Raw genomic sequence first — 72,089 nt, forward strand, 5'->3', positions numbered from 1 at the left:
GGCGGCTGATCGGCTGGATCAGGTTGGGAGCATTATGTACAACCTTCAGCTGAAGAGGTACGCCACGATAGCCAACCCGGACGTGCTGTTCATCTCTCAGGCTCTCCGCCACTAGGCCACCGCGGTAATTTCTACTTCTCTTATACTCCTTCCGTCGCTTGTTGATGGTGGTTTTATTTTCTAAGTTTTCTTTGCTACAGGTTGATCTGTTGTCCCAGAGGAGTGCCGATCTGGTGGCTGAGCTTGCCATAAAGATGGAGACGGCCAAGCTAGAGCTGGAGGCGGCAGTGAATCAGAGGGAAGCCGTCAAGGAGACCCTTGGCCGGGAGACGGCCCGCCTCTAGGAAGAGGTGGCCCGTGTGAAGGTGGAGCGCGAGGAGCTCGGCCGCGCCAAGGCTGGGTTGGAAGAGGAGTTATCCCGGAAGACAAAGGATGCCCACGAACGGGCGACGCTCTTGGAGATGGCCGCGGCGCAATCCGCCCTGGACAAGGAGGAGATCCTGGCCTTGAAAGCCCGAGTTTGCGAACTGGGCAACTCTCTGCTTCAGGAGAAGGCGGCGCATGAAACGACCCGTCAGGAAAAGGAGGAGGTTGAGGGCCTACTGGATGTCACCTTTGATGAGGCCATCTACATGGCCTGGTGCAAGGATAAGAATATGAACCTCCTTGTCTTCCCCGATCCTGAGTCAAAGGGGGCCGAGTACGAGGCCAAGGAGAGGGAGGATGCGGACCTCCGGGCGGATGCGCTGTAGGCCCTACCCCCGACCTTGTTCTTTTATTAGTGTTTTTGGCTTGTAATTAAATTTAAAACACTGCTACTTTCTTTGGTTTTTACGAAGGCTTCCTTCCAATGTTCAGTAGAAATTTTATTTTGTTGTCGCGACTAACTGATTGCAGGGGTTTAGTTCCGGTTCCAACGGCCTGGACTAGACCAAGCGGCTTAACTTTCCGAGTCACTAATCCTGGCACCCAGTCCAGGGCCCTCGGAGCTTGGCTTAACTTGGTGTTTAGTCCTCCTTTTATCAGTTTTAGGCCCTGGCTTTACCCTAGGGCAAACCAGACGTTTTTATACCCCCGGACATCGTTCTTCTGGGGCGGGACATGCCTTAGACGCGACCCCTTTTTTATACCCCCTGGCGTCGCTCGTCCGGGGTGGGACCGACCTTGGGCTCGATCCTCTTTATTTTATACCCTCGGACATCGTTCGTCCGGGGCGGGACCAGCCTAAGGCGTGGCCCCTTTTTTATACCCCCGGACGGTGCTCGTCCGGGGGGGGACCGGCCTTGGGCTCGGTCCTCTTTATTTTATACCCCCGGACATCATTCGTCCGGGGCGGGACCAGCCTAAGGCGTGGCCCCTTTTTTATACCCCCGGATGGTGCTCGTCCGGGGTGGGGCCGGCCTTGGGCTCGGTCCTCTGTATTTTATACCCCCGGACATCGTTCGTCCGGGGCGGGACCAGCCTAAGGCGTGGCCCCTTGTTTGTACCTTCGGACGGTGCTCGTCCGGGGGCGGACCGGCCTTGGGCTCGGTCCTCTTTATTTTATACCCCCGAACATCGTTCGTCCGGGGCGGGACCAGCCTAAGGCGTGGCTCCTTTTTTATACCCCCGGACAGTGCTCGTCCTGGGTGGGACCAGCCTTGGGCTCGGTCCTCTGTATTTTATACCCCCGGACATCGTTCGTCCGGGGCGGGACCAGCCTAAGGCGTGGCCCCTTTTTTATACCCCCGGACGGTGCTCGTCCGGGGTGGGACCTGCCTTAGGCGCGACCATTTTTTTATACCCCCGGGCATCGCTCGTCCGGGGTGGAACCGGCCTTGGGCTCGGTCCTCTTTATTTTATACCCCCAGACATCGTTCGTCTGGGGCGGGACCAGCCTAAGGCGTGACCCCTTTTTTATACCCCCGGGCGTCGCTCGTCCGGGGTGGGACCAGCCTTGGGCTCGGTCCTCTGATTTCCCAGATTGTATTCCAAGCCGGGACTAGCCTGAGCTTGCGCCCCGCCAGGTGTTTGCTTATACTTGGGATGGTACCCCCCGCAAGTGAGCGGAGACAGGTCTGGGGTCACTTGAGAAAGATTTGGCATAGTTGTGACAATAGCCCTTTATAACGTTTTGCACACGTCATTTTCATTGTTCGAAAGAAATTCGCCCTGAGGCGTACATTGTTTACAACGAAAATATTAAACAGGGAAAAGTTCTAGGACTATTGATAGTATTTGCGGAGATGCTCCGCGTTCCAGGCTCGCGGGACTTCTGAACTGTCGAGCCGCTTCAGGCGGTACGTTCCGGGACATTTCTCGTGTTAGATCTCATATGGCCCCTCCCAATTAGGGCCCAGAACCCCCACTCCCGGATCTTGAGTAGCAGGGAAACCTCTTCGCAGGACTAGATCGCCGGCTCCAAACTTACGGCTCTTGACTCTGGAGTTGAAATGCCGCGCGATCTTGCCCTGGTACATCTTCAGCTGCACTTGCGATTCCTCCCGGATCTTTTCGATGAGATCCAGCGATTCCTGGAGTAAGGCGTGGTTCTGGGTGGGATCATACGTGTCGCGTTGGTGGGACGGGACGGTCGTTTCGATTGGGATGACGGCTTCACATCCATAGACCATAGAGTAGGGGGTGTGTCCTGTTGACGTCCTCTCGGTCGTCCGGTAGGCCCATAGCACGCGGGGGAGTTCCTCGGGCCATTTGCTCTTACATGCCTGGAGCTTTTTCCTCAGCGTCCCTTTTAGGATTTTGTTCACGGCTTCTGCCTGCCCGTTTGCCTGAGGCCTGGCAACCGCGGAGAAGCTCTTCACTATACCGTGTCTCTCACAAAAATCCGTGAAGTGGGCGCTGTCGAACTGCTTCCCGTTGTCGGACACGATTTTGTAGGGGAGGCCATACCGACACACTATGTTGTTGATGACGAAATCTAAAGCATTTTTGGAGGTGATCATGTTCATGGGCTCTGCCTCAACCCATTTTGTGTAATAGTCCACAGCCATAATGGCGTACTTAACCCCTCCCTTCCTGGTCGGGAGGGATCCCACAAGGTCGATCCCCCACACTGCGAAGGGCCAGGGACTGTTCATCAAGGTTATCTCTGTCGGGGGGGCCCATGGGACCTTCGCGTACCTGTGGCACTGTTCGCACTCGCGGACATAGTCTATACAATCCTTCTTCATGGTGGGCCAGAAGTATCCTTGGCGCAGGATCTTTTTGGACAGACTGGGCCCGGCCGTGTGATCTCCGCAAAAACCCTCATGCACCTTATGCATGATGGCACTCAGCTCTGTCCCGGACACGCACCTGAGGTAAGGCATGGATAGCCCCCGGTGGTAGATTTTTCCGTCCATCATGACGTACCAGTGTGCCTGGTACAGGAGTTTCCTGGCCGCGGCCCGGTCGTTGGGAACTTCCCCGGTGGATAGGTACCGGATCAGTGACCCCATCCAGGACGCGAAGTGGTCGATGGTGTGGACGGTGGGGGCCCTGATGCTCAGGACGGGGAGATGGTTGACAGGAACCAGTCCGGCCAGCTCGGCCTCTGCGTCGGTCGCCAGCTTCGCTAGTGTATCCGTGAAGACATTTTGCTCCCGGGGGATTTGGCGGATGGAATGCGCTGCGAACGTTTGGAGCATTTCCCTCGTTTGAATCACGTATGCCGCCATTCTTTCCCCCTTGGTCTGATACTCCCCTGAGATTTATCTGACTACTAACTGGGAATCGCTGTAAATTTCGAGGTTCGCCGCCCTTACCTCCCGGGCCAGGCGCAGATTGGCTAGGACAGCTTCATGCTCCGCCTCGTTGTTCGATGCTTTGAACTGGAATCGGAGGGATTTTTGTAGCTGGTGCCCCTGCGGTGACACCAAGATGACCCCGGCGCCAGCCCCATTCTCGTTCGAGGCTCCATCCACGAAGATTCTCCAGACGGGCGCCGCGGGGGCTTCGGGGCTATTCTCTTCTGGGGGAATCCCGGAACATTCGACGATGAAATCGGCCAGGGCCTGTCCCTTGATGGACACCCGGGGCACGTAAGATATATCAAACTGGCTCAGCTCCATTGCCCACTTCAGGAGTCTCCCCGACGACTCGGGTTTCTGCAACACCTGTCGCAGGGGATGGTTGGTTAAGACCTTTATGGCGTGAGCCTGGAAGTAAGGTCGAAGCTTCCGGGATGCCATTAACAGGCAGAAAGTCAGCTTTTCGATCAACGGGTATCGAGACTCGGCGTCTAGTAACCGCTTGCTCACATAGTATACCGGGAGTTGTGTCCTTTCTTCCTCTCGCACCAACGCGGCGCTGATAGCGTGCTCGGTCACGGCCAGGTATAGATACAAAGGCTCTCCTTCTACTGGTTTCGCCAGGATGGGGGCTTTGGCCAGGTGTTCTTTCAGCTTCCGGAAGGCCTCTTCGCATTCGGGCGACCACTCGAAACGCTGGCTTCCTCGAAGGACGTTGAAGAAAGGGACACACTTATCTGTGGCTTTAGAAACGAAACGGCTCAGGGCGGCCACTCGCCCCGTCAGGCTTTGCACGTCCTTATGCTTCCGGGGAGAGGCCATGTCGATCAGTGCCTTGATTTTGTCTGGGTTGGCTTCTATTCCTCGGAAGCTCACTATGAAGCCCAGGAACTTCCCGGAAGCCACGCCAAAGGTGCACTTCTTAGGGTTCAGCTTCATCCCGTACTTCTGGATAACTGCGAAAGCCTCCACCAAGTCGTCTGAATGGTTCCGGGATGTCTTGGACTTGACCAGCATATCGTCGATGTATACCTCCATGTTTCGCCCTAGCTGGGCCCGAAACATTCGATTGACGAGCCTTTGGTACGTTGCTCCGGCATTTTTAAGTCCGAAAGGCATGACTATATAGCAATGGATGCCCTTGTCGGTTTGGAAACTGGTATGCTCCTGATCCGCCACGTGCATGGAGATCTGGTTGTAGCCGGAGTAAGCATCCATGAAACTCAAGATCTCGTAACCAGATGTAGCATCCACCATTTGGTCGATTCGGGGGAGCAGGAAACAGTCCTTCGGACACGCTTTGTTGAGGTCCGTGAAGTCAATGCAAGTCCTCCAGGTCCCGTTAGGTTTCGGCACCAAGACGGGATTGGCCAGCCACACGGGATATACAGCTTCGCGTATGAAGTTGATGGAGGACAACTTCTCCACCTCCAGCTTGAGGGCCTCGGCCCTCTCTGTCCCCAAAGGCCTGCGCTTCTGGCGGACCGGGGTCGCGTTTGGGTCGATACTTAACGCGTGGCAGATGATATTGCGGTCGTTCCCGGTCATGTCGGAGTGGGACCAAGCCAGAAGGTCCTGGTTTTCCCGTACTTGGGCGATGATGGCGGCCCGAATGTCTGCCGGCAGGCTCTTTCCTACTTGGATGATCCTGGCCGGGTCGGTTTCGCTGATGCACACCTCATCTATTTCGTCCATAGGCTCCAGGACGCGATCGTCTCCTATCCGCAGGTCCAGATCATCCTCTTCCCGGACCACTTGCTCAGCAGGAAGGAGGGCTGGCTCGACGGGCTCCTCCTGGACCATGTATATGGGCTGGGCAGAGACATGGTAACACTTTCGAGCGCTCTTTTTGTCTCCCCGGACAGTCCCTATCCCTCCGTTGTCGCATGAGAACTTCATGCAAAGATGGCGGATGGAGGTGATGGCCCCGAACTCGACCATTGCGGGTCGGCCAAAGATGACGTTGTAAGCGGTGGGGCAATCCACCACAACAAAGGTGCAGAACTTGAACGAGTGCTGCAATTCACCCCCTAGCGTCACCGGTAGCTGGATCTTTCCCATGGGGAGAAGTGCATCTCCATTGAAGCCATAGATTTGGGTCGGGCAGGACGCCAGATCTGCTTCCGTCAGGCCAATGGCAGCGAAAGCAGGTTTGAACAAGTTGACGGAGCTTCCGTCATCCACCAACACGCGGGACACCAATTTGTTGGCAATTTGAGCATCGATGACCAGCGGGTCATGGTGCGGAAAATGGACGTTGCAGGCGTCGTCCTCCGTGAAGGTGATGGGGAGGTTCATCAGTTTAGGGTGCTGAGCTGGAGCCTGGACAAGGGTGCAAATTTCCCAGTCGTGGTCCAGCTCGCTCAGATAGCGCTTTTGGTCATTCCTCGAAGTTCCTCCTAGGTGAGGTCCGCCTGAGATGGTCACCACATGTTCGTCCACTCGAGGGGGTGCTGCCCCGGAGGGATAGGGCAATCCGGGGCCGGGAACCTGTGACGCGAGGGCTCCCTGAGGGGCCTACGCTGGAGGTCCCTGTGCATACCCTCCCTGGGGTGGGAATGCCCGAGTCGCTATCGGGGCCGTGGATTGCCCGGGGCTTGCTGACATGCCCGGGACTCCCACGGGCATTCTTACCCACTGGTGGAGGTGCCCCAGCTTGATGAGATTTTCAATCTCATCTTTGAGCTGCCGACACTCGTCGGTGGTGTGGCCCACGTCTTTGTGATAGGCACACCTTTTGCTGGTGTCTCTCGGATTCCTTCCCCCCTTAAACATTGGGCTAGGCTTCCGGTAGTGGACCGCCCTTTCTGTCGCAAAATATATGTTTTCCCGGGTGTCCACCAAGTTGGTGTATTCCGAATATTGGGGCTCGTAGCCCTTCTTCCCCTTTTTGGCCAGCTCAGGCCGGTTCTAGCCCTTGCCTGACCGCTTCCCCCGGGAGGGATACACGATTGCCTCAGTCACTCCTGTTTGTGACTGCTGGGCCACGACGAGGGCCATGCTGTGTCCTGCCGGTGCGACGCCATAACCGGAGAAGTGGGTTGACTGGGCCGGGGCGTACCCCGAAGTGGCAGGGCCGTATACCGTAGGGGTGTAACTGATGCCGAGTGCGACGGCCGATCCCGGGGCAATGGGGGGCGTGGCGTAGGACTGCGCTGGGAACTGTCCCGCACACCCCGGAATCGTCTGAGAGATGGGGTGAGGAGCTGGGGGCCATCCGAAAGCCTGGATCTAAGCTTCCTCCCAGTTGATGAATCCTTGGGCCCTCCTGATGAATTCTTCCAAGGTGGCGGCTTTGCTGCGCTGCATGTCATCCCAAAGGGGGGACCCGGCCCGGATCTCGGACTGCAGTGCCACCAGGCGCTGTCCGTCATCGACTTTTGTCTTGGAGGCTTCCTCAGTAAAGCGCTGGATGTAGGCTCTCAATGTCTCCGCGGGTAGTTGCTAAATATTGGTGAGGGCGCTAATTTGCATGTCCATCCTCATGGAGGCCACGAACTGCTTCCGAAACGCTGACTACAGCCCGGACTAGGAATGGATGGACCCCGGTTTAAGCCTCTTCCACCACTCTTCGGCGGGACCGCCCAAAGTGATGGAGAAGCAGAGGCATTTGCCGTCGTCGCTGACGTGAGCCACTGTCATGAGTCGGTTGTACTGGGACAGATGATCCCTAGGATCGGTATTTCCAGTATAGGCGGTGAGGCTCGGCATCTTGAACCCCTTGGGCAGTACGGCGTCCAGGATGTACCTCGCGCAAGGCTCTTTATCCTCTTCATTGGAGTCAGTGTCCGCGCCTTCCTGCTTGCGGACCAAGCGATCAGTGACCTTTTTTAATGCGGCCATCTGCTCCATGAGCAGCTTGGCCGTGCTATCCTCCAGGGGGATTCTCTCGTTCCTCCTATCGTTGATGTCGTTCCTGAGGTCGCCGTCTCGAGGGAGGATTTTTTCCTTGCGGGCCCGCTCTTTCCGAGCGTTCAGTCCATCGCGTAAATCTATCCGGGAAGTGTCGTCCCCTGAACTGAGAGCGTGACGATCCTCGCGGCGAGGCCATTCTCGACGGTTCTTGTTAACCGAGGCACTTGGGTGCAAAGACCTTTCTCGCCCGTTTGGCCCTGGGGCGTGTCGGGGCTGTCCATTCCGTGGCCGCGTCCCCTGCGGATCGATCGGGTGGCCCCGTCTTGGGACGGGGCGCACCTTCTCTTTCCTAGGTAACGGCCGTGAACGTGCCCTGACTTTCTCGACGGGGGTGGTCTTCTCCTGGGTCTTTCGTCGTTCCTTGTCCGGGACTCCCGGAGTTGGTTCGGAAAAAGGCTCCGGGGAACGGACCGGGCTGGCACCCCTGGGGGCCCCAGCTCGCTCTTGGGGAGCGGGTTGCTGCGTTTCTGGAAGCGGGCCAGCTGTAGGGTTGGCTGCCGGACCCTGCGCGGCCATGAGCGCCTGCAGGGCTTGGAGAGACTCTTGCATCCGGCGATACGCCTCCGCCTGCTCAGCGATCCTGGCTTCCTGATCCAGGACTTGCTGCCTTAGTCTAGTCATCTCCAAGTCCTGCTGATCGTCGCGGGGGGTCCTGGGATCCGCAGCTTCGTCGTGGTACTCCCCCTCATTTTCCTCCTCATAATACTCTTCCTCGTTTTCCACTTCGTACTCTGTCCCACCCTCGTAGTCTTGCGACTCATCTTGGTGAGATGTCTGAGGAGGCACGTCTTCGGGCAGGTCCTGAGGAATATGCTGAGAAGGCAGCGGGTCTCCGTTGCCTTGCTCGGGATTGGTAGGGTCGAAGGTGGTGTGTCGTGTGTTCACCATCGTAGTAAAGGTCTGACATTGGCGCTAGCTTCCTTCAGCTCTCAATGAAAGCACCAAACTGTTAACCGAGATTTTCGGCAACTCTATTAATAAGTGATATTTACTGGTAATAGTGATGAAAGCAGAAAATCAACACGGGATTTTTACGTGGTTGGGGCGTTAATTAGCCTTAGTTCACGAGTCTATGTTATTATAGCTTGAAGAAGCTTTTACAATGGAGTTTTTTCTTTATATTTTGACAGAGTTCCTCTCTTGTTTCTGAAAGGAGACCCCCTTTACAGTGCTCTGTAGCTTATATTTATAAGCTGAGGGGAGAATCGGGTCTGGACCGGATCCGATCCGGGTCCATCAAAGAAATGGATATAAGGGGCCTTTCTAGTGGAGGCCCAATACAAAAAGGTACAAAGTACGTAAATCCAAAACCAGTTAAGGCCCAACAGGTTGACCTCTAGAGCTATATCTCGCCCGACAACATGGCGCTTTTGGCCTGGCCACTTCGAGTCACGAGACAGATTCATGAGACAAGACCAGTCAGAGTACTTGGCTACGCAGTCCTGACACATTGGCGTGCAATCCCGAGATGACCTTTTCTGCAGGTGAAAAGTGGGGGACAACGCCCACGTGGAGCGAGGCGGCGTCAGGGTCCTGGACGCTGGCCCCTCAACCAGGGGTGAGACGATCCGGGTCCATTTACCTTTGTCCCGCTTCGTTTACCATCGGCCCGGACCGCGCTAGTGGTCCGGGACAGGGATCCGTAGGACGCAGCGGTTGGAATGCTCTACATGCCTCCCGGACTATCCTCGCTGAGGATGGACCCGGAGGGACATCCTGGACACCTCCAATGGGCCCAGCCTTGAGTCCATGGTTCATACCCTTCCCCTTGGGCATTCTCCATAGCAAGAGACCTTGGGCCGGGCCCGCATGCTGAGCTGGCCCCCTGACAGTGGGCCAAGACGAAGGCCCCGAGCCCATGCAGGAAATGGGGATAACACCTTTAGTTTGCTTCAACAAAACCAGCTCAACTTGTGAGAGAGAGAAAAACTAAGGGAGTGTTTAATCTTAAGTGTTCTGTTCTACTAGGTTCTAAGGGTGTTGGGTATAACACCTCTCTAGGTAGTAACTGTCTAAAATACCCCCGCCCACTAACTTACTCATTACATGCCCCATGGGCAAAATGGTCGTTAGCAACGTTTCCTACTAATCCTCAAGTAGTCCTATAAATTCTCAATTAATTCCCGACATACCCAAATAATCGCCAAATAACTACCCATTACCCGGTAAATCCCGAATACGCACTAAATTCCCAAAATATCCCTAGACTTTCCCCGAGTCAGATATTTGACATCGTTGTGACTTTTTCCGCTAACCCACTCACTAGGATCGCCTCAGACCACACATCTCAAATGTATCTCCATAACACTGTGGTCTCACTCATAGAGCATATATAATACAAATATACCATCAATGGGTCAAATATTACAGAATTCCCTAATTAGCAAAACATGCCCACATGCATATTTAATACACATAAATATGCATTAATACTCATATTACCATATAATTCATATATGTCACATAGTCACACATATATTCATATAAGTTCACATATAACCTTGATTATGTCCTCCTGGCACAATATCATGGCACTAAGCATTTTTAGCGAAATTTGGGATGTTACAATAAATGTTATTCTAATTTCTTATGTAGTTACATATTCATACAATTTATATATACATACGATACCTATATATAAAATATTTGTAATATTTATTGTTATTCAATATTAATATATATATATATTTATATAAGTTAGATCAAATAATAAAAAAAACATGTTTTCCTTTTAAATATAAATGATAATTTTTTTAATAAAAACTAAGATTATGTATTATACGGTTATAATGATATTTTATAATATATTTTTAATTAGTTTAAAAGGTATATTACGTTAAATATATAAAATATTTTGTTAAAGTTAACAAAACTAACCAATAAAATCAAGAATTTATGTTATCTACACACTTTTTATATAGAAGAGATGTATAGTTAATTGTTTAATTATAAAATAAAATAAAATCAAATTGGGAAATTTGGTTCTTGGTATTAGTACTCCTCAATAGAAGAAAGGAATGGGGCAAATGATATACTAATTTGTAAAGGGAAAATACCAGTTTGGCCCCTGTGTTTTGTCCGAATACTTGATCGGCCCTCGTGTTTTGTTAAATGACATTCCAGACCTCATATTTTACAAAATGGATCAAAGTAGTACCTTTGACCAGATTTTGGTCAATTATTTTTTTATATGACTAAAATGCCCTTAGTTTTATAAATTGGTTAATTTAATAATTTGAAATAGAATATTATCAAATTAAAAATAATTAAAAAATTATATAAAATAAAAATATAATTAAAAAAATTATATTTTAATTAATTAAAAGCAAATAACATAGTTTTAATAAGCAAACTAAAATAAATTTTGATTAACTCAAATATAAACAAAATCTAAATAAGATTAAACCAAAATTTTATCATCCACCAATCAAACTCACAACAAAAATAAAAACAGATTTATATCAACACAGATGATGAATATATGTGTTCATCAATATCTTTTTGAACATCCTCAAACAAACCCATATTTATACTCAGAAAACATCAAAACACAAATCAACAACGAAATACATATATCAATACTCAACTCAATATGTTCATCAAACACACTCAAGCAATCAATCATTTCATCTGCACTCTAACTCAATAATCAATGCAGAGTTATAGCTACCAAAATATCCACACACAAAAACAGATTTGACCCATTCCTAGATTCATCCGAAGCAATAGATGAGGCTAGCTTAGATGTGTGTGGGATCACTTGCACCGGATCTTGGGCCTGGGTTGGGGATGATGGGAGCTGAGGCGGAGGCAGATGTGGTCGGGGATAAGGATGAAGGGCGCTGGAAGCAGAGGCCAATCTTTGGTCGGGGTTGGGGAAAAAAGGCACCGATGTAGAGGCGGATCTGCTTGGGGTTGGGGGATGAAGTGCACTAGAGGCGGAGGCCGATTTGGATTGGGGTTGGGGACAAAGGGAACAGAGTGGAGGCAGATCCGGGGTCGAGGTTGGGGAAGAAAGGCGCTAGAGGTGGAGGTCGATCTGGGTTAGGGATAAATGGAATCGAGCGGAGGCATATCCAGCGTCGAGGTTAGGGAAGAAAGGCACTAGAGGTGGAGGCCGATTTGGGGTCGCCCGAGTGAAGGCAGTAACGCAGCCACCTCCGCGAGCCTCTTTGCCTGCTAGCCACCTCGCCTCCCTCCAAGCTTCCCTAAAGAAGAAGAAGATGATGAAAAAATTAAAAGAAAAAAAAACAATTTTTTTTTTGTTTATTTTATTACAATTTCAATTTAATGTTTTAAGTTTTTAATAATTTAAAAACTAATTAAAATATAACTTTTATTATTTTAAATTTTAATCAAATAATATTTTATTTTATATTTTTTAAATTAAATAATTCACAAAACTGATGGCATTTTAGTTATATTGAAAAAATATTTGATCAAAATCGGGCTCATTATACTATTTTGATTCATTTTTTAAAATGCGGGGTCTGAAATATCATTTAACAAAACACGGTGGCCGATCGAATGTTCGGTCGAAACAATGAGGCCAAACTAGTATCCCATTTGTAAATAATAGGGTAAGTGGGGAAAAATGCAAAAGTTATGAGATAAGTGACAACTCTTAACAAAATAAAGGGGCTGTAGAGATTTTTGTCCATATGACAACAATACATTTTCGTATAGATTTAACATATTTTTGGTCTTGATATTGATTAGACGAAAGTTGGAGTGGAGGTTTGGTTCAACGGGAAGCTCATTCAAAGGAAGTTTGGTTCCATTTTGATGATTTGTATCAAAAGTATTAATTGAACTTTTTGTAGATGTCACAAGATATTTGTAGGCTTTTTATTTTTATTTTTTTAAGGGAATGACAAACTTTATTCAATAATATTATCGCAGCCACTAAAATAGTAATACATGTAGAGATGTAGGAATCTTCCTTATCCAAAACATATTTGCATAATATGACAAACAAAACTATGCAAATGCATGAGCTACCTTATTTCCCTTACGAGGAATAAAACAACAAAAATCATCATTACTACTACCCAATAGCCACCTACATCATAAGCAATAAGACTAGCATAAGAACATGAATCTATTCTACTTTCTAAAATTGACTTAAAAACTGATAGAGAATAGAATTCACACGTAGAAAATGTGTGAGATTCATATAAAAGAACATGAATTTATTTTACTTTCTAAAATTTACTTTCTACATTCTAACATGATATTATGAGAAAAAAAAATTCTAACGAGTATGTATCCAGTTCAAATAGGAGAGCCAAAAACCTACTTGCGATCAAACACTACCATCGGTAAAGGCCACTAATGAATATACTAATATAACAACATAATTACAAAGGTAATTTTCAGTTTGTATATTTGATAAAGGCTATAATTAAAAAAAATGCTAGACATATTAAATATTTCAAAATAATGCTATTTTTTGGCACTTTACCTAAAATACCCTTACAATTTCCCCTCTCACATTTCACTTTTCACTTCTCATTTCTCTCTTCTCTCTCTCTCTTATTTCACTCTCTCTCACCTTACAACACCACCACACTAAATATTTTATTTCAAATGGATCTGGGCATGATTTTTGAGTTTTTTTTGCGATTTTTTTTCAGATTTGAAACTCTGAAATCTGCAAAAAACCAACCTTGCTCGATGTTGGTTCGATGGTGCTCGATGTCAGCTTGATGTGACCTTCAAAATCATGATTTTTCATGAAAAAATGACTTTGCTCGATAGTGGCTCGATGGTGGCTCGATGCAATTCTTGCAAGAGATAGAATTTTTCACTCGGGTGTCTGTTTGGGGTGATTTTTTTATTTATTTTTTATTTTTGGTATTTTTCAAGATCTGCACGATTGACATGTTCATATGCACATTTGTGTAGTGTAACACTTCTAAAAAATACAAAAGTGCAAACATACCTCATGTTTAAGACATCTTTTGGTATATTTTCAAGTTTTAAACTTCCCAAATGTGCATATGAGCATGTCAAATGTGTAGATCTTGAAAAAATACCAAAAATAAAAGAATCACCCCAAACAGATACCCGAGTGAAAAATTATGTCTCTTGTAAGAATTGCATCGAACCACCATCGAGCAAAGTCATTTTTTCATGAAAAATCATGATTTTGAAGGCTACATCGAGCACCATCGAACCACCATCGAGCAATGTTGATTTTTTGCAGATTTCAGAGTTTCAGATCTAAAAAAAATCGCAAAAAAAACTAAAAAATAATGCCCAAATCTGTTCAAAATACAATATTTAGTGTGGTGGTAGTGTTGGTGGTGCTGTGAGGTGAGAGAGAGTGAAATAAGAGAGAGAGAGGAAAGAGAGAAGAGAGAAGAGAGAAATGAGAAGTGAAAAGTGAGAGAGGAAATTATAAATATATTTTGGATAAAATGTAAAAAAATAGCATTACTTTGAAATCTTTAATATGCCTAGATTTTTTTTAAATTATAGTCTTTATCAAGGATACAAACTAAAATTTCCCATTACACATATATTATGATAAACATAATACAACCAAATTAATTAAAATAAATAAAAAATAACAAATTATACATATTAAAATTAAAAACGCCTTACGCCCTAAATCACCATTCACAACAATTTTTCTTAAAATACCTAACACTATTAAAATAAATATTATTAAATAATGTTAGTTGTTTGATTTATTCGTTTTTAAAAGGAGTGGTGCTTTGGCTTTTGGGAAGAGTTTGTGAAAGCTAGGAGATGCAAGTCGGGTGGAGTGAAGAAGCGGGATGGGATTAGGTGGGTTCCGCCGAAAGAGGGGTCTTTCAAAGTGAATGTGGATGCGGGCAGTTCCTCAGAGGGTTTGAGTTGGGCGATTGCGGCCATAGCTAGAAATGATAAAGGGGAGTGCCATGGGAGTAGGACTGTGTTCTTTAATCATCCGTTAGGAGCTCTTGCTGCTGAGATTTTGGCCATAAAGGAGGGTCTCCGTTTGGGTAAGGATCTGGGCTTGGGCGATTTCTCTGTTGAGTCCGACTGTAGCAATGCGGTTAATGCCGTGTTGAGTAGTGTGGTGCCGTGTACAGATCTGGAAGGAATTGTTCTGGATGCTTGCCGCTTGCTTCAGGACTCTAGATGTGAGGGAATTTTCTTTGTGCACAGAGCAGCAAATTCTCTTGCTCATCTGCTGGCAAAAACCACCAATCTGTCGAAGGTGGAGTTATTTGGGCAAGGCCCTTTTCCCTGTTCTGTTGAATCGGTCTTGTTGGCTGAAAAAACTTAGCTTTTGTTTCTGGTTTTTTTGTCTCTCTGTTCTGTTCTGGCCGTGTATTTGGCCTTTCCTTTCAAAAAAAAAAAAAAGTATATAACGGTCTATTAGGAAGACTTCCAGCCGACCAATTGAAGAAAAAACTCGCCAAATTTTTTTCTTAATGCTTCTTGCATACCATACCAACTAGAATGATATTATTTACCAAATAGTATCAAATTATATAAAATATAAAATAATGACATACATTTATAGAGAAAACTCTATTATTTTATATTCTCTCTTCAATAAAAGTGTTAAGTAGATATAGGTCATTACTATTTCTTAAGACCGAACCACTATAAATTATTAATGTTTTTTATTTTATTATTCAAATTTTTAATTATCCATCATTTAATTGACTCAGTATCATCAACCAAATATGTGATCAACATTTATAATAACAAGTGGTCTTAGATTAAATGTGATACCATACATTACCATTTTATATAGGATACCAAACACTATAAAATTATCTAGATACCAAACAGTTACAAATTATTTAGGGTACCAAATAGTATTGAACTATATGGAGAATATCAAATAGTATTATTATATCAAATAGTTTGAGAATTTTATACGGTGTCATTCTATTAGTTGAAAAAAACATTTTTATGTAGAAAAGATTTCCAATAAATATATGTCACATTTGTTCATATACAAAATATACAAATATTTTACTGACTAATATTAGAGATTATATAGGATACTATACAACATCACATTTATACATAAACTAGGTACTATGTAAAAGTAATGTGCAATATATATTTACTTAGTTTTGAAGTTGTAAAGATTGTTTATAATTTTAATAAAAATTGGTTTACTATTTTTTTTAAATATATATATAATAGATTGAATTATAGTTCTATAGTATATATAAATATTTATATCAATAATCTCTACATATATGACATCTAAACATAATGTTGACATATATATATTTACATACTACATGACATATATATAAAATACAATAATATTTAAAAATAAATTAATAATAGAAATAAAATAAGAATAGAAAAAGTCATAGTGTAGACAATAGTATATATGTATCAACTATTTTTAGTTTTTAATATATCTCACAATGTCCTTTGGTGAGTTTGATGAAGAAAAAGAACTTCAATCTCTTGATAAAAAATAAACTACCACACAAATTTATAAGATAAAAAAATGATATGTATGTCTTTATTATTTTTAAATAAATATGATTTAATTATTTAAATTATCATAAAATATCTTTAAAATATTCTATTTTAATTAATTAATTTTTGTTTAAGTTTATGTTTCTTCTAGTTTTTGAATTTTTTTAAGTTTATGTTTGTTCTAGTTTTTTGCAGTGACAACAAAAGATTATGTATTATATGTATAATTAAATTTTATTTAAGTTATAAAATATATAGTTTTATTATTTTTAAATAATTATTATTGTAAAATATCTCAAAAATATCATATTTTAATTTGTTTAATTATTTATTTATTTAAGTTTAAGTCATGTTTATAATCTACCATTAAATATAAGAATATTACGTTAAAGTTAACGGAAAAATAATAAAAACCCATTAAAACCAAGAATTTCTGTTATCTACACAGTTTTTATATATACTAGGTAGAAGTAACGTGCAATGCACATTTGCTTAGTTTTAAAGTTGTAAACATTGTCAATAATTTTAATAAAAACTGGTTCAATGTTTTTAAAAAATATATATATATAATAGAATGAATTATAGTCCTATAGTATATATAAATATTTATATCAATAATCTCTACATATATGACATCTAAACACAACGTTAACATAGATTTATATATATATATTTACATGGCTACATGACATATATATAAAATACAATAATATTTAAAAAGAAATTAATAATAGATTTAAAATAAGAATAGAAAAAGTCATAGTGTAGACAGTAGTATACATGCATCAACTATTTTTAGTTTCCAAGGTATCTCATAGTGTCCTTTGGTGAATTTGATAAAGAAAAAGAGCTCCAATCACTTGATAAAAAACAAACTATCACACAAATTTATAAGATAAAAAAATGAAGTATCTCTTTATTATTTTTAAATAAATATGATTTAATTATTTAAATTATTATAAAATATCTTTAAAATATCATATTTTAATTAATTAATTAATTTATTTTTGTTTAAGTTTAAGTTTATATTTGTTCTAATTTTTGAATTTAGCAGTGACAATAAAATATTATATATTATATGTTTAATATGATATTAAGTTTAAGTTTAATTAAATTATTAAATATATGGTTTTTTAATTTTTAAATAATTATCATTGTAAAATATCTCAAAAATATCATATTTTAAATTATTTAATTATTTATTTAAGTTTAAGTTATGTTTACAATTTACCATTAACTATAAAAATATTGTGTTAAATATAAGAATATTCATTTAAAGTTAACAGAAAAAAATAAAATACCGTCAAAACCAGGAATTTCCGTTATCAACACATTTTTTTATATAGAAGACATATATATATATATACACTAGATACAAGCAACGTACAATACACATTTGCTTAATTTTATTTATAAAATTTATTAATTATATTTATTAAATTTGTATCACTATCATATAAATTTCTAATAATTAAATAATATTATATATAAAAAAATGACATAAATATATTAAATAAAAAATTAAACCAAAATATTATTCATAATTTTTTAAAATATATATGGTATGATAACTTTTTTAAACATAAATAATAATTTTTTTAATAAAAATTAAGATTACGTATTATATATTATCATTATAATGATTTTTTATAATACTTAAATTTATAATAATATAAGTATTAAATATCTAGTTTTGTATTAAATATTATTATAATATTTGAATTCATATTAATATAATTAGTAAAAAAATTAGGGTTATATATTATAATCATAATAATATTTTATAACATTTAAATTTATATTAATATAATTATTAAATATCTATTCTTGTATTATATATTATTATAATAGTAATAATTTATAAAATTTGAATTTGAATTTTTATGAATATAATTATTATATATCTTGTCTTATATTAAATATTAGTATAATAATAATATTTTATAATATTTAAATTTATATTAATATAATTAATAAATATTTATTTTTCATTAATTTTAAAAATATATTCCATTAAAGTTAACAAATTTAACCGTTAAAAAATTTCAGTAAAATTGTATGTTTTTTGTTTTGTTTGTAAAATTCTCCTAAAAAATGATATTAAAATCTGATTGTAAATAGGATATAAAGGTTTAGTATTTAATCGGTATAAGGATGTTATAAAGTAATAATAAAAAATTGTTATTTTTCAAAGACATAATTATTTTGTCATATAAAATTTCGGTGATCAAATCTGTTATTAGTTGCTTCGTAAAATTCTCTTAAAAATACTTTCATTTGAGAGGAAATTACATTTTATATAAGATTTTTAATAGCGTGTGCAAAAATATGATTTTTTTGTTTAAGAATTTTTACTTTTATAGGTTTATTTTCTCATATTTTTTTATAAAAGTTAGTTTATGCCATATTTTTACTCTTAATCAAGTTTTATTAATTTGGAAGGGTATGCTTGTAATTTGATTATTATTTTTTTAGCTTATTTTTTTTTTATATTGTTTTAATATTATTAATTTTATATTAAATTTTTCTTTGGTTGTTTTGCAAATTTTTTTTTTTGTAATATGAATTGTTTTTAAAATTATTTTTTTATTTATTATAAACATTTGTTTTTAGATTGTACGTTTTTTTTTTCAAATTCTGGGTAAGGTAATCAGTTACTTGATTGATCTTTGATAGTTATGTAAAAAAAATCCTAGAGCTAGGTTAAATAACATGTACCAGGAGGGGTAACTATTATCCTGAGATGAATAACTTTCTGTCATAAGAGGGGTAACCAGTTACCATAAGAGGGGTGACGGGTTACTCATATTAAATATGAAAATAAACATAAAATTTGAAGGAAAAATAGGAAGAATACTTTCATTAAAAAAAAAAAAAGTAACTATGATTTTAGTAACATAGGTAACCAGTTACACCCAGAAATATACACACAAAGAACGTGAAGGTAACCAGTTACCTATTATTTTTATTAGTTTTATTTCCAAATTTTGGTGTTTCTATAAGTGTTACAGTAAAAAAGAAAATGCTGAAAACATTGAATTGAATTTTTTACATATAGTGGAAAAAACTATAAAAAAAATTACAATAATAAAAGATAATAAATAAAAAAAAATAGTAAATACTTGTGTAATGTTAAAATATGTGTGAAAAAACTGAAAAAAAAATTGAATGAAAAAAGAATAAGTACAAAAATGAAAAAAAAACAAAAGAAATGATGAAGGAAAAAACTCATGAATAAATAAAAATAAAAAACAAGAAGAAGAATAATAATAATGGAAAAATGAAAAGAAAAAAAAATGAAAGAAAAAATTGGTAGAAAAAAAAATGGAAGAAGAAAAAAAGAAAAAAAAAACTCATATGTGTGAAAAAAGAAATAAAAATGGAATGAGAAAATAATAAATAAAAAAAAAATAGAATGAAAAAATAAGAAAAAAAGAAAGAAAACTGAAAAAATATGAACAAAAAAAACAAAACAATACAAATGAAAGAAAAAAATTAGATAAATGAATAAAGAAGAAGAAGAGGAAGAAGAAGAAGAAAAATGGAAAAATGGAAAGAAAAAAAGGATGAAGGAAAAAATTGGTAGAAAAGAAAGAAAAAATAAGTAATGAAAAAAAGAAAGAAAAAATAACTAAAAAATAATTAAAAAGTGAAGGAAAAAATTAAAAATTAAAAAAATAGAATAAAATTACCTTCAAAATTAAAGAAAATATAACTATAATAAAATAATGTGACATTTCCATATTTTAATTAGCTACTAATTGTGTTTTCCATTGTAACGCCCTAGATAGCCAAGACCGCTACACTGTGTACTTATAAAGGTGCAAGACTTGCTAATCAAGTCATTAATTTAAAAAAAAAACGTGTCACTAAACCTGCATGAGCTAGGGTTAAAAAGGTTTTGGTCTCAAAAGTTTCATTTTATGTATTTAAACTGTTATATACACGGGATCCCAAAAGAAACAGAGTTAAAAGTAGGTCTACAGACTTCCAAAAGTTCACAAACAATTATTAGCCATTCTAAGGCAAAATAAACAATCTTTGGGTCTCGCGTCCCTGCCTAAACCTCAACCATGGCGGCTGAGCAGCTGGCCATGTACATTCCGCTCGTAGAGCTCTCCTAATCAAGACTGATCAAGTTTGCCCTTGCCTTTACCTACACCACGTAGCACCCGTGAGCCATGGCCTAGCAAGAAAAAATGTGCAACACAAACAGTAATAACAGATCACTAAACATGAACTCTCATCAAGTAATCCACATAATATCATTCAACATATATTCAGAATCATGGATGCAATCAAACACTTATAACATTCATATCACATAATAATCAGGGCCGACAACTTAGGCCGCACCCTCTGTTTACTCCACTGACTCCGGCCCGCTTAAACCGAGCTCAGTGCATATTAAGCTGTCCTTGGCTACCAGTGGCCAAGTCGCGCCCTGTGCGCTAGTGTAACCCTTGGCACCCTTAGGCCGTTGGTTCACTAATTAGCTTGCATGGCATAATACCATCTTTTCAAGCATACATAATAGAGAACTGTAACACCCCAACTCCAGGGACCGCTACAGTGCACATTGCAAACAGTGCTAAACTCGCTAATCGAGCCGTTTGGCCATAAACGTGTAACTAAGTATGATTAGCGGTTTAGGGGTTAAAAACTTTGGTTAAGATAAAACGTTTCACTAGAACGTTTACTGTATACATTGGGATCCCAAAAATATAATTTCAGAGTTTATTACAAGAAAGTGTTTACAACAGGCCGTTCCAAGCGGCAAAACAGGGTTCAGCCCTAGTTCCACTTTCAAACCTCACCCAAGTATTGGTCGAGCAGCTGCATATGTACACGTCATCACCTAAGCTCTCCAACTCAAGGATGGTCCATCTTTCTTTTGCCTTTACCTGCACCACAAAGCACCCGTGAGCCGAAGCCCAGCAAGAAAACTCATATGCTCATAAACAGTCATATCATGATTTCAAGTCATATCTGGCATGCCTAGCATTCATAGCTCTATTCAGCATGCAAATGTATTTAAACAAATGCTGGGGTATCCAGGATAAGAAGTCCTGGCCTTCTGATTGGAGGACTATCAAGTCAATCCTAATCAGATGAGTGACTGCCAAACAAGTCACTAACCAAATGGAAGAGTGGCTGCTAGGTTAGCCACTAGCCTTCAAGCGCTTATAATATTCATCAAATGAGTGTCGCAACACTTGAGGTTCCGATAAACCATGCTGAGTGACCGCCAAGCGAGTCACTAACTTAAATGGAAGGGTGGCTGTTGGGTAAGCCTCTAACCTTCAATAGGTTCTGGTAAACCATACTGAGTGACTGACAAGCAAGTCACCAATTCAAATGGAAGGGTGGTTGTTGGGTAAGCCTCTAACCTTCAATAGGTTCTGGTAAACCATACTGAGTGACTGACAAGCAAGTCACTAATTCAAGTGGAAGAGTGGCTGCTAGGTAAGCCACTAGTCTTCAATAGGTTCTGGTAAACCATACTGAGTGACTGACAAGCATGTCACTGTTTCAAATGGGAGAGTGGCTGCTAAGTAAGCCACCAGCCTCCAAGCGCTTATTTCATTCATCGACCCTCGGGGTCGGTCTGGCATTAATGCTCTTTGAGTCATTCGATGCTGACAGTCAATTAGACCTCATCTTTGATGGCTTGTGTGATACACGCTAAGACCATTCTGACTAATTAGTCAGTACCATGCACAGGTAAGCAATGCTATCAATGTGTATCATATGCCAATCATCCAAGAATAGGGCATTCAGCATGCTTACTAAACAGTTGCTAGCATAATTATGATCATGCACAAACTCAGAGACTCAAGCTCTGACCAATCTCATACTCATCATTCATGGCATGCCCTAATCACATGTTTCTCGTGCATCACATGCATCACATTTAATCATCCAGCATGCCTCAACAATAATCATATGCAAATGGGCAAGATTGCCAAGCATTCATTATGCTATCAATGTTTACATTTAAACATTCAACATGCATCAATCATAACCATGCATGTCACATATGGGGTGCAGTTTTCTTACCTTAGGTCCAAGCACAGGTTACCAACAAATGAGCCACAAGCACGATCCTGATCCAAGCCTCTAGTGTTAACCTAGTCACAACCACAAATGATGATCCAATGAGTTCAAGTTCTAAAACCAACCCTTGAACTAAAACTTAGCCTCCAAGACATCAATCCTCACTAATCCGGGTAGTAGGAATGATCCCGAGGCTTAAAACCATGTTTCCGGGGTCAAACCGAGCAAACGAGGTGAAAACAGGGCAAGGGCTGCGGCCCTAGCACCTTGGGCCGCGGCCCCCAGGGTTCTCTGAGGCTAGGGCCGCGGCGCCCAGCAAGGCCAAATTCTGACACCTGCTTCTTCGAGCAAGGGCCGCGGCGCCCAAGAACAGGGCCGCGGCCCAACTTCGGGGCAGCCATTTTTCCTTCGTTTTAACCTTTTAAAACCTCCCAAAAACATGTCTAAACATTCCCAAATCATTAAATCAAAGTTCCCAAACTCCCCAATGGTCCAAAACCACCAAAACCCGAGGTTCAAACAACCTAAAAACTCAACGATTCACAAAGCCCAATTCAAGCTTAAAAACTTTTAAAAACTTAAAACTTAAACTTGAATTACCTCCGATTGAGTTGTTTCCAACTAAATCCTTCGGCTAATAAGCTTCTAATTCTCCTTAGGATTGATATACCTCGATCCTTGCTTGATTCCGAGTCCTAGAACTCAAGATACCTTCGAAAATGCGATCGGGAACGAAAAGGGAACTTTAGGGAGAGAGAACGTACAGATCGTTCTTTTTATTTTCTTAAAAGGTTACTTCAAGCTTAAGTAGCTTCCAATAAAACCTAATGCTCGGGGTCCCGAAAACACCCCCGGGGACATTATAGTCAAAACTTCCAGAATTTCCCCCTGGTTTTACTAACTCCCAATTTATCACCAAATGTTAATTCCCATTACCCAATAACCCGGTAATGCTCTAAATACCCCTTGACTTACTCCAAGTCAAGCTTAAATCCCATTGTGACTTTCCCACTAGCTTACCTCCTAGGATCGTCTTGTGCTGGGTAACCCTGGCATAGCCAGATAATAACAAAGCACCACGTCCATTTCACATATATGCCAAAAATGCCCGAAATGGCCAAAATATGAAAATCACCCAATTAATCACAAATGGGTTCACATACATATTTAATACACCTAAACATGCATATTATCATTAAATAGCATAATAAAGCAATTATGGCCCTCCTGGCCTCCTAATCAAGGTCCTAGACCTTATTAGGAAATTTGGGGCATTACAAGAACCCTTAGTCCCATCACAGATATTCAACCAGGTGCAGTTTTCTTACCTTTGATCTTTGCAGTTATTGTTTACGAGCAACTCTTCTCAAGCACGATCCGTTCCTGAGCCTAAGCGTTTAACACCTAGTCACAACCAAAGTAGTAGGTTTCGTTAATATCCAAATATAGGTTTTCTGGTACAAAACTAACTTCCGGACAATCGAATCCCACCAAGCACGGTGGTGAAATCGATCCTGTAATGCCCAAAATTTCCTAATAAGGTTTAGGATCTTGATTAGGAGGCCGGGAGGGCCATAATTGATTTATTATGGTATTTAATGATTATATGCATGTTTATGTGAATTATATTAGTATATGATAGTGAATGCATGCTTATGGGTTTATATTTTAATTGCAAGGGCATTTTGGTAATTTGGCCATTGGATGAATATTGTAATTTGTGAATGAGATTTCATTATTATGGAGATATATTCGAGCAATTCGGCTTGAGACGGTCATATCTATGGATTAGCGGTTTTGTCATAACGGGGTCAATTTTGGGGTAATAGAAATGTTTATTTGGTGATAGATTGGGAGTATTTGAGATCATGATGAAATTCTGGAAGTTTTGACTATAGTATCCCCGGGGTTGTTTTCGGGACCCCGAGCACTAGGTTTTATTTGAGGTTACTTAAGCTTGAAGTTGCTTCCCAGATAAGAACGTACGTTAGAAAACCTCTCGTTCTCTCTCTCGACAGTCCGTTATACCGTTTGAACATTTTTTAGGAAATCTTGAGTTCTAGGAGTCGGAATCAAGCGAGGGTCGAGGCATAGCGATCCTAGGAAAGATTGGAAGCTTCTTAACCGAAGGATTTGACGGAAAACAACCCAATCAAAGGTAATTTAAGTTTGAAGTTTTATGTTCTTAAAGTTTTTAAGCTTAGAATTGGACTTTGTGAATTGTTGAGTTTTTGGTTAGTTTGAACCTTGGGTTTTGAGGGTTTTGGAGTATTGGGAAGCTTGGGAACTTTGATTTGATGATTGGGGAATGTTTGGGTATGTTTTTGGAGGATTTGGAGTGCTTAAAACACGTTTGGGAATGACCCAGGGTTGGGGGCCGCGGCCCTTGATGGAGGGCGCCGCGGCCCTTGCCTCAGAGAACCCTGGGGGCCGCGGCCCAAGGTGCTAGGGCCGCAGCCCTTGCCCTGTTTTCACCCCGTTTGCTCGTTTTGACCCCGGGAACTTAGCTATGGGCCTTGGGAGTGTCCCTACTACTTGGATTAGTTTGGATTGATCTCTTGGAGGCTAGATATTGGTTTGAAAACCTTTGATTATCGTGTTATTGATGGTGTTCCATATTTGGTTATGACTAGGTGACCGCTAAGGGACTAAAAGTTGATCGTTCTCAAGGGTCGTTCTTTAAATCATTCTAGCTCGACTTTAAGGTAAGAAAACTGCACCCCATGTGTGACATGCATGGCTATGATCGATGCATGTTGGATGTTTAAATGTAAAAATTGATAGCATAATGAATGCTTGGCAATCTTGCCCATTTGCATATGATTATTGTTGAGGCATGCTGGATGACTAAGTGTGATGTATGTGATGTATGAGAAACATGTGATTAGGGCATGCCATGAATGATGAGTATGAGACTGGTCAGAGCTTGAGTCTCTGTGTTTGTGCATGATCATAATTATGCTAGCAACTGTTAAGTAAGCATGCTGAATGCCCTTCTTGTGGATAATTGGCATATGATACACATTGATAGCATTGCTTACTTGTGCATAGTACTGACTAATTAGTCAGATTTGGCAAAGGTGCTAGTATCAACTATGAAGCCGTGACTCATTAGTCAGGTTCGGCAGTGGTACTGGGCACGTCACACAAGGCTGACTCATTAGTCAAAATTGGCAAAGGTGTTAGTATCAACTGTGAAGCTGTGACTCACTAGTCAGGTTCGGCAGTGGTACTGGGCACTGGTCACATTGCGCTAACTCACTAGTCAGAACGACCCTAGTGTGATTAGTGCAAGCTATGTCAATTAGACCTAATCGACCTTCTGCATTGAATGACTCAAAGAGCATTAATGCAGGACCGACCTCAAGTTCGATGAATATAAACAAGCGTTTATCTAGCCAAAGGCTAGTCATCTAGAGCCAGGGCCAGCGAACCCTGTGACTGTTAGGTCACATGGCTATGGGTACCAGCCCCTTAGTGACATGCTTGTCAGTCACTCACTTGATAAGAGCCATTGCAGGAAAGCCTAGGTAACGGTGTCGTTACACGGCTATGGGCACTGGGCCCCTAGTGACTTGGTTGTCAGTCGCTCAGCATGGTTTACCAGAACCTCAAGTGATATTCACTCATCTGATCAGAGCTATGAGCTCCGTATGATCATTTTGATCATCATATGCATGGCTTGGGCATTGAGGCCCCTAGTGACTTGCTTGTTGGTCACTCAGCATGGTTTATCGGAACCTCTAGTGTTACGACACTCATCTGATTAGGATTGACTTGATAGTCCTCTAATCAGAAGGCCAGGATTTCTTATCCTGGATACCCCAGCATTTGTTTGAATTCATTTGCATGCTGAGTAGAGCTATGATTGCTAGGCATGCCAAATATGATTTGATATCATGATATGACTGTTTATGAGCATATGAGTTTTCTTGCTGGGCTTCGGCTCACGGGTGCTTTGTGGTGCAGGTAAAGGCAAAAGGAAGCTGGACCATCCTTGAGTTGGAGAGCTTAGGTGATGACGTGTACATACGTAGCTGCTCGACCAATACTTGGGCGAGGTTTGAAAGAGGAACTAGGGTTAAACCTTGTTTTGCCGCTTAGAACGGCCTGTTGTAAATATTCTTTTGTAATAGACTCTGAAATTATATTTTTGGGATCCCAATGTATATATTAAACGTTCTAGTGAAACGTTACATCTCAACCGAAATTTTTAATCCCTAAACCGCTAATCACATTTAGTTACACGTTTATGGCCACTTGACTCGATTAGCGAGTTTAGCACTGTTTGCAATGTGCACTGTAGAGGTCCCTGGAGTTGGGGCGTTACAGATCCCGAGCATTCTATACCACATTCCCATGCCTAAAATCCCCAAATGTTCAAGTGTGCACCCAAGGGCTGCGGCCCTTGAAGCTTAGCCGTGGCCCTGCCCTCAAAACAGAGCCAAGGGCTTGTCTGGAAGGAGACACGCGCCGCGGCCCTTGCCTTGGGCGCCGTGGCGCTCACCTTCGGTCGAGCCCCCCTTGGCTCATCTTCAACCTAGGGCTGCAGCGCTCAAGAACAGAGCCGCGACCCTTCCCTTCGAACTTAGAATTCCCACCATTTCCAACATCTAAACCTCACCCAAAACCATCCCAAGGCTTCCCATTTCAACACCCAACAATCCCCACACTTTCAGAACAAGTTAAGCCACACAATTCAACAGAAAAACTTAGCTTAAACTCATAGAAATCATGCTTTTAATTCCTGAAACTTAAGAGCATAAACACTCAAAACCAACCGGTCAAAGCTTAGATTTAAACCTCTAATTTATAAATTAAATTTATAAATTAAAGCTTACCTCTTCAATGGAATCATTTCCCTAACCAAAACCCAGCTAATTTCCAAAGCTTTCCAGCTCAAATTCCACCTTAAACATCAAAATTGAAATCACCTCAATACCCAGCTGAAAACTCAGAATTGAAACTTAAAAAACATAGTTTGATCCTTACCTCAACCTTGATTAAGTATCTCCTGGATAATCTCTGAGCTTAGCTCCAAATCCCCACTGAATTCCTAGCAAATTCCCAGTTCAATCCCCTAAATTCTCAGTGTTTTATGTTTCCTCCTTGAAAGAGAGAGAGAGAAAGAAGAAGTCGGTTTAATTTTCTATCTAATGTTTCTCTAAAGCTTAAGCTTAGTCTTATCCCGTTAAGTCAACCCCGAGGCTCGGGGTGCCGGAAACGTCCCCAAGGGCAAAACGGTAAAATTCCCCAATATTCCCGCATAGACTTCCTAACCTCAAATATATCTCCATATATTTATTTTCATAACCCGATAGTCTAAATAGCTACCCGATACCTAAAATACCCTTGACTTATCCAAAGTCAACTGCTAAGCCCTGTTGTGACTTTCCCCCGCTAACTAGCTCTAGGATTGCCTCGAGTCGTGCTCTGCAGACCTACCCACATAATAATGACAATTACCATATACACATATCACATTAATACCAATATAATCGCACAAGCATTATTAATCATATAATTATGCATTTAAATCAATAAAATCATTCAATTCACATTTAACCCAATAATGCCCTCCCGGCACACTAATCAAGGCCCTTAAGCCTCATTAGCGAATTTGGGGTCGTTACACTCATATTTTAATTTTTTTTAATAAATCTTCCCATAAGTATAATTACCAATGTTATAAAAGGAGGAAATTACACCTCGTGCCCAGTTTTTAAATACCCCTTTCGCAACTACTATGATTTTCAAACATTTCAATTTATACCCACTTTTTTTTAATAAAAATTCTCATTCTATCCTTTGTTAATTTTCCCACTCCAATCTGATCCAAATATTTATTCCAACAATTACGAGTGAAACAAAAGTTATAAATTATATCATCTATAATATACTAGGTAAAAACAATGTGAAATGCATATTTCCTTAGTTTTATATAAGAAATGTATTAGTTTATTTTTTTTATTTTTTTTAACTACCATATAAATTTTAAATAAATAAACAGTGTCATATATTATAAAAAAAGACATAAGCATAATTTTTTAAAAATAAACCAAAACATTGTCTACAGTTTTTTTTTTTAAATATGATAATTTTATTCTTTTTTAAAAAATAAAAACTATTAAACCAAGAATATGTTACATAAACACTTTTTATTTATCAAGATATATTGAATTCTAATTTTAAAATTAAATAATTTTTTTCTAATTTTCTTTTTAGAAAAAATACCTATAAATTTCAATATAATAAAATATTAAAATTAAGTCTTATGATTTAAATTTTAAAGAGTCGTAGTTTAAATTTCAATATAAACCTAGTGGTTTAACTTTTAAGCATTATAGTTTAAATTTTAAAAAATCGTAGTTTAAATTTGAGTCTTGTGGTTTAAATTTTAAAGAGTCGTGGTTTAAATTTTAAAGAGTCATGATTTAAATTTTAAAGACTAGTGGTTTAAATTTTAAAGAATCGTGATTTAGATTTTAAATGATTATGGTTTATGTTTTATATGATCGTGGCTCAGATTTTAAGCCAAGTAGTTTAACTTTTAAGTATCGTGATTTAAATTTTAAGGAGTTGTGGTTTAAATTCAAGCATCGCGGTTTAAATTTTAAAGAATTGTTATTTAAATTTTAAGAGCTTTGTGGTTTAAATTTTAAAGAGATGTTGTTTAAATTTTAAATCTTGTGGTTTGAATTTTAAAGACTAGTGGTTTAAATTTTAAAGAATCGTGACTTAGATTTTAAAAGATTATGATTTATATTTTATATGGTCGCGGTTTAGATTTTAAGTCTAGTGGTTTAACTTTAAGCCTTATGGTTTATATTTTTAAAAATTGCTGTTTAAATTTTAAGGCTTGTGGTTTAAATTTTAAAGAGTGGTGGTTTATATTTTAAGCTTTGTGGTTTAGATTTTGAAGAGTTGTGGTTTAAATTTTAAGTCTTGAGGTTAAACTTTTTAAAGGGTCGTAGTTTAGACTTTATGTCTTGATGTTTATATTTTAAATGATTGTTGTTTACATTTTAAGATTTATGGTTTACATTTTAAGCTTTGATTTTTATATTTTAAAGAATAATTTTTCATAGATTGAATACATTCCTATAAATATAGTTGTCACATATATATATATATATATATATGACACACTACAATTATAATGCATTTCCAATTTAACTATAATATGACACATATAATACAAATTACAACAACACTTATAACCATGTTCTCAAATAAGAATAATTTGGGAAGTCTCGTGACAATAATGGGTAAAGTTCAACTAAATATATTTAATGTCTAATTTTAAATAACTACTTCCAAAAATGGGTGATTCTCAACTTTTCCATTGTAAAAGCCATATTTTAAAAAAAATTCCCTTCATTAAACCGAAGTTAGAGCCCAGCTCAGCCCAGCCAGCTGCTGGCCCATTTTATATTTTCGACTGTTAATTAAGACGAAGATTGCAGATGCAGATGAGGTGAGGTGAGAATTGAGGGAAGAAAAATGATTTGCAGAGTGGTGACACCTTTTCCATTATCGTCCTCTTCTTCACCCGCCCACCGCCCCATTCGATGTACTACAGAACGTCGAGCTTTGTTTAATCGCATTGCCCCTGTTTACGATAACGTCTCATTCTCACATTTTTTTTTGGTATATGCTTCTTTTTCGCTTCAAGCTACCTAATCTTCTTCTTCTATTGCAGTTAAATGATTTGTTGAGTCTGGGTCAGCATCGAATATGGAAAAGAATGGCTGTTTCCTGGAGTGGGTATGTAACTGTACAAGCTTACAACTTTTTTTTTTTGGTTTATTATCATAAATATATGTGTGATGTATTGACTTGTGGAACAGGGCAAAAGTGGGAGATTGTGTTTTAGATTTGTGTTGTGGGAGTGGAGACTTGGCTTTCCTCTTGTCTGAGAAAGTTGGGTGCAGTGGCCAGGTTGGTTCTTTCTCTTACAACATTCTCTGGTTTACTAAAATTGAATTTGACTTTATGAGATCACATTATGTGTTAATTGTAATGAGGAAGTAAATTATGTGCAACCCCATTTTGATTTATTGTCATGAATTTATATTATGTGAATTGGGAATGGGAACATATAATCTGATCATGTTTGATTGTCACAATACGAAGGTGACTGGTCTTGATTTCTCAAAGGAGCAGTTATCAGTTGCTGCGTCGAGGCAGCAGTTGGCCTCTAAACCCTGCTACAAGAATATTGAGTGAGCACTGGTAAATTTTGTCACTTGTGGTTGTTCAACTCATTATTTGTGGTTCTTCGATTATGACCAAAAAAAAAAAAACATGCCAACATGTTTTCTCAACTTAGTACTTTATATTGTATTCTGTATATCAATGATCACCAGATATTGGAATTGATAATTATGTTAAGCATTGCTTTGAAGGTGGGTCGAAGGTGACGCACTTGATTTGCCCTTTCCTGATGGTCACTTTGATGCTATTACTATGGGTTATGGTCTTCGAAATGTAGTAGATAAGCGTAAAGCTTTGCAGGAGATGTATAGAGTGCTAAAAGCAGGTAGCTTACATTTGCTATCATCCTCTTTTGAAAGTACGAATTTTTTGTGATTTTGTTGTTTCATAGTTAAGTTTATTGTTTTTGCTGTGCTTTTCAGGCTCTAGAGTATCTATTCTTGACTTTAATAAAAGCACCCTACCAGTTAGTACCTTCATCCAGGTATTCAACACAGTATATACTGGTCCTTGCTTGTAAATGAATATTCACTATGTTTCATCTTGCTGCATATTTCACCTGATTTGAAATGTGTACTCTGCCTTTATATAATGAAATATCAATTTTTATTTCCAGGACTATTCTGCATTTGCTGCTTACATAAATAAGATCTTAAAAGGTTTGGATGTTTTTCTCTTTGCTAGGAATGGATGATCGACAATGTTGTTGTCCCAGTTGCAACTAGTTATGGGCTTGAACAGGAGTACAGATATTTGAAAAGTTCAATCAGAGAATTCTTAACAGGTATTGTTTTCCCCTGGTATCTCATCATCATGATTTTCTGTTTTGATTAAATTGACCCTGCGGTCATTATTGATTTTTTCTCCTCAAAGTTCATTTAGTGCTTCATAGACAACACATGCACTAGAATAGTCAGTTAGAATCAAAAGTTATTTTTTTATGGTCAGGTAAGGAATTGGAGAAGTTGGCATTGGAAGTAGGTTTTTTCGAAGGGAGACATTACGAGATTGGTGGAGGCCTCATGGGAGACTTAGTAGCAAAACGTTGAGTTTATGCTTTTCCTAGAAACATGTTATTTCTCAACATGTGAGACAAGATTGCCAAAAACAACAAAAAATATATTTGTCACTATTCTACTCAAATTTCCTTTTATTATATGCATCTTAATCTGTTGTCTACTTGTCGAAAATTTGGAAGTTTTTATTGTTTGTGAACTCACTAGATAATACAATTGTAATGGAGTAACCCCAAAATCTTTACAAATTGCACTCTCACAGTCCATCTACTTCCTCAGATCATTCAAAAACATGAAATTGGGTTCAGCTCCGCTCATATGTATGTGCACAAAATGTTTGTGCACATGTGACATATCATTACACTATTTACAAATCTATAATAGCCCTTTCGCACTTCATTTTCAAAATAATTCCCATCAAAAGATGGCTGCAGATTGCCTTCACTTGGCTGAAGTGAGAACAGATTGAAATCCTGGGAATCAGGACTCACCGGAGAAAAGATTCCTCTCTTTGACCACTTGCCATCATCTCGGATAGAAAGAACTATGAGTAAGATTAGCAATAGAACCATCATCATCTCCATTGAGAGGATAAGAAGGGTCCTCGCATGTGTCATTGAGTTCCATTGTCTTTTCATCAATGAAAGGTGGGCTGGTGGGAGGAGGAAGTTGCTCCTCCTTCTTGGTTAGCATCAGCAGTGCCTTTGACATTGTTGGTCTCAAGGAGCTACTCTCTTGGGTGCACAGAAGTCCAACATGAACCACTCTAGATATTTGGTTCTTCATTGCCTGATTGTCTCTATAGTTATGTAACATCAGGTTGGGATCGTAAAGTTCTTCAACTCTCCCAGATTGGAAATACTTCCATGTCTGTTTTGACCAAAGAGCAAAAATCATATCAAATGAAATTCAGTGTCAATAATTTCACATTTTTGTTTCATCAATTAAGAGTTTGTGCATGTTAAAACTTACAAGTGTGACTAGGCTGTCCGAGTACTCTGCACTTTTGCTCCTGTTATTCTGTCTACCAGTAACAATTTCCAACACAAGCACCCCAAAGCTATAAACGTCCACTTTTTCTGTTAATTGGCCATGAGCTAGGTACTCCGGAGCCATATATCCTCTATAAAGCAGACCAACCATAGTATTAGGTTTCAGTACATTTTTCCAAGATGAGCTATGTTAATCTTCAACTAAAAAAGGAAAAAAGTAATACTAGTAAAAAAACTCACAATGTTCCTGCAATGGCTGTACTGATGTGGCTCTTGTCTTCTTGGAAAGACCTGGCCAGCCCGAAATCAGCAATCTTAGCACGAAGCCTTGAGTCCAAGAGGATATTGCTGGATTTGATGTCCCTGTGAATGATCCTAATGTTGGAGTTCTCATGAAGATAAACTAAACCCTCTGCAGTGCCAACAATGATCTCATATCTCTTCTCCCAGTTCAGTCCTTTGCCTCTAGTTTGATCTAAATCATAAGTAGAATTTATTTCTTAGTGTTAGAGCATGTATTTTGGAGTTCAAAGTAATGTTCAAAATCTCATCAGTGATCAGGGTTATGTTCATACCGAAGATGAAACCATCGAGACTCTTGTTAGGCAAAAACTCGTACACAAGAAGGCTTTCAGGGCCAGAACAACTGCAACCCAATAACCTGACCAGGTTCTTGTGCTCCACAGTGCTTATTATGTTGACTTCATTGTAGAAATCTCCTGCTCTATGTCTGTTGTTAAAGAAAAGCCTCTTTACAGCAATCTCTCTTCCATCAGGTAAAACTCCCTGCAATTGAATAAGCTAATTATGTGTATTTTTTCTGGCAAATATATCTTCTAAAGTGGTTTCAAACTATGTCCTTAGTAGTTGAGGTTGACTAATTTCTCTGATGCTAAATATCACAGATATAAAGGACATGAAAGAAAAAAGGATAATAAAGGGAGAGATGAAGAGGGCTTATTACCTTATAAACTGATCCAAATCCTCCTTGTCCAAGCTTGTTATTGTCGTCAAATGATTCAGTAGCCTTCTCCAATGTAGAATACTTGAAATTCAAGCTACTATCATTCAAGGTTTTCACTAACTTGTTTGCCTCGTTTGAACCTGAAATACCAAGAATTTATACACAGCCAAAATTAGCAAGTAATATCAACCAAATAGGTCCTAGATTCTTTACTATAATGTACTGTTCATATAGCTTCTTTACACAACTATACGTGTGTTGTCGTCTTTTCAATCATAATGATAAATTTTTTGGGGGCGTTTCTAACAAAATATTATATTCATTCTAACTTGTATGTATATTTCCATATACGTAGTTTGAGCAACGAGTAATGCTCTTCTTACCTCTTCGTTTCTTTTGTATGTATCTATTCTTCCATATATGATGTCCAACAGCCAATGCAACCGCCAAAACGACAACCGAACTCACAACCGAAACTATGATCACTACTCTCGTTCCTGCAAAAACAAACTAAACAACCTTAATATAATCCTTAAACACAACAAAACAAATCCATTATCAAATGCAAGCCAAACCACAAATTTCTCACCACTTGAAGTCCCACTGCCAGCTTCTTTGTTGAGAAAATCTTTATCGTCGTATCTCATAAAGCAACCAGTGTTCAAAGCCCGACCCTCCGACCAAGGCAAGCATCCCGTTATGGTCTCCGAAGCGTTTTCCAAACAAGCTCTGCAAGAGCTCTGGTCCAAGTTCCTCCAACAATCGGCCATCACATAAGCCGACTCATTCGCCGCACCCACTTGAGCCTTTGCATACCCTTTATTCGTCGGAGCCCCGGAAACCACCATGCGCAACGCCTGCCTAACCGAAACACCGAACCCCGATCCCTTCTGGGTCTTGTTCCCGCAAACGGTTTTGTCTTCGGGTCCCTTGTACTCGTTGAAAAAGCTGTAGTTTTCGGCTCTCATGAAGCAACCATCGAGGTAGATTCGACCACTGTTGAAAGGGAAGCACTGGGGAAGAACCGAACGAGCCTCGGCGTAGCACAAGACGCAGTCGAGAAGCGAGAGGTCGCCGTAGCATTGGGCCAGCCCGAAGTTGGCGTCGGGCCCTGTCCCCACCACGGCGCTTCCATATCCCTCAGTTCGCATCTGTTCACTGATGTTCTCCATTACGGCCACGAAGTTTGGAACGAATAGGGTGCTGTTGTGCTCCAATTGTGTCCCGCACGTGATGCTCACCATCTTCGCACGTGGATCGGCCATTGAAGTTTGGAATAGCAGAAGAATTATCATCAGCAGCAACGGCATGGTCTGTTTTATCGTCATATTCTCTGCTTTGATCTGTTTTCTTGTGGCACAAAATGAATATATGAATGCTTATTCAAAGATTAAACCAAAAAAATGGTCAACTTTTTTTTTTTATTGGTGTTCATATTCAGACAGTGCGTTGTGACGGGTTCAGCTCATTTTCTCTGGTTTCTCGTTCACGCTATCTGAATTCACGTCCGACTAAGATATTAAACGACAAAAGACGAAAGCTTTCAACAGCCAAACGACACTAAAATTGGTGGGAAATCAAGTGGTTTGTCTGCTTCATCCCTTGATAGACTTTCATATCAAGTTTTGGAAGTGAAGACAAACCTGAACCTAAATGGTCGTAGATCCCACAAGCTCAGCTGGATAGTACGTCGGGACCCACTTCAGTTTTTAGGAATAAATTTTTTAAAAAACAATTCTAGAAGAAAAAACTTAATTGTCGGCATTGAATTATTGGGTAGGCATCTCTACACGACAACGACCCTACTTTCTGAACTTTCTCCTTTACCAAACCCAACTCCCAAACCACCCTTGTTCCTCCGTCGCCGGCGTTCAACGGCCCCGATTGTTTGACTAAATCTTATCTTTACTGAATTAGAGAAAATGCTAACAGTTTTCAAATAAATGGATTAATATATGATCCAGCTGAATGACTCTGTTCATCTTCTTGAGTACTTGAGATGAAGCAGTTGTAGAACAAGATCAAGATCAATACAGTCGAGTGATATCAAACCGAAACTTATATAGATTTATGTAGAAAATCTTGAAAGCTATACAACTGTATCATTATCAAAGTTTGAGTTCATGTAATATTGAGATGTTTTCTTAAATAGGACCGATCAAGCATGTAAATTGAATCTGATAAGATCCAAAAACATTAACCAAAACAATTAATATGAAATTAGATAAGAATAGTGAGTTGTACCTGGTGTTCGCACATAGATTGGGTTGCTGTAGTTACGAGATTAGTCAGGAGGCGTAGGAGTCTCCTAGTGAAATTTAAGCTCAAAATTAAAGACTATACATATATATATATATAAAATGGGTATTGAATGTTTGGAAGGTATAATATATCTGTCAAAAACATGTTCTTTCAAGTCAAAGTGTTCGAAACATGAATTGTGGATTTTCCTCCCAAAAATAAAAATGTCAACCCGAACGCGGTTTCGTCGTCGAAAAAGTCAACTTTACTGTTGAGTTACAGCCACTTTTGCGTATCTGAACCTTCCTTTAAATTTAATGGTGGTGCTAGTGGGAGGATTCTGGATAATAATTCAATGAAATAGTTTTTTTCTTCTATTTTACTTCTTTTGACCAGTAGGAATAGAGTGAACTTTTGCCAACAAAAAAGAGTGAATTTTTGCAGTTAAAACTAATGTTTTAGATAAATGTGTATTTTTTATGAGAATTGGCAATAATTTATTGATGCAATCCAATATATGTTCCCATACATTTAAATTCAATAAATATGATAGAAAGAAAGCTCTCAAGGAGGAGGTCGACAGGTTAAAGGAAAAGCGATTCATACGAGATGCCTTTTATTCTGATTGCATTGCCAATCCAGTGTTGGTCCCGAAACCCAACGGCAAATGGCGAACCTGTATCGACTACTCAAACCTTAACAAGGCATGCCCTAAAGACTCTTTCCCCTTACCTCGGATAGATTAGCTCGTAGACGCCACTACAGGTCATGGCATCATGTCATTTATGGACGCTTATTCTAGATATAACTAGATCACTATGTATGCACCAGATCAGGAACATACGAGCTTCGTAATTGATAAAGGGTTGTACTGCTACAATGTCATGTCTTTCGGGCTCAAAAATGTTGGGGTCACGTACCAAAGGCTCGTGAACCGGGTGTTTGCTGAGCAGATTGGAAATACACATGGAAGTTTATGTTGATGATATGTTAGTTAAATCGAAACATAACGATAACTGTGTCGACGATCTCGTAGAATGCTTTACTGAACTATGAAAGTATAACATGAAACTTAACCCACAAAAATGCTCTTTCGGAGAGTCTTCGAGAAAGTATCTTGGGTTTATAGTAATGCACTAGAGATAGAGGTTAATCCGGACAAGATTAAGGCATTGATAGATATGCCCTCACCTCGGAAGCAATAGGATGTCCAGAGCTTAACTGGATGGATGGCAACATTGAGTAACAACACAAGTAGATGACGTACCTTATTGATGCAATCCAATATATGTTCCACACACTTAAATTTAATAAATATTATAAGATATTACTAACCAACCATAAGTAGCCACCTCATGTGGTAATGAGCACTTTAAGATGCCAAGAAACAAAAAGAAGAATATTTAATAATATTTTTTTCAAAATATAAATGTATTTGACTAATAATGTTTTTTTTTTGTGGGGAACTAATAATTTCTTAAAATACTTTTTAAATTTTTTTAAAAATATTTGAATAAATAAATTAGTTATTGTATATTAGAAAGAGACAATGCAGCGCATAGAAAGCTTAAAAAAAGAGATAAGTTGGATAAAGAAATTATATAAAAAATGAAGAGATATAAGATGATGATAGAAAAAAAAATAACAAGAGAATTATATAAAAATAATATTTAGAGAAAACAATAGTTCAGAAGAATCCTAAGCAAGAGAAAATGACGCGAGGAGAGATAAATAATAAATAAAATGAGAAGACAAAATTAAGGAGAGAAAAAATGTTGTGAGAAATTGACTAAAAAATTGTTTTACTTATAGGAACGTTGATAGTAATTTTTTGTTGTTTATAAGTTTTTTAATTTTTAAAATTTATAAAAAAAATTATGTCGTAGAAATATTGTCAATCATGCCAAACACTAGTATTTATTTTTTTGGAAATATTTTTCTGTGAATAAAATAATTTTTTTTTTTTAGGGTAAATGTCAAATAAATCCTACTTTTTACAACAGTAATTTGCAAAAACTATCTTTCTTTTGTGTTGATCATAACCAAGCATGATGTTGATAAGTATAATTTTGTAAAGGATTACAATTCCTTGCCTAAAAATCTTTAAAATAATTTATTCTGGAAAGGAAACCATTAATTTTTATTATATATATATATAATACTAGTATTATTATTGTCAATATATCTGGCAAATCAATTCATCCTCAAGAATTGATTTTAAAGTCATTGGTATAAGAATTTTTTTTTGTACGAGTCAATCAAATGCCATTTTTTGTAGTAGTCTAGCCATAGTGGGTTAGTCAACATATTCGTTTGTAGATAATGGTATTATTTTGTCTAACAGGAGGAATGACATGTGTAATCAATATATATATTTAAATATTAGTGATATATTATTATTTTTTAAAATAGTAAATTTTAATTTTAATAAATGTGATTGGCTCCCATCGTGTATAATAATACATGACCATTACTTCAAAAACTTACTTAAGCAAATCAAATTATATTCTCTTTAACCAGCCTACTAGCTATTATTATTATTTAAAAAAAAAATCATAGTCTATTAGCTATTTAATTTTAGTAACTAATATAAAAAAGTTTTTTTTAAAAAAAAAAAAAAAGCAAAGCAAGGACTGTTTTGCAGTAAAAATGATCGTTTATTTGTAACTAATAAACACAGATAATTTTAGCTGCTACAAAATATATATCTTTTAATGCTCACAATAATTATGAAAATAACTACCATTATTCCAAATAATATGATTGAGAAGTTGAATTGGTTTAAACAAAGAAAAATATAAAATCAAATTATGTGGTAAAAGAAACGTTACATGTGCGCAAGGAGGAGACTGACTGGACTTTATTTCAGAATTGACTCAACTACCACCATTTCTAGTGGTGGCCTGGCCTCTACTACTATCCTTCTAAAATATTAATGTTAATATTAATAATTGTAATAAATTTTTACCAAATTTGGCATGCCATCCTTATCTTGTTCATTAGATCAAGTTGGTCTTTATTTAAAAAAAAGTAAATAAATAAATATGGTTGGTGCTGAACATTTTAACATTTTGGAATTAAGACAATTCTATCTTATTACAACAATACTAAGGTATATGGTTTTGATTAGTTGGTGATTGAAAAATTGTATTTATAAAAAATGTATTTCTGAAATAAAAATATGAATTTATAGTCTCAAAACATAATTTTTAAAATATGATTGATTTAGTATCTGAAAATTGTTTGTGAGTTTTAAAAAATTGAATATATGATTAGTAGAGTTTAAAATGATAAAATAAAATTATGATATTATAACAATCATGTACCTTCCTTTTATTTTTCAAATCGTCGCCTTTCATGAGCCTTGAATCAATCCAAGAAACATGTGATAATATTGATTTATAGTAATACGACAAGTCCCTCCACTCCAGTCCAACCAAAAATTGTGTCGTTATTACTGATATAAATAGACTAATCGATACCAAATTATTTTAAAAATTGATTAATAAATTGGTTTGTTGTTGAACCTTCGGATTATAACTTATAAGATACCGGTTGCATTAACGTGTCTAAGTTTAAGACTCAATGATTTGTTAAATAAGTCTCTTTTTTTGAATTTTAATCTTTACTTGTAGAATTTTTGCCATTTTTCATTGCAATACGTCCAAATGGTTAGGTCCTAAATAGCGAATGGTCAACAAAATACAAAGTCAAGTTTATGTTATTATAATCTTTAGAGAAAACGGTGGAGTAAGTCAAAGTTTGTATTATTATAAACTATTAAGGATAACTACAGATTTAAGGTAAAGAAAACAATTTTAAATATTCATTCTCTTTGAAATCTCGCTTTAAATATAAGTTGTACGAGAAAAGAATCTTCTTTGTACGTATGATAACAAATATCAATATTAGTGAGAAAACAAAACCATTTAAAATGGCTAGTTACGAAAACAACCCTGATATAACACCATTATGAAAACTTGGTACGAAGGACACACCATTTTGTCATTTAAATTCAGCATTTACTCTAAATAATACCACTCATTTTCATTATAATAAAAATGATACTAACTATTAGCATATTCTCAAATCTTTACCAAAAGAGTACTTCTTTACAAGTAATTTACAGGCTAAAAAATATGGGCAAAACTCTGATAAATGCTGCATGGCGAGATAGCTAGGGACTCTTTTTAACTACTAGTGACGTTGCTTGAATCAGCTTACCTTCAAATGGCATTTCATTTAGATGAACTCAGGAAGAATCAAAATATTTACAAAGCTAAAGCTCAAATCTAAATCTTCAGTTCTGGTGAATGATAATGGAGCCGTGTGTGTTTAGAATGTGGAAGTAATATACAAACTGATTCACAAAGAAAAGAAAATGTTCATCTCATCTTGGTTCAACCCAGCTTTCTGTCATGTTGTTCCCTGAGGACTGTGTGTTAGACTCATGCTTAGAAGAGTAGCCTTCATTAGAAGGGATGCTTCTGACAATCTCTGTGGAACCAGAATTTAGAAAAGGCGGTTGCGTTGGCTGCGGAATCTCATGATTTTCGGTCAGAAGATTCACAACAGCTGACATTGATGGTCGCAGCTCAGCAGAGGCTTGTACACTAAGTAGCCCGATTTGGAGTAACCGAGACGCCTCTTCAGCTTCAAAATTGCCTCCTAGGCTTGGATCAACTACTTCACTTAGTGTGCCAGTTCCATAATGGCTCCAAACCTTTACATAATGGTTAAAAAAAAATTAAAACAAGGTTTTTGCAAGTCTTTATCACCTGATGTATGAGAGTTTTTTATCTATTTTGGAAAGAAAGACCTTACCATCTGTAGAATAGAGTTTGAGTTTTGATTAAAAGAATTGTTCCTTCTTCCACATACTACTTCAATGACCAGAATTCCAAAACTATAAACATCTGCCTTCTCAGACAACTTGCCACGAACAATGTACTCCGGAGCCATGTAACCACTGGAAAAGTCAATTGAATTTTCATATTAGAGATGGGATTTTAGCTATCAAAATCATCACCAAGTAAATTATTTTGAACTTACAGTGTGCCAGCAATGGCAGTGCTAATGTGAGTTTTATCTTCTGGAAATAATCTAGCTAATCCAAAGTCAGCTATTTTCGGTGTCAAATCGTCATCAAGCATAATGTTGCTTAGTTTTATATCTCGGTGAATGATTCTCAAGTTTGATTCTTCATGAAGATAGGTCAGGCCCTCAGCTATGCCCAATATGATCTTATACCTTGACTCCCAGCTTAGTTGCCGAACATTCTTTAGAGCTGAGTTCATTCAAAGATAAACAAAGGATAAGTAAAACTGACTAGAAATGATCATTGCTTCAACATTGAAAAAGTTCAGCTTTTGGAGAATTCGGTACCGCCAAATAAGTTATCATGAAGGCTTTGATTTGGTACGTATTCATAAACAAGAAGGCTTTCAGGGCCTGTAATGCTGCATCCCAACAGCTCAACAAGATTTTTGTGTCGAATTCCGCTTATCAAATTCACTTCGTTAAAGAAATGATCCACCCATTGTCTTGTATTGAAGAAAAGCCTTTTTACCGCAACAACCTTGCCATCTGTTAGAACACCCTGAAAGAAAGTAAGATAACATAACATGATGTTATTCAATGCAGGGAAAGAAAAAACAACAACTTCATAAAGAATGTAACTTAGAAAAATCAAATATTACCTTATAAACTGAACCAGATCCTCCTTGTCCAAGCTTGTTGGAGGCATGAAAGTAATTGGTGGCCTTTTCAAGAACTTCATACGAAATATTCAGTTTGGACTTGTTCACAGTGTCCAAAAGAGCACCTAGTTGCTTCTTCTCTGATGAAATAAGCAATAGTTTTAATGTACAATCGAAGGAGCTCAGCTCACATAATGTCATAATTGAAAAATCGCAACCAAGTCAATTACCTCGCCTCTTTCTCAGTACTCTTTTTCTTAAGAAGAAAATCACTGCGGCAATAGTGAAGAGAAGAGCCAAACCAGCAGATGTTGCAGCCAAGATAACAGCCAAGGGGCGGTTCCCTGAGAAACATTAGGATTCAAAACATGATTATTTTATTACACATTTGAAAGGAAAGAAAAGCATTTAAAAAAAAGTAGTTAAATCAGCTCAGTGGTGAATTGTTATGATACATATCAACTGTAACTTTCAATGGATTTTATTTCTATAAAGCATCAAGAAATTGTACTTTTCAACATCCAACCACATTGCAAATTACTATAGGACGAATACAAAGTCACAAACAGATCATATTTTGCACTTTTGAATATAGTTGGCTACATTGTCACAGAAAGCCATGTGTGAGCAGAAAATTCTCTCTAAAAGGTTAAATCTTAGAACTTTCCAAAAAAAAAAAAAAAAACTCACCACCATTTCCTTGTCCTGAAGCACTAGTTGAATTGTCATAGAACTTTTTTGTTGAATATCTTAAGTAACAGCCAGCATTCAGGATCCTCCCTTCTTCTTTGGGAGCACAAGAACTAACGTTTTGGACAGAACTAGCCAAACATTTTTCACAAGCAGCTCCAGTCACAAACTCCCAACACTGAGCCAAACCATAAACACTTGTATTCCCCCGAGTCATTGACCCCACAAAATACCCATCATTGTTTGGTGCTTCAACGCTCAAATTCCTCACCAACTTCAAAACATTAGCTCTAAACATCGTCCGGTTCCCACTAAAATCACCGGTAGAACAAACTGTTCTATCTTGCCTACTTAAACTTTCATTGAAGAAATTGTAAGAATCGTACCTTAGATAACACCCATCATAGAAAAGTCGACCCCCACGAACGGCCCTTTGGAAGGGTAAGCACCTTAAGATCTGGGTCTTACACTGAGCAAAGCAGAGATTACAATCGTCCTGAGAAAGGTCTTTCATGCACTCCCCAAAAGTGTAAACCGTGGTATTACCAGTCCCATTAATCACAGCTGCGTATTTTTGTCGAGCAATCAATGGGCTCAAAGCGTCCAAGGTCGCTAAGAAGTTTGTGATAAAGGGTCTTCGTTGGTCCATTGAGGCAGTGTTATTAGGGGTACATACTAGAGCTGCTTCGGTAGCTCGAGGATCAGAAAGAACAGAGTCTGGTAATAAACTTAGAAAGAGAAGGAAAAATAGTGCAAAAGACATTGAAAACTATAATAGAGTTGGGTCTTTTTCTTCAACAAAGATGGTTTGTGTTCAGTGGGATGTTCTGGAAATGGATGATATATGCAAGTTTATCCCGAAGTGAATAAAGATGATGAAACTTCATGAACATCTCTTGATCGAAGTTGATTTCAAGGTTGAAATGGGTAAACGCGTAATCTGGGAAGGTAGGGTCCAGACTAAGTTCTTATGGGTGGCGAAGTTAATGACACGAAAGTCAAAGGCCTTATTTTACACATTAATTTGCACTTGTATAAAACAATAATTCTTTCTAATTCTAGTACATAAATCTACGTATCTTTTAATTTAAGCCAACCCAGAGGAATGTGTTACTATCCAAATTGAAAACGTCCATATTTGGTGTTCGAATTACAAACATCTACCCTTAGATGACACGACAGGTTGGTTTGTCAAAACGACGACAAAACGATATGTAGTAGAACCGACTACTATGGTTTGAGGGGTCTGGCGGGGTCCATGAATATGATCCATCCATAGCATGAACAAAAAGAATAAGGAAAAATACATCATTTTCAACAAAATCCACGGGTTTCCCCCATTAAGTTTTTGATGCCTTGAAAAATAAATGTTGAGAATTCAAACTTATCTTTTTGGTAAAAAAACTAAGGAAGATGAGTTTAATCATGGTGGAGCTCTGGTTTGAACCTTGTAGTTGTTGATGGTTGTTGTAATTCATAGCCACCAATACCATTACAGATTATTTGCGGCGCTGCAACCTCTCCAAGTTCGAACAGCTTCAATCCTCTCTCCGGTCAATCGTTCAATGGGAGAGTAACACGTGGCATACACCCACGCAAACGACGTCCAAAGTGGGGACCTTTAACTATGTTTCCCACACGACCACCAAACATGATTCTTGTGTTTATTCCAATTTCCACATCATAAGATACGATTGCGATGTCATAATTCAGGAAAAAAAACGACAATGGAAAAATATTAGCGACAAGCACTAAAAAACGATATTTTAACCTACAAAACTACATTTTTTTTTTCTAATTAAAAAAATTACAGTAAAATAAAAGTTGTGTTTCATAGGTCCATGGTCCCCATAGTACATTAGATAGAATCATCTAAATAGTCTCAATTAATTGATTTAATAATTTTGGATAGTTTCACAGAGTTATACCAATTTAGAGAATAAAATAAATTTTAGGACAGATTTATTAATTAAGACAAATCGGTGTATAAATTAATAAATAATTTTAAATCATGGTTCAAATTATAAATAATTAATTTGATAAAATATTTAAATAATTATTTAATTAATTAATCAATAGAAAATAAATCCGGCCTTGATTCTAAGTCTAACGACTTATAATTAAATGGGAAATTTCACGGGCTTTGTTTTTGAAATTTTTAACACAAAAATAGAAATATTATTTTTTATTTTAAAAAAATAAAAATATGTTTGGTAATTATTTTTGTTTTTTGTTTTTAAAAACAAAAATATAATAAATTCTTTTGATAACTTTTGTTTTATTTTTTGTTTAACAATATAAAATAAGGTGTTGATTTAAAAAAGAGAAGGAAAAAAAACAAAAAATTCGAAAATGGTTTGAGAATTTTATTTTCAAAATTTAATAAATTTTAATTAAATTTTTTTAAAATAATAAATAAAAATAGAGTTACCAAACACTATTTTATGTTAAATTGTCAAATTTTTAATTAAGTAAATAAAAAACTATTTTTTAATCGTTACTGAACAGCACCAAAACTTTTAACAGGTTATTGTTTAATTTAGAACCAACTTAGTACCTTATTTTCTAATTGATATATTACTGAATATTATTACGTGAGTTTCAATTACTAATTTTATCGTCAATATTTTGTATTGGCTAACTACACATATATAGGCAATTTTAAAGGGTATATAACCGTTTGGTACTCGTATTTTATCGAAATACAAATTTGATACTTTATATTTTCAATAATGCTCACCTGGTACTCTATAGTTTGAAATTGTATATATTTGATACTCCAGACTCAAATTTGAACAATAAAATTTTATTAATATGATCAAAATGTGATAGTTATATGTAATTAAGTAATTAAAATTAAATTTAAAATTTATATAATTGAGGGTTATATTGATAAAATTTTATTAATCAAATTTGAGTCAAAAGTATTAAATATGTACGATTTCAAATTACAGAGTATCAAATGAGTATTTACCTAATTTTAAATTGAACAAGTTGCATATCTCTTAGACGACTATATGCAAACCCAGTTATGTTAAGATTGAACGATTTTAATGCTTTAGATTCACATAGATTGAAAGGTATTGTGGATTTTGGCCATTTGACAAGAGGTAAGTTAAAAATGTACAAAAATGTAAGTTAAATTTTTGTCATGAAAGACATTACAAGAGTGTAAAACATGGTTAACTATATCCTATAAAAGGGTTTGTGACTGGAGCTGCTTGTGAAAAATGTTTGTGCCACTAAAAACGACAACCATTAAAAAACGACATTTCAATCAACAAAACTACATTTTTTTTTAAAAAAATTCGCGGCCAAATAAGTCGTCCTAAGTAGTGAATAGTCAAGTTCATATTATTATAATTTTTAGGAGAAACGGTGCTGTCCAATCCAGTGTGGACTGTGGAGTTTGTCAAATTTTATATCATCATAAATTATTAAGGATTACTACAGATTAAAGAAAGAACAAAAATCCACGTTGAAATCTTGCTTTAATAAATATCAATTAAGAAGTCTTCTTTGTTTCAACTGTCAAGGCTTAAGATAAGAATTAGTTATGATAATAAATATCAATATTAGTAAGATATTTTTTTTTTTTTAAAAGCTAATTATGAAAACAACTCTGCTACAACACCACTATGAAAACCAATTATAACGGACACACCATTTTGTCATTTAAATTCAGCATATACTCAAAAGAATACCACTCATTTCATTAAAAAAAAAAAACTGATACCAACAACAAAAATGTTCTAAAATTTAAACCAAAAGAGTACTTTACAAGTAATTTACAGGCTAAAAAAATTATGGGAAAATTCTGTTAATTGCTTCATGGCAAGAGAGCCAGGGACCCTTTTTAACAGCTAGTGAGGTTGCTTGAATCAGCTTACTTTCAAATGTCATTCATTTAGATGAACTCAGGAAGAATCAAAATATTTGCAAAGCTAAAGCTCAAATCTAAATCTTCAGTGTTCTAATGAATGCCAATGGAGCCGTGTGTGTTTAGAATGTAGAAGTAATATACAAAGTGATCCAGGAAAGAAAGAAAGTATGTTATCTGGGTTCAACCCAGCTTTCTGTCATGTTGTTCCCTGTGGACTGTGTGTTCGACTCATGCTTAGAAGAATAGTATTCTTTAGAAGGGATGCCTCGGCCAATCTCTGTGGAACTGGAATTTAGAAAAGGCGGTTGTGTTGGCTGCGGAATTTCATGATTTTCGGTAAGAAGATTCACAACAGCTGACATAGATGGTCGCAGCTCAGCAGAGGCTTGTACACTAAGTAGCCCAATTTGGAGCAACCGAGATGCCTCTTCAGCTTCAAAATTACCTCTTAGGCTTGGATCAACTGCTTCACTTAGTGTACCAGTTCCATAATGGCTCCAAACCTTTGCAAAATGGTTGAGAATGATACAAGAAAACAAGATTTCTGTAAGTCTTATTACCTGATGTATGAGAATGTTTATCTATTTCTGAAAGAAAGACCTTACCATCGGTAGAATAGAGTTTGAGTTTTGATTGAAAGGATTGTTCTTTCTTCCACATACTACTTCAAGGACAAGAATTCCAAAACTATAAACATCTGCCTTCTCAGACAACTTGCCACGAACAATATACTCCGGAGCCATGTAACCACTAAAAAAGTCAATTGAATTTCATATCAGAGATGGGATTCCAAAAGGGTAGTAATCAAAATCATCACAAAGTAGATTATTTTGAACTTACAGTGTGCCAGCAATGGCAGTGCTGATGTGAGTTTTATCTTCTGGGAATAATCTAGCTAGTCCAAAGTCAGCTATTTTTGGTGTCAAATCTTCATCAAGCATAATGTTGCCTAGTTTTATATCTCGATGAATGATTCGCAAATTCGATTCTTCATGAAGATAGGCCAGACCCTCAGCTACGCCCAATATGATTTTATACCTCGAGTCCCACCTTAGTTGCCGAACATTCTTTAGAGCTGAGTTCAACCAAAGATAATAAACAAAGGATAAGTAAAAATAAAAATGACTAGAAAAGATCATTGCTTCAACATTAAAAAACTTCAGCTTTTGGAAAATTCCGTACCACCAAATAAGTTATCATGAAGGCTTTGATTTGGTACGTATTCATAAACAAGAAGGCTTTCAGGGCCTGTAATGCTGCATCCCAACAGCTCAACAAGATTTTTGTGTCGAATTCCGCTTATCAAATTCACTTCGTTGAAGAAATGATCCACCCATTGTCTTGTATTGAAGAAGAGCCTTTTTACGGCAACAACCTTGCCATCTGGTAAAACACCCTGAATGAAATTAAGATAACATAACATGGTCATTCCATGCAGGGAAAGACAAAACAATAACTTCGTAAAGAATGATACTTAGAAAAATCAAATATCACCTTATAAACCGAACCAGATCCCCCTTGTCCAAGTTTGTTGGAATCATGAAAGTAATTGGTGGCCTTTTCAAGAACTTCATACGAAATATTCAGTTTGGACTTGTTCACAGTGTCCAAAAGAGCACCTAGTTGCTTCTTCTCTGATGAAATAAGCGTTGTTGTCAATGTACAATTGAAGGAGCCCAGCTCATATAATGTCATAATTGAAAAATATCAAACCAAGTTACCTTGCCTCTTTCTCAATACTCTTTTTCTTAAGAAGAAAATAACTGCCGCGATAGTCAAGAGTAGAGCCAAACCAGCAGATGTTGCAGCCAAGATAACACCTAAGGGGTGGTTCCCTGGGAAACATCAGGATTCAAATAATGTTTGTATATATATTTTAAACAATTGGATGGGAAGAAAATGAAAAAAGAAAAAAAAAAAAAGAGTTAGAGCACATAAGTGGTGCATTGTTATGATGCATATCAACTTGTTGCCACATCAATGGATTTATAAAGCATTAAGAAATCTTACCTTTTCACATGAAATCGCATTGCTAATTACTATAGGATGAGATCAAATTTTGCACTTTTGAATATAGTTGATGGTCTTGGTCCCAATTACATTGTCACAAAAAGTCATGTGAGAAAAGAAAATTCTCTAAAAAGTTATTACTTATCGAAAAACGAATAGAAAAACTCACCACCATTTCCTTGTCCTGAAGCACAAGTCGAATTATGATAGAACTTTTTTGTTGAATATCTTAAGTAACAGCCAGCATTCAAGATCCTCCCTTCTTTTTTGGGAGCACAAGAAGTAACGTTTTGGACAGAACTAGCCAAACATTTTTCACAAGCAGCTCCAGTCACAAACTCCCAACACTGAGCCAGACCATAAACACTTGTATTGCCCCGAGTCACTGACCCCACAAAAAACCCATCATTGTTTGGTGTTTCAACGCTCAAATTCCTCACCAACTTCAAAACATTATCTCTAAAAATCGTCCGGTTCCCACTAAAATCACCGGTAGAACAAACGGTTCTATCTTGCCCACTTAAACTTTCATTGAAGAAATTGTAAGAATCGTACCTTAGATAACACCCATCGTAGAAAAGTCGACCCCCACGAACGGCCCTTTGGAAGGGTAAGCACCTTAAGATCTGAGTCTTCAACCGAGCAAAGCAGAGATTACAATCGTCCTGAGAAAGGTCTTTCATGCACTCCCCAAAAGTGTAAACCGTGGTATTACCAGTTCCATTAATCACAGTTGCGAATTTTTGGCGAGCAATCAATGGGCTCACAGCTTCCAAGGTGGCTGAGAAGTTTGTGATAAAGGGTCTTCGTTGGTCCATTGAGGCAGTGTTATTAGTGTCACATATTAGAGCTGCTTCGGTATCTCGAGGATCAGAAAGAACAGAGTCTGGTAATAAACTTAGAAAGAGAAGGAAAAAGAGTTTCAAAGACATTGAAATGAACAATAAAAGAGTTTTCTTTTTTCAACAGAGATGATTTCGGTACAATGGGGTGTGTTTTGTTTTTTGTATGTGGCATACAAATGGATGTTTTGGGAATGAATGAACTATGCAATTTTGACCAGAAGAGAATAAGATGATGAAACTTGATGAACAAAACATCTCTTGATCGAGTTGATTTAGTCTTGGATGACATGACATGTTGGTTTTCCAAAACTACAAAACGATTTGGAGCAGAGCCACTACTTTGGTTTGAGGGGGACCCTTTTGGAAGCTTCTTTCAAGGTCGAGGAATGTTGAATGAAAACGTTTGTCCCATTTAAGCTAATCTCCCCCCAAGTTACGTTTGGAAAAAAAATAAAAGAATTGGACACACAATTTTATTTTTTGGGTGTATCGGTCACACATGTTTTGAAACTCTCATTTACTATCTTTTTCAGTGAAGATCTTCTTCTGTACTATAATTATTTTACATGGCAATTATTCTATAACTAATGAATTGTTTATAACTGGTATTTCAATAGTTGTGGGAGCAAAATAACAAACTGTAGGTTTAGATGTTGGTAAGAAATTTAGTTCGTAGGTGAGCACTCAGGAATGTATGAGGTAAATGCTTTATTTTTTAAAATATAATGAAAAAATAAAGGTAAAAATGAGCTATTTTATATTTTTATATTTAGTATGAGTGAGTTAAACTTGAGTTATTTTATATTTTTTTACCTAAAATAAATAGTATTACTACAACTATTTATTGAAATTTAAATATTTTACTTTTTTTCTTTCTTTCTCGAGTCATTTTAATTATATTTTATTTATTTTCTTTCTTTCTCTCATTTTTTAGTATTTTAATTAATAAAAGATTAATATTTAAATGATGTAGATAAAATATTACGGCAAATATTTAATGTAAAATAAAAAAAAGTAAAATTTTGATGATATATTTTTAATGAACCAAAATTGAAATACAACCAAAGCTGCGCCAACTAAGAAAAAGCAAAGGCCATTGGAATATTAATGCTTATAAACTCTTATAGAAAGTCCTCTGTTGTTGATAGAAGGGATTTAGTAAAACAGTTTTATGAAGTTCTTGAAGATATTTTTATTGTTTTAGTTAGTCATCACTGCTTATATTTTGATAGATTTTGGCTTCACTTTACATGCATAAAGAAAGGATTATATTATTATTATTGAAAAAAAATATTCATTAAGTAAGAATAATGCTTATTTTACCACATCAATATACACACTACATGACATGCATTTTTAAGCACATAAATTTAGTAGAAAAAAATATATGCCACATCATGTATTTTGAGTTTCCAAAAATATGTGATGGGTACACTTAAAAAAAAAAGAAAAGATGATGGGCATGGAGATGTTATCTTTGTGAAATATAATATCAGGTCTCATACATCTGAATTTAATAAGTATTATGAGGTATTGCTAAATAACTATAGAGTGACACCTTCTGTAGTATTGGACACCTTAAAATATCAAATAACAACACTCTAAAAAAAAAAAATAATGTCAAATTCTTTTATTTTTTTTTTTTACAAATGTGACTTAAGGGTGATTAGCATGGACGAAATAGGAAATGGGACAGCCATTTCATTCCTATGAAAATGAATCTGTCCATATCAAGATTAGAAAACAATACAACTTTTTCAACAAAATCCATGGCTTTCTCCACTCTACATTTTGATGCATTGATGAATAACTTTCTCATGTTGAAATTTCCAACTTATCGTTTTGCTTGGGGGACACGAAGTACATTCAAACCATGTTTATTTTAATTCCATAGAAAGAAATATAAAAAAAAAAAAACTAAGGAAGAAGCACTTGACTGGGCACTGTTGGTAATTCATATTTCATAGTCATGGCCATTTCAGATTATTGGCGGCGCTGTAACCTTTCCAAATACCAACCCCTCTCATCAAACACTCAATGGGAGTGCAACACGTGGCATACAAAAACGACTACCAAAGTGGGGACCTTGAACTTGAACTATACCCATTCTTGTGCTTTTAAGCTTTATCCAAAGATCAAGTCCAAGTGTCCAACAACTTTTCCAAGGCAACCACATCAGTAATAAAAACTACACTGAAAATATTTTAGAGACAACCATTAAAAAATGACAATTTTTTTGAAAAGATTAAACAATGGCATTTCAATCAAGAGCTACATTTTTTTTTAAATAAAAAAAATTGCGGTCAAATAAATTAGTCCAAATTTATTAATAGGAAAAAAGAAATTTTTATGGTAGGGGTTTAAAAAACAAAAAAGCTTCGGGTTTTTTTGTATTATCAATTTGTGAATAGTTTTTGCCGCAATTTTTTTTTTATGACTGTATATATTGTAGTTATTTAGAGTACTCTGCAAATTTTCAGAAAATTTTGAATAATTTACAGTGTCGAAAACTAGTTTAAAAACATGTTGTTGTACGCGTGACTAATTTTTTTATGCCCGTAAAAAATAACATGTTTGAACCTAGTTTTCGGCACTGTATATTATTTGAAATTTTCTGAAAATTTACAGAATGTTCTAAATAACTAAAATATACACGATCATAAAAAAGATCGCACCGAAAATTATTCACAAATTAGAAATACAAAAGACCCTCACCGGTCAACCCAACCATAGAATACTCCTAAGAAAAAATAGCAGCATGTATAATTTTGTGGCATGTATCTTGAAAATTGTGTACTATTTTTATATTTACCAAGTTTTTAAACTTTTAACTTAACCAAATGCACATCAACTCCAAGCAGCCAAAAAGCTCTTTTATCCTTTATATATTTTATTGAAGGCTACGGTGAGTGATCCACATTTATAGATTATTGTAAATGCATCATATATTATTTTATTGATAGTTATTGATCGTAAGAGATATGTGGATATTATGGATAGTTAGAGAAAATAGTTAAAATGAATAAAATATATTAAAAAATATAATATTTAAATAATATAGAGAGAATGGTGTTTTGTAAAAAGTTGATGTAAAATAGAAAAAATGAAGTTTTTGTGATGTATTTTGAAGGATAGAAAAGAGAAGTTATTGTGAATGCTCTAAGAAGACAATAAATTAAACATGGTGGATGAATCAAGTCCATTTGATTAGAGTGTGTTAACAACTTGATGGTCCCTCGGTTCACCGTGGCGCAAGGTTGATCGGAGGAGCGAGGGAAAAAAATGTTACCAAAATACTTCAAAATTATGCCATTTAATTTTTTAAAAAAAAAATTAATGGTAGACTTTGTTGGCATTTTTCGACACTAGCAAAAGTAATACAAAAAATATTTAGAAACTATTATTGTTGTTCCGAAAAGTTTTGCTTTTGTCGGTGCATTAAAAAAGTACCAGCAAAAAGTCTTTTATCTTTACTTGCACTTTTTATTGTACTAGCAAAAGTCACACTAGGAAAAATGAGCGTTACAAGTACTTTTTATATATAAAAAAAAAAGTGTTGGTAAATGTTAATAGTGTATAAATAAGCCTACCTAGTTTTGTTTCTTGTACGTGGGATTTAGATTAGTTTGTCCTCTTAGGTGTTTATGATTATTGAGATTCTCTCTGCGTAAACCATTTGATTAGTCATTATTGGTCACTTTTACGAGAGATTTGTATTTGTTATTTGAATATTTCATACTATATTGAAATTTATCCTATTTAACCATTTAAGAGTCATTTGGTATGCATGAATTTGGAGACGGGAATGCGAATTCGAACACTTTCCCATACTTGGTACTGGGTTTGAATTTTTCTAACATGGGAAACAGTAATTCATCCATGGCTTTTAACTTTTCCTGAGTTCAAGTGAAACCCACCTAACATGTGGTTTTCAGATACCTAAAAATGTGAAACACTTCAAAAATATTATTATTTTTTAAAAAGAAAATTCTAAAACCAATAATAGTTAATGACTTATTTTATTTTTAAAACTTATAATATAAAAAAAAAATATATACATATATCAAACTATAAAATGATATTTAATGTTTGTTAATTTAAATAAATTGATATATAAAACATTTATATCATTATTTTAGTTTGAAATAACAAATGAAATATTATTAAAAATAAAATAATGATTTTTTTGTATTTTTAAAAATTATTCTTGATATATTTTAATTTTGTTAAAAAAAATATTTCATGAGTAAATTGTTTATAAATTATAATCTAAGGAAAATTTTAGTAATTTTTTAAAATGCCATTTGTTATTTATAATTACATTATTTATTATTTTGATAAAATATATATGATTATATTAATTTGGGATTTTTTCTTAAATGCATATATTTTTTTGTTTTTTTATATTGTTTTACCGTTTCTCATTTAAAAAAAAATAAGTAGTCAAGTTTTCAAAAATACAATTTTCAAAATTTCATAATTACAAAAATACGATTTTAAGAAAAATAACTTAAAAACAACTAGTCAACTCAAAATAAACTAAAAGAAACAATATATATTGTAAAATCCTTTTTTGGCTAAACTTTAATTTAGACAAAATATTTTAATTGTTTTAAGAAAAATCAGTAGCATATCTCCATATTGATTTTCGGTTTATTGGCAATATTTTCAGCTGGTTTTGTAATGTGAAAAAGATCTTTAAGTGTGAATATATTTGTTACCTTATTTATCTCAAATAATCAATTTTTGGTAAAAATATATTGTGCAAATATCTTGAGATTATTTTCAGGGATTATATGGGATTATGTCTATTCTGGAATTAAGTTGATGTCGAAAATGAATATGGTCAAAAGAAATGACCATGTTCGTTTTGCCAGATGAGACTGATTTCGTTGCTGACTCATCAGTTTCCTTTTCTGTCGACACATAAATCCATCTGGCTGGCTGATTTCCTAAATCAAAGGAATTCGCAAATTGATTTCAAAGATACCAGAAAATCATGGCATTGGACGATTTCCCTGCCTATAAATACCTTACCAGGGCCTTTGGTTTTTTCACCTCTTCCATTTTGAATATTTGTAAACATTACCTTATTTTGAAGAGTGTTTTTATTTGTAAAGATTAAGTTTGTTCACCTTAATCTTTGTGAGAGTGCGGAGTGTACTTGTGGATATCTATCTAGTCTATTGTAAACAGATAGTATCTATTGTGAACGTGTTCATAAGGATCTTCAGGAGAGGATTCTATCTAAGTCTCACTTCGGGAGGAAGTGTGCACTCGTTATTCTTTGAAGGGAGTTCAAGAGAATCAGTGTTTCATCAAATCAGATTCGTAGAGAAGAGTACAACAAGATTGCGGCAATAGTTTAAGAGGGAGTCTTACATTGTTTAAGTCAATGCTTTTGTACACATTGTTTCTTTACTAATTGGTTTATTCTCTGGGCGTGGCCCCAAGGAGTAGGTTATCCGAAAGGGTTTCTGAACCTTGTAAAAATTCACTGTGTTCTTTAATTTTTGCACTGTCTATTTATTGTGTTCAATTCTGTCGTGACAAGTTCGGATTCTGTTCCGACAGAACTGCTTTCTGTGTAAACAATTAATTACCATTCCGCATTTTAATTAATTCATGGTTTAATTAATTTGGTAATTACTAAAAACGGAATTTTAATTGGTATCAGAGCGGGTCACTAAACTCTTAGTGCGATCTTGTATTTTTCCGTTTGTTTTGTGCCTTGTGAAATGTCTTTCTTTGCAGAAGGTGGATCTATAAATCGTCCTCCTTTGTTGAATGATTCCAACTATCCTTATTGGAAGGTTAGGATGAGAGCCTTTATTAAATCTCAAGAAGAAAAGGTGTGGAGATCAATCTTAACCGGTTGGACACCTCCGTCTGAATTTGATGATGTCACAAAGGTAAAATATGAAATTAACTGGACTGATGCTGAAGATAAATTATCCAGTTATAACAACAAAGCCTTGCATGCTATCTTTAATGGCGTTGGTGAAGGTTACATAAAATTAATATCTTCGTGTGCATCTGCCAAAGAAGCTTGGGAAATCCTTCAAACTCAATTTGAAGGAACTGCTGATGTAAAACGTTCTAGGCTTGTTATGTTAACTACTAGATTTGAAAATCTTAGAATGACAGAGACTGAGTCTCTCACAGAATTCTATGAAAGATTGTCTGATATAGCTAATGAATATTTTACTTTGGGAGAAAAATGGGAAAATAATGTGTTAGTTCGAAAAATTGTTAGAGTGCTTCCTGACATGTTTCAAACAAAGCTCACAGGAATTGAAGAAGCCAAAGATCTCGACACAATGAAAGTAGAGGAATTGATGGGTTCATTGCGAACATTTGAACTCAATCAACAAATTCGCCAAAAGGAAAATCCAAGTGCTCCCAAAGAAAAATCAGTTGCTCTCAAATCATCAAAAATAAAAGATTCTGAAGAAAATGATGGTGAAGACGAAATGGCTTTGCTGACCAAATTTTTTCAAAAATACATGAAAAAGATTGGTAACAAAAAATCCTCGTTCAAATCTTCCAAAGGTAATCAATTTTCTAGACCTTTTGACAATAACAATAAAAGAGGCGTGCAATGCAGGGAATGTGAAGGATTTGGTCACATTCAATCTGAATGTGCTAACACACTGAAGAAAAATAAAAAGGTAATGGCAGCTACTTGGAGTGATCAGGACTCTGAAAGTAGTGATGAGGAAGATAACTTGAATCTTGCCTTAACCTCTGTTGTTTCTGCATTAACATTGAATTTGCAGGATAATAAAAGGGTTGTTTGTCTGAACAATGCTATACAGGAAGATAATTCTGATTGTGAATCTAGTGAGTCTGATCTAGACGAGGATTCCCTGAAAGAATCATACAAAGATATGTATGATCAATGGTTAAGGGTTTGTTCTGATAATCGCTTAATGGCAAGCAATAATAAATTCTTACAGCAAAAGAATGATGATCTTGTAAACACTGTGAAGAATCTTGAAGGAAAATTATTGCAAAAGATTGTGAAATTAAGCGATTAGCAAATGAAATTAATCACATGATTAAAGGTGTTAAAATGCTTCATCCAAATTCTAGAATTTTGGATGATGTTATTGATACAAGTCAAAAAGCTGGTAATTTTTCTGGATTAGGATCTGATGGTTTTAAATCAAAAGGAAAAACCATTTTTGTGAAATCTGGAATACATTCTGTTGCATTCGCTAACATTTCTGCAGGTACATCTCACACAGTTGATTCGACAAAAATAAAATCTGTTTCCACATCTGTTAAACAGACCAATTTTCTCAAAAGACCCATCACAGATCGGTTCATTCCAATATGTCATTTCTGTGGAGTGAAAAGGCACATTCGGCCCAGATGTTTTACTATGATGAATGTTTTCAAAAACAATTATTTAAATCATTATAGTAAAACAAAACATGTTGTCAGAAAACCCTCAAAATATGTTTAGGTTGAAAAAGCAAGAAAATCTTGTCTTGGTTTTCTTGCTGCTTTTACTTGTCATAAATCTCGTGCTTCTTATTCTTGGTATTTTGACAGTGGATGCTCTAGACATATGACAGGTGATGCAAATATACTCACCAATTTCAAATCTATGAAATGTGGTGGAGTAACCTTTGGTGATGGTATGTCAGGTAATATTCTTGGAAAAGATACTCTGAGTCTTGATGGTTTACCAAAATTGAGAAATGTTTTACTTGTTGAAGGACTTAAGGCTAATTTAATTAGTATAAGTCAAATTTGTGATCAAGGCTTCACAGTAAATTTTTCTCGTGATGATTGCAATGTTGTTGATCAAAATGGCATGAGTATATTGAAAGGATATAGATCCATTGATAATTGCTATACTCTTTCGCCATCTCTCACATGTCACTCGGCTATAAGTAATACCACTGATTTATGGCATGAGAAACTGGGTCATATAAATTTCAAAAGTTTAAAAAAAATTGCAAGTGCAGGATTAGTTCGTGGTTTACCCAAGTTGGGTAGAGAATCTGCAGGTAAATGTGAACCATGTCAGTTAGGGAAACAATTAAAAAACTCCCACACAACTGTCACGGGAATCAATACTTCAAAAGTTCTTGAACTTTTGCACATGGATCTCATGGGTCCCATCAAGTTGAAGTATCAATGGAAAAATGTATATCTTTGTGTGTGTTGATGATTTTTCACGTTTTACTTGGGTTGACTTCTTAAGGGAAAAATCAGACACGTTTGATGCCTTCAAAAATCTGTGCATTAAATTGAGAGTTGAAAAAGATTGTAATATAGGCAAGATTGTGAGAATTATAAGTGATCATGGTAAAGAATTTGAGAATAATGTTTATGGTGATTTCTGTAAATCTCTAGGAATCTCTCATGAGTTCTCAGCTCCCAAGACTCCAGAACAAAATGGGGTTGTTGAGAGAAAAAATAGAACCTTGCAGGAGATGGCCAGAGTAATGCTAAACAGTAAAAAACTCTCCAAACGATTGTGGGCAGAAGCAATATTCACTGCTTGCTACACAATCAATCGAGTTTTTCTTAGGCCAGGTACTTTCAAAACTCCCTACGAAATTTGGAAAGGTAAAAAGCCCTATTTTCATGTTTTTGGATGCATATGCTATATTCTTAGAGATCGTGAGAATATTGGAAAATTTGATTCAAAAAGTGATATAGGAGTGTTTCTTGGATATTCTATGAATAGTAGAGCTTATCGTGTTTTTAACATGAGAACTCAAACTATAATGGAATCATCCAATGTTGTTGTTGATGATTTAAAAGATTTTTCTGAATATTCCAATGAAGAAGAAATTGATAGGTTTATTGCAGAAACCTCTTAGACAGAATCTCCTACAGTGAAAAAAAATGATGTTGTGCCCTCTCATACCGAATCTGTTACAACAGAAGCTGAATCTGTTCCCACATCATCCGATCGATCAACAAAGGAAAGGCCAGAAATCATCACAGATTCAATACAGAGAGAACCTTCTGCCAGAATAAAAAAGAATCATCCTTCAGATCTCATTCTTGGTGATATTGAAGAAAGCATGGTAACAAGAAAAATGTATGTGAATTTGGTTCAATTCGTTTGCTTTACATCCAGCTTTGAACCAAAAAATGTGAAAGAAGCCTTGAATGATGAGTCATGGATAAAAGCAATGCAAGAAGAATTGGAACAATCCACAAGAAATGAGGTATGGACTCTTGTTCCTAGGCCAAATCATACAAATGTTATTGGTACCAAATGGATTTTCAAAAATAAAATCGATGAATTTGGTACAATAATAAGAAATAAAGCTAGGCTAGTTGCTTAGGGGTATACTCAAATTGAAGGAGTTGATTTTGATGAAACTTTTGCCCCTGTCGCAAGACTTGAGTCAATAAGATTGCTATTGGCTGTTGCTTGTGTTGTTGGATTCAAACTTTTTCAAATGGATGTTAAATCTGCATTTTTAAATGGAAATTTGAATGAGGAAGCATTTGTTGAACAACCAAAAGGGTTTGAAGATCCACATAATCCTAATCATGTTTTTCAACTTAAAAAGGCTCTCTATGGTCTGAAACAGGCTCCTAGAGCTTGGTATGAAAGATTGACTCAATTCCTTGTTTCAAATGGGTATAAAAGAGGAGGAGCAGATAAAACTCTTTTCATCAAAAATGTTGATTTTGATATTGTTATTGCTCAAATCTATGTTGATGATATTGTTTTTGGCTCTACTTCTAACATTTTAGTGTAGGAATTTCTCAAACAAATGACGAATGAGTTTGAAATGAGCATGGTAGGTGAGTTAACCTATTTTCTAGGTCTGCAAGTCAAACAGTCAGAAGATAAAACTTTCATCTCTCAAAGTAAGTATGCAAAAAATCTGGTCAAGAAATTTGGGATGGAGTCTGCCAAACACGCCAAAACACCAATGGGAACCACAGTCAAACTAACCAAGGATGAAAATGGTGTTAAAGTTGATCCAACCTTGTACAGAAGCATGATTGGAAGTCTTCTGTATCTCACAACCAGTCGTCCTGATATAAGCTACAGTGTAGGGGTATGTGCTCGATATCAAGGAGATCCTATGGAATCACATGTGACAGCTGTAAAGCGAATCATCCGTTATGTAAATGGTACTCAGGAATATGGAATTTGGTACTCAAAGGAAACAAACTCTAACCTTGTTTGCTTTAGTGATGCTGATTGGGCAGGCAATGCAGATGACTGAAAGAGTACAAGTGGGGGATGTTTTTATCTGGGAAACAATCTGGTTTCTTGGCATAGCAAGAAAAAAAATTCAATCTCTTTGTCTACTGCTGAGGCCGAGTACATAGCTGCAGGAAGCTTTTGTACGCAATTATTGTGGATGAAACAAATGATGACAGATTATGGGTTTGATCTTAAAACTTTGACTATTTTCTGTGATAACACTAGTGCTATTAATATCTCAAAAAATCCTATCCAACACTCTCGCACTAAACACATTGACATTCGTCATCATTTTATTAGGGAACTCGTTGAAAATAAAACTTTGATCTTAGAATATATTGAGACTGACAAACAGATTGCAGATATTTTTACAAAAGCCCTTGATACAGTCAGGTTTGATTCCCTCAGGAAATCCTTGGGGGTTTGTCCCAATTAATTTGGTTTGTGCTGTACCTTATCCCTGTGCTTGAAAAAGTTGTGTGATGTCTCCTTGTCCTTGCTCACCAAAAAAGTCTCAATCATTTTGTCAAAATATATTTTTACTTTAGGTTAGAAATTATAGTTAATATATTTCATGCTATTTTAAAAAAAATAAAATTCAAAAAACAAATAGTCCCTCCTATTAATATTTCTTCAATTCAATCTGTGTTTTTGTGTGTGAGCATTTGATCCTTGAAAAGTATTTCAAGCTCCATCTTAGAATAGAGCTACCTACACTGTTGTGTAAATTGCTTAACCTTGAGTAAGTTGGAACTATGTAACTAACAATTATGTAGAAGATACTCTACCACTGTTAAAAACAAGCCTTCAGTGTAGTGTGAACGCGTCTAATTTGGCTACTTATTGAGAAAAATGCTAAAAATTGCCACATAGGGCAATGCCTCTGAAAAGGCTAAAAATTGTCATACAGGGCAATGATCTCTGCTTTCACAATCACACACAAATGCTTAAGATATACTGTTGGGCAAAATTTGTAAGTCTCATACACACTGATCGATTTGAGTGAAATATTTTTGTGATTGGAGTAAATGTTTTGTGATATCTTATTTTGAAAAATAAAAGCATGATTTATATTAAATATATTTTCTAAACCTTATAGTAAAGATGTATTTTGATATAATGATTGTTTCTTTTTCCACATGTAATGGCACGAAGACATTAAGCACTAATAAAAAATTGGATATTTTTTGGTACATTCGGTTATATTACTTAATATAATATAAAAAATATATATATATATAAAATCTGAGTGTGTCAAAAAGGATATGTTGTATCTTGATTGTCTTTGTTCTTATCTCATATTTTATTAAGATCAAAAGTTTCCATTTTTGGCTTGTTTCCCAATTTGTGTCGTGCACTATTGTTGGCAGTTATTATTGAGATATTTGGTGTGTACTTTCCAAAAGTGTTTATCCTTTTTAATTATCAAATAAAGGAATTAAAGATCAAATCCCTACCTTTCTCTGTCTTTATATTCGGATTTCCTTAGGCCCAATACTTCAGCCGTCTCCATTCTTCTCTTTTTCTGGCTCTTTGTTTTTCCTTGACAGTTTTTTTTCCCCTCATTCTCATACAACAATGGTGAGAACTAGAGGAAGTGGCTCTCGGTCTGTCAAGGCAGTGGCTGGTTCGTTGACTGCATCTCCTTCCCTCACCAAGAAGAAAGCTCGGAAGAGTACCTTGTCTCATCCCATCCACATTGATGGTTCCATCACCACGAGCAAAGCCGTGGTCATTCCAGACCTTGAAACCTCCAAAGTTCCGACTGAACCTCCTTCATCGGCGGCTCCACTCGCCTCTGTCCCAGGGACTTCCAAAAGGGGCCGAGCTTCTCCATCAGAGGATGTCTCTGATCATGACTGTGATCCTGCCAAACCCCATTCTGATTCCTCAGAGTCACCTGATGTGCTTGCACCTAAGAAGAAAAGCAAAGGTTGGTTCCAGGTTTCTTCTTCTCGAAAATCTCCTCGTTCCAAAGGGTCTGATCCTTCTGATTCCACGCCGAAGGCTTCGTCTCCCGTGGGTTCCACTCCTCGTTCCAAGTTTCAGTCAAAGGTAAAGAAAATTCCTCCACCTTGTTCTTCTTCTGAATCTGACCCTTCTTCAGATTGTGTACCCTCTGATGAAGATCCCCTTGAAGACAAGCCCTCTCTTGAGGACAATGTTGGTTCTGAAGACGAATTTGACCCATCAGAGGACCCTCCTGTTTCACCAAAGGGCAAGAAATCTGTGAAAATTCCTGAGATTCGCACCAAGTCTCCCTTGGGTCCCAAAGTCTCTCCAGGTTCTTCCTTTAAGGCTCACTCTCTAAATTTTTGTTTCAATGACAATGAGAAAAATATGAAGCATTATGTGCATTGTGATTTTATCTGTGAGAAAATTTTTTCATTCTCGGCCCATAGAGTTTTTGGGGTCATTAAAAATATTGAAGATCGGGGGTGGTTAGGTTCTTTAACCGGGCTGGATGGTTTTCCTAGAGTTGTTCAAGAATTCTATGCCAATCTCAATGATGATCTGTTTGATAGGAAGTCTTTTATGTTTGGACAAGTTTATGTCCGAGGAAATTGGTATTTGTTCAATGCTGCTGAAATTGCCAAGGTTCTTAATTTGCCCCTTTCTGTTGACAATGTTGCTGTGGATTTCAACAAAGATAAGGTGCTTTCAGAGTTGGTAGGACAAAATATGGTTTGGGAACCTCACTCAGTACTCAAAGTAACCGATCTTACTCATTACTATGTTGTGCTTCACAAATTTGCCACCACCAATTGGATTCCCACTACTCATACCTCTACCATTACTTTTGACACGGCCTTCTTTCTGTACCAAGTCGGAACTGGTCTCCAAGTGGATCTTGCCTCTCTCATTTTTGACTAGATCACTGCCTTAGGGAATGCCAAAAAGAAAGGCCAATATTTGGTGTTTCCCCATTTGATTTACAAGTTGCTTGATTCTCAAAAGCCTCTTCGTTTGGAATATGAGATCTTGTCTCCTCCTACTGCCGGTGCAGCCTACAAACTGAAGAAGGAACCATCATCTGTTAAAGCAACTAAAGGGATTGCTCTCAAGGCTGGTGATGCTGATTCTGTTGCTACTGAACTCGCTGGTGTCAAGGCCACTCTGGAATCTGTTCAAACAGAAGTGTTCAGCCTCAAGAGTTGTCTCTCAACCATGATGTCTCACTTTGCAGCGGGTCCTTCCAACTGAGTCCTTTTAGTTTTATTTTGCTCTTTTCATTTCCAATAAATTGTAAAAGAACGCTTTCTTAATGTCTTTTTGTTTTTGAGTTACTCCTTTGGCTTCTTGCTAGACAATAAGGGGGAGTAATTGTGGTTTATTTTGATCAGTTTATCCTTTTTTAAACTATTGGTTCTTAATGTTTTTCGCAGGGGGAGTCATGCTATAATTTTTTGTTACACTTGTGATAATTTTCGCAGGGGGAGCAATCCATTGCTATTTTTCTATTTGCTCTAACTTGTCTTGTCTTGCAGGATCTTTTCAAAATAAACACTTAAAATATTCTTGTCTATCAAGTTGCCAAATGGGGAGATTGTAAACTCTTTTTTTGGCTAAACTTTAATTTAGACAAAATATTTTAATTGTTTTAAGAAAAATCAGTAGCATATCTCCATATTGATTTTCGGTTTATTGGCAATATTTTCAACTGGTTTTGTAATGTGAAAATATCTTTAAGTGTGAATATATTTGTTACCTTATTTATCTCAAATAATCAATTTTTGGTAAAAATATATTGTGCAAATATCTTGAGATTATTTTCAGGGATTATATGGGATTATGTCTATTCTGGAATTAAGTTGATGTCGAAAATGAATATGGTCAAAAGAAATGACCATGTTCGTTTTGTCAGATAAGACTGATTTCGTTGCTGACTTATCAGTTTCCTTTTCTGTCGACACAGAATCCATCTGGTTGGCTGATTCCTAAATCAAAGGAATTCGCAAATTGATTTCAAAGATACCAGAAAATCATGGCCTTGGACGATTTCCCTGCCTATAAATACCTTACCAAGGCCTTTGGTTTTTTCACCTCTTCCATTTTGAATATTTGTAAACATTACCTTATTTTGAAGAGTGTCTTTATTTGTAAAGATTAAGTTTGTTCACCTTAATCTTTGTGAGAGTGCGGAGTGTACTTGTGGATATCTATCTAGTCCATTGTAAACAGATAGTCTCTATTGTGAACGTGTTCATAAGGATCTTCGGGAGATGATTCTATCTAAGTCTCACTTCGAGAGGAAGTGTGCACTCGCTATTCTTTGAAGGGAGTTCAAGAGAATCAGCGTTTCATCAAATCAGATTCGTAGAGAAGATTACAACAAGATTGCGGCAATAGTTTAAGAGGGAGTCTTACATTGCTTAAGTCAATGCTTTTGTACACATTGTTTCTTTACTAATTGGTTTATTCTCTGGGCGTGGCCCCAAGGAGTAGGTTATCCGAAAGGGTTTCTGAACCTTGTAAAAATTCGTTGTGTTCTTTAATTTTTGCACTGTCTATTTATTGTGTTCAGTTCTGTCGTGACAAGTTCGGATTCTGTTCCGATAGAACTGCTTTCTGTGTAAACAATTAATTACCATTCCGCATTTTAATTAATTCATGGTTTAATTAATTTGGTAATTACTAAAAACGAAATTTTATATATAAATCTATATATCAAAATAACTAAACCTGAAAAAAATCTAATAACAAAAAAAAAAAGAACACAGTCAAAGTTAGAAAAATAAAAGAGATTTTTACAAAAGATCAAAGCCAGAATCACAAAACCTTCAACTACTTTCAATCACACTTTGTGTAAGCCTATGTCACTACGATGAACTTGAACTTTTTTCTCTTACATGTTGAGCATCCTATGTAATCATTCAAACTAGAATCTCTCCAGCGGTCTCCCCGAAATCCCTTCAAAGTTAAACCTTGAGATATTTTCAAGTTGAAATTTGATCTGAATGTCGCTATACTTTAATGGCTGATTATTAGTATATAGAAAATAAAATTATATATATTTAGTTCTTGAATACTCCAAATTTAGCATATACTCTATAAGTCTGCAATCACAGATTTTTCAATCTTAAAGACTTAGGAGAATTATTGACTAAAATAATATTTTGGGGTTTGTAATGGTTAATATTTAGAAGCTTAAGGTGTCCACCACACGAGGGGATGGGGGAGGCGAAGGTGGCCATGGCTCCCCCAACTTTAAATTTTTTTTATTAGTTATATTAATTAATAAATTAATTATTATTTATTACAAAAATAATAACTAAAACTTGTTAGAATTGAAATTTGGACTTAAAATTGAAAAAGATACCTTAATATAAATATGTGAATGTTAACTAAACTTTCAATATATATGGACAAAAAAATAATTAAGCCAGATATGGTAATACATGCTTAAAATAAAATATAAAATATGAAATTCCCATAAACTAAGAAATCAGATTCCCATAACATTCCTAATTTTCCTATACACTGCCGACTACAAGATTCCAATCAAGAAACCAAGTTGCCGATCAATAACTCTCACTTCTCCGGCCACTGCAATTCGTCCTCCATTGTTTTTGATCGTAACATCATCTTCGCAGTCTTTCTCTCCGACCTTCTATAGTCATCGAATTAAACATAGAATTCAATTTCCGATCAATTGCTCTTCTTCTTCGGCAACTGAAACTAGTTTTGGATTCTTTTCCAATAATCACATCTTCTTCTCCGATAACATAATCTTCTTTTAGCTTCATTCACATCAGCAAAAGTGCACAAATCCATCAACTTCTCCGATTTCTCAAACAGGTAAGCAGTTTTTTTTTTTGAAATATACGATATGCAAAATAATTACACAAAGAACCTGGAAATTACTTCTTGAGTAATTTCTTGACTCAATATATATGGACAAAAAAATAATTAAGCCAGATATGGTAATGCATGCTTAAAATAAAATATAAAATATTAAATTCCCATAAACTAAGAAATCAGATTCCCATAACATTCCTAAATTTCCTATACACTGCCGACTACAAGATTCCAATCAAGAAACCAAGTCGCCGATCAATAGCTCTCACTTCTTCGGCCACTGCAATTCGTCCTCCATTGTTTCCGATCGTAACATCATCTTTGCAGTCTTTCTCTCCGTCCTTCTACAGTCATCGAATTAAACATAGAATTCAATTTCCGATTAATTGCTCTTCTTCTCCGGCAACTGAAACTGGTTTTGGATTCTTTTCCAATAATCACATCTTCTTCTCCGATAACATAATCTGCTTTTAGCTTCATTCACATCAGCAAAAGCACAAATCCATCAACTTCTCCGATTTCTCAAACAGGTAAGAATTTTTTTTTTTGAAATATACGATATGCAAAATAATTACACAAAGAACCTGGAAATTACTTCTTGAGTAATTTCTTGACTCAAGCTACTTGTTTGGGAGCTTTTTTAATTACTCACATAAAACCAGTTACATCACAAAACTTGAACATTTACATTATTCAAATATTACAAAATAATATAAAATAAAACAACAAAATCAATACAGTAACCAGTTACACACGAAAAAAATAATAATAACATTCTGCATAATAATTTATCATGAAACATGGAAAAATATATATTGATTTACGTTTATGAAACCGATTACATAATATGTTTTTAACTTTGCATATTTGAAATATAAAAAAAAAAAAAGACAAAACATTCACTAAACTAACCAGTTACATACGCAAAACCGAACATAATGCAAAATAATTAATTATAGAACCTGGAAAATAGTTCTTGATTCACTTAAAGAAACCAGTTACTTAAATATTTTCAACATATGATAATATTAATTCACTAGCGTAACCAGATACATTTGAAGCAACACTAAAAATTATATTGTGCTATATTGTAGATATGGAATCCATAATGACATTGATTCGTTTTGGAGGAAAATAGACAGATAGATATCAGTATGATGACTACACCATGACTGGACTGATAATACCAACAAATTGTTCTCTAAACAATTTGGTTCATTTAGTGAAAACTGAGATAAAATGCAATATTCAAAATATTGAGTTGAGTTACCAGTTATCACCAGGTATGCCATCAATGAAATTACTCACTGACAATTCAGTCCTATTCTACATTGAGTTGAAAAAGAAGCAAAATGCAGTAATAGAGCTACCACTATGCATCACCACTTTTGATCAAACAATAGCTGAAACTATTGAACACAATACATATGAAGAAGAAACACAAAAACAGAGCACAAATCTAGAAATGCTAGTTCTTCAACTAAACAACCAGCAATCAGCTACAGAATTACAATATGACGAAGCAACCTTCACGACAAATAACCAGGTACAAACCTTCCCAAATATTACAGACATAGCTGATAATGTAGCAGATTTTATCATAGAGAGAACAAAAGAAAACAAAAGAAAAAGAGAAGAAGATACAGAAATTATAACTGATCATAAAATTTTCAAAGTTGAAGAAGGCCAGATTTATAAGGACAAAAAGCTCTTGAAATCCGCTCTATGTTATTATGCTATGATCCACAACATCCAATTCAAGAAAAAAAGATTTGAACCGAGAGAATACCTGGTAACTTGTGTGGATGACAATTGTAACTGGTTACTTAGAGCTTCAAAGTTCAGGAAAACATAAACATTTAAAATCATAAAGTATGTAAAAACTCACACCTGCTCTTTGGACATCATTATGGAAGACCACAGGCAGGCAAATTGCAATTTGATTGGAGAACTAATAAAAACAAAATACATGTCAATAAAGAGAGTACACACACCAAATGACATAATCAACGACATGCTAGATGATTATGATGTTTCAATGGGGTATCAAAAAGCCTGGAGAGCAAGAGAAAAAACTTTAGAATTGGCAAGAGGAAACCAAGATGATTCATACCAAAATCTTCTCATCTACCTTCACATGCTAAAAGTCTCGAACCCAGGTACAATAACGCACCTGGTTACAGACAATAAAGATCACTTCAAATATATGTACCTAGCATTTGCAAATTCCATCAAATGATGGAAACATTGTAGGCCAGTCATTGTGATAGATAGAACTTACTTAAAGACATCATTTGAGGGAACTTTATTCACTGCTTCAACAATGGATGCTAACAACAACATATTTCCATTAGCCTTTGGAATAGGAGACTCTGAAAATGATTCATCATGGTTATGGTTTTTCACAAAGCTAAAGGAGACATATGGAGAAAGAGAATGTATTGTTTTCTTTTTTATATTCTTATTCAAACAAATTAAACACATAAAATAAATTGTTTAATAATAATCCAGCAATATAATAGTAAAAATAGTGTAAAAAAATAATATTCATATAAATTAATGAAACCAGTTACTTATTTTGGACATAATAACCAGTTACTTCATTGTGATTTTACAAACAGGTATAGCAATCATTTCAGATAGGCACAAAAGCATAGAAAATGTTGTAGACAATGTATACCTTAAAGCTTTCCATGGAGCATGCATATTCCACCTGCTAAACAACATCAAAGTCATTTTTGGTGTCCATGGGGAGGACCTGAACATAAACTTTGTCAAAGCAGCAAAGGAATACAGGGTACAATCATTTGAGCACTACATGCATGAAATAGACAAGATTGACACTCGCATAAGACCATATTTACAAAAAATTGGATATTGCACTTGGTCTAGATGCCATGTTCCAAAAAAAAGATTTACAATGATGACATCAAATATAGCTGAATCGATAAATGTTGCATTGAAAGCTGCAAGAATGCTGCCAATCACTACAATGATGGAAGGCCTTCGAAGTTTAGTTCAAAAATGGGTATGGAAAAATGGTAACGAAGCAAACGGAACATTCACACAAGTAACAACAGATACTGAAACTGTGCTTAGAGAAAACTTTATTCGAGCCATTAAATTTCAGGTAACTAACATATATTCTTCACTGAATATTATTTACCAAAACTTTTGGTAACCAGTTATTAATAATTACCATAGTATCTAGTTTCTAACATGTATTCCTCTACTAAAATAAACAGGTCTTCCCAGTAAACACTATACTGTACCAAGTTGTGGTTGAAGACAAAGGAAATTTTCTAGTCAACCTAATGGAGAAAACATGTGAATGCAAAAGGTTCCAACAAGATGACATACCTGTGCACATGCAATAGCAGTATTTTCCAAAACACGGCTGAAAACATATGATTATGTTGCTAATTACTACAAAACTATAACTATGAAAGCAACATATGAGTCAACTGTTCATCCATTGCCAACTGAAAGCGAATGGACACTACCAGCGACTTTAAACAAAATTGTCCTACCACCAAAAACAAGAAAACCGCCAGGCCGGCCTAGAAGGAAAAGAATCAGATCTAGAGGAGAACCAAAAGTGCAGATAAAATGTGGAAGATGCGCGCAACCAGGACATAATAGAAAAACATGCAGGAATGAACCAATCCCAAAGTAGCGAAACCCAACAAAGCCAAAGAAATTAGACAAATAAATTTGTAAAGAGTAGATAGACTACAATTTCAATTAATATAATAAAATTGTATCCTAATGTTTTCTACTTCAATAAAAGTACAGACTTTTCAAGCATTTAACATTTTATAAACTTGATACTCAAGTTCTTGGTTCCAACACAAGTTATTCAAAATCTGAAGACTCAAGTACCTGGTTACAACACATGTTATAAAAAAAATAGTTACTATAAATAAATTTAATAAACGACTATATATACATGTAACAAACGACTTTAAAACCTAGTTACATAATCACAAATCTTTCACAAAAAAACATAAATATATAAAAAAAAAAACAAAAAAAAAACTAAAGAAACAGTAACCAGTTACTTGAAACATATGGCTCTCACTATCAAAAACAGAAATAACCAGTTACATCATCCTCATACAAACCTATTTACAAAAAAATTAACATTTACAAACCAGTTACATAATGAAGTATCTCTTTAAAAAATATTGAAAATTCATGAATAAAAAATTATTATAACTTAACAAAAAATAATACATAAACTATAAATAAAAAAAAAAAATTGTACCTAGTGACCTGTAACGTAAAACCAATATTTTCAAACTATACACTAATCAGTTATCCATTACCACACAAACTTCTCCAAAAATAATTGAAACTATATGAAAAAAAACATGTACATAACACATTAATATAAAATACAAATAAAAAAAAAACTTTATATTAAGCCAAAATGTGAAACCATTTCTTTACATTGACAAAAAAAAAAGTACCCAGAAACAAGAACAGTACTAAACCAGTATCCAGTTACAAACCACAACTTCACTTTTAAACAAAGAAAAAAAAAGACATAGACATTAATACAACTTAAAAAAACTACAAAAATCTCTACTTATAATTCCTCCCCCTCTTTGATTTCTTTGATGGAGCATCATCTTCTGTCTTGTACCCACCAATCTGCTTCTTTTTCGCATGACTATACAAGTTAATGGCAAGATAATCGCGATAGGTAGCAACTTTGGCAGCCATGTTCTTTGGGATGTCATCAATCTTCCCATGGATAAACAAATCAGCATACTTGATTACAAATACTCCACAATCACTGGAAAACAAACAAAAAACAACAAATGAAATTATTAAAAACAAACATAATAGAAAAATAAACAAAAAATTACAAAAGCCAGTTACTTACTTGTCCTCTTGAGAAGAAGGCAAGTCTTTGGCAAAGTTAAAATCAATTGGATCATTCTTCCCAATAGAATATGGACCAACATTCAAGTCCAGATCTTTCCTAGAACCATAAAAATCAAGAAAGTCTAGAAAATATGGTAAAGCAACAGAATAAGCCTTCACATATGACAAAGCAATACTCTCATTCTTCTTCCCCACCAAAGAGTTGTAGACAGTTAACATCCTACTCTTTATGGAAAAGTGAATAAAAACCCAATGCTACTGAATCTTCACATGCACAGGAAAAAGAACATGATCCACATCCACCCAAGGAGTGTTACAAAACAAATATTCACCAATAATGTAATCTGAAATGAGGTTATCAAAACGAATGCTGCTTGGTTCACATTTGGCTGCCAAAAATTTATCATACAAACCCTTGATAGTTGCACCAAACCAAGAGTTTGTAGTTGTAACCCTCTTGTTCAAACTATCACTCAACTTAATCTTCTTCCTCAAGTAATAAAAACAAACATTGATATGCTACAAAAAAATAAATAAACAAACAAAAGTTCGGAACCTGGTTATTAGCCAATAAATAATAATCAAAACAAGTTACACACAATACTACAAAGACCTGGTTACTAGCCATAAATAATAATCAAAACAAGTTACACACAATAATAAAAGAACCTGGTTACTTGTCTTAACCATGATCAACAAAAATAACAAAACATCTAAACAAACAAATACTAGTTAATAAACATTATACCAAGAACCTAGTTACTTATAGTGTCCATAAGGTCCTCCCTACAAGTTTGAAGCTTGTAAAACCACATCTTCTCATAAATTTTAACAAAAGAATAATCCATCGGTGGATTGATAATGTTATTAACATCAGAAAATTTCTTCTTCTTTCAAACCAAAAATATATATATATATATATTAACAGACAATTACATATCAAGAACAATAATATTAAACAAAATATAAAAAAAAATACTTATTTTTAAAATCATTTTATCTTCAATCCATGTAATATAATCCATGCATTCATTCTTTGAAACATTTTGTCCAATTTCAACTTTAAATGGAAGCAACCCTCTAACAATCACCACTTCTTCTCCCGTCCTCTTCACATTTTCTTTTACTTCAGATGAACCAAACTCGGTAACAAAAGGAGATTTAACATGAGTACTAGGTTTAGGCTCCATCTTTTCAATAGCAACAGGAACTTCATCAACATCACCAACCATCACAACTTTTGTAATGCCCCGAATTCTCCGATATGGTTTAGTGGTGGTTTAGTAGGCCGGGAGGGCCGTAATTGTTTAGTTACGCCATTAAAATGAATATATGCATGTTTACGTAAATTATATTATGATATAATGATATATGCATGCATGTGAGTCCACATTTGATATATTATGCTGTTCTGATAATTTGGCCCATTGAGGGTAATTTGCGTATTTGGGTGCATGATGTGATTTGTGAATGAGATTCCATTATTATGGAGATATATTCGAGCTATTCGGCATGAGATGGTCATTCTTAGTGGATTATCGGTTTTGTTATAACGGGGTCAATTTTGGGGTAGTAGAAATGTTTATTTGATGATAAATTGGGAATATTTGAGATCAGGGTGAAATTCTGGAGGTTTTGACTATAATGTCCCCGGGGGTATTTTCGGGACCCCGAGCATTAGGTTTTATTTGAGGTTACTTAAGCTTGAAGTAGCTGACAGATAGAACGTACGATTAGAAAACCTCTCGTTCTCCTTCGTTGATTCATTTTTGCCACCCGAAGCATATTTGACGAAATCTTGAGTTCTAGGAGTTAGAATCAAGTGAGGATCGAGGCATATCGATCCTAAGAAAGATTAGAAGCTTCTTGACCGAAGGATTTGACAGAAAACAACCTAATCGAAGGTAATCTAAGTTTAAAGTTTTGAGTTTTTAGAGTTTCTAAGCTTTGAATTGGATTTTGTGAATTGTTGAGTTTTCGATTCGTTTGAACCTTGGGTTTTGAGGGTTTTGATGCATTGGGAAGCTTGGGAACCTTGTTTTGATGATTGGGGAATGTCTAGGTATGTTTTTGGAGGCTTTGGAGTGTTAAAAACATGTTTGAGAATGGCCCAGAGTTGAGGGTCATGGCCCTGTTCTTGGGGTGCCGCAGCCCTGCCTTGAAGAAGCAGGTGGGGTTTTTGTGCTTGCTGGGCGCCGCGGCCCTTGATGGAGGGCGCCATGGCCCTTGCCTCAGGGAACTCTGGGGGCCACGACCCAAGGTGCTAGGGCCGTAGCCCTTGTCCAGTTTTCGCCCCGTTTGCTCGTTTTGACCCCGGGAACCTAGTTTTAGGCCTCGGGAGTGTCCCTACTACTTGGATTAGTTTGGATTGATCTCTTGGAGGCTAGATATTGGTTTTAGAACCTTTGATTATCATGTTATTGATGGTATCCTATAATGTGTTATGATTAGGTAACCGCTAAAGGACTAAAAGCTAAACCGTTCTCAAGGGTCG

The 72,089-nt window shown here is 36.3% G+C and overlaps 4 protein-coding genes across 9 annotated transcripts; 1 reads left to right on the plus strand and 3 right to left on the minus strand.

Moving 5' to 3' along the window:
- The first annotated feature begins 29,603 nt into the window (after positions 1 to 29,603).
- On the plus strand, positions 29,604 to 31,629 carry LOC133822147 (2-phytyl-1,4-beta-naphthoquinone methyltransferase, chloroplastic). The gene is made up of 8 exons (XM_062254384.1): positions 29,604 to 29,774; positions 29,851 to 29,915; positions 29,999 to 30,089; positions 30,285 to 30,373; positions 30,557 to 30,690; positions 30,788 to 30,849; positions 31,050 to 31,149; positions 31,314 to 31,629. Exons 1-8 carry the CDS (start codon positions 29,652 to 29,654, stop codon positions 31,412 to 31,414), a joined length of 765 nt encoding a protein of 254 aa, XP_062110368.1. The 5' UTR covers positions 29,604 to 29,651; the 3' UTR covers positions 31,415 to 31,629.
- LOC133822146 (cysteine-rich receptor-like protein kinase 2) lies at positions 31,546 to 35,876 on the minus strand. 3 transcript variants are annotated; one of them, XM_062254381.1, is made up of 8 exons: positions 35,582 to 35,876; positions 33,927 to 34,680; positions 33,721 to 33,834; positions 33,338 to 33,477; positions 32,949 to 33,159; positions 32,614 to 32,848; positions 32,354 to 32,504; positions 31,546 to 32,251 (listed from the first exon to the last, which is right to left on the minus strand). In XM_062254381.1, exons 1-8 carry the CDS (start codon positions 35,594 to 35,596, stop codon positions 31,907 to 31,909), a joined length of 1,965 nt encoding a protein of 654 aa, XP_062110365.1. In that variant the 5' UTR covers positions 35,597 to 35,876; the 3' UTR covers positions 31,546 to 31,906. The 3 variants fall into 3 exon arrangements, with proteins under 3 accessions (XP_062110365.1, XP_062110366.1, XP_062110367.1); XM_062254382.1 differs by having other exon boundaries at positions 33,927 to 34,687; XM_062254383.1 differs by lacking the exon at positions 35,582 to 35,876 and adding an exon at positions 34,981 to 35,560.
- A 3,664-nt stretch (positions 35,877 to 39,540) lies between these two features.
- Positions 39,541 to 42,959, minus strand: LOC133822149 (cysteine-rich receptor-like protein kinase 3). The gene is made up of 7 exons (XM_062254385.1): positions 41,968 to 42,959; positions 41,508 to 41,621; positions 41,278 to 41,417; positions 40,964 to 41,177; positions 40,631 to 40,865; positions 40,403 to 40,547; positions 39,541 to 40,301 (listed from the first exon to the last, which is right to left on the minus strand). Exons 1-7 carry the CDS (start codon positions 42,728 to 42,730, stop codon positions 39,969 to 39,971), a joined length of 1,944 nt encoding a protein of 647 aa, XP_062110369.1. The 5' UTR covers positions 42,731 to 42,959; the 3' UTR covers positions 39,541 to 39,968.
- Positions 42,960 to 45,656: 2,697 nt separating this feature from the next.
- Positions 45,657 to 49,000, minus strand: LOC133822150 (cysteine-rich receptor-like protein kinase 3). 4 transcript variants are annotated; one of them, XM_062254390.1, is made up of 7 exons: positions 48,030 to 49,000; positions 47,572 to 47,670; positions 47,345 to 47,484; positions 47,036 to 47,246; positions 46,691 to 46,925; positions 46,456 to 46,600; positions 45,657 to 46,353 (listed from the first exon to the last, which is right to left on the minus strand). In XM_062254390.1, the coding sequence occupies exons 1-7, from the start codon at positions 48,790 to 48,792 to the stop codon at positions 46,021 to 46,023; spliced, it is 1,926 nt and encodes a 641-aa protein (XP_062110374.1). In that variant the 5' UTR covers positions 48,793 to 49,000; the 3' UTR covers positions 45,657 to 46,020. The 4 variants fall into 4 exon arrangements, with proteins under 4 accessions (XP_062110374.1, XP_062110372.1, XP_062110371.1 ...); XM_062254388.1 differs by having other exon boundaries at positions 47,033 to 47,246; XM_062254387.1 differs by having other exon boundaries at positions 47,572 to 47,685.
- Between the last annotated feature and the right edge of the window lie 23,089 nt (positions 49,001 to 72,089).

This window comes from Humulus lupulus, chromosome 3, assembly GCF_963169125.1.
Source record: "Humulus lupulus chromosome 3, drHumLupu1.1, whole genome shotgun sequence".
Classification (NCBI taxonomy): Eukaryota; Viridiplantae; Streptophyta; class Magnoliopsida; order Rosales; family Cannabaceae; genus Humulus; species Humulus lupulus.

Bases quoted from the DNA above. Each gene is read 5' to 3' on its own strand.
- LOC133822147 (XM_062254384.1), top strand. From the start codon at position 29,652: ATGATTTGCAGAGTGGTGACACCTTTTCCATTATCGTCCTCTTCTTCA. The intron at 30,090-30,284 runs GTTGGTTCTTTC...CACAATACGAAG, and splicing joins AAGTTGGGTGCAGTGGCCAG to GTGACTGGTCTTGATTTCTC. The intron at 30,374-30,556 runs GTGAGCACTGGT...ATTGCTTTGAAG, and splicing joins CCCTGCTACAAGAATATTGA to GTGGGTCGAAGGTGACGCAC.
- LOC133822149 (XM_062254385.1), bottom strand. From the start codon at position 42,730: ATGTCTTTTGCACTATTTTTCCTTCTCTTTCTAAGTTTATTACCAGAC. The intron at 41,622-41,967 runs GTGAGTTTTTTT...AATGTTTCTCAG, and splicing joins TTCAGGACAAGGAAATGGTG to GGAACCGCCCCTTGGCTGTT. The intron at 40,302-40,402 runs GTAAGGTCTTTC...CATTATGTAAAG, and splicing joins CAAACTCTATTCTACAGATG to GTTTGGAGCCATTATGGAAC.
- LOC133822146 (XM_062254381.1), bottom strand. The intron at 33,478-33,720 runs GTAAGAAGAGCA...TTGGTATTTCAG, and splicing joins CATACAAAAGAAACGAAGAG to GTTCAAACGAGGCAAACAAG. The intron at 32,505-32,613 runs GTGAGTTTTTTT...TCTGCTTTATAG, and splicing joins ACAGCCATTGCAGGAACATT to AGGATATATGGCTCCGGAGT.
- LOC133822150 (XM_062254386.1), bottom strand. From the start codon at position 48,792: ATGTCTTTGAAACTCTTTTTCCTTCTCTTTCTAAGTTTATTACCAGAC. The intron at 47,485-47,571 runs GTAACTTGGTTT...TTATTTCATCAG, and splicing joins AGTATTGAGAAAGAGGCAAG to AGAAGAAGCAACTAGGTGCT. The intron at 46,354-46,455 runs GTAAGGTCTTTC...CATTTTGCAAAG, and splicing joins CAAACTCTATTCTACCGATG to GTTTGGAGCCATTATGGAAC.